This window comes from Gouania willdenowi, chromosome 19 (genome assembly GCF_900634775.1).
Source record: "Gouania willdenowi chromosome 19, fGouWil2.1, whole genome shotgun sequence".
Taxonomy (NCBI): Eukaryota; Metazoa; Chordata; class Actinopteri; order Blenniiformes; family Gobiesocidae; genus Gouania; species Gouania willdenowi.
In genome coordinates this window covers 23,203,748-23,275,836 of record NC_041062.1, presented here as the reverse complement: position 1 = coordinate 23,275,836, position 72,089 = coordinate 23,203,748, and the positions used below count along the sequence as shown (strand labels likewise).

Below are 72,089 nucleotides of genomic sequence, written 5' to 3'. Positions count from 1 at the left end.
GAGTTCAATATTTTCAACTCTTGTGAATGTGCTAATATGACGAAAAATCAAGAGCGCGCTCGGTGCACGGATCGGACCGCAAAGGAAAGATATCGCCTCTGGGCCGCGTCTATCCATTGACTTTGTATGTAATCTGGTCACATGAACATTTTGTGACACATCAGGTGTGGGCATAAGAGCAACATACAGCAGGGCCTTTTGTACTGAGTGACAAAAAAAATAATAATAATTTAATTTTTGGGGGGATTGGAGAGGAGGCCCTCCCCCAAGCCTGGGCCCAGTGCAATTACTCATGTTGCTACTCCCGTAGAACCGGGCCTGGCCACTTGGACTAAACACTTCCCAGCTAAATTGGATACTGGACTTTTTCATTTGTACAGGTCAGACACTACGATGCTGAGCACAGGCTCTCTGCAGGGGTGTGTTCTCGCACCCTACTTTACACCCTGATGACCCACGATTGTTGCGCTACAACACAAACCACATCATTAAGTATGCGGATAACACGACAGTGGTGGGTCTCATCCAGGACGGTGAGGAGAAGCTCTACAGAGAGGAGATGAAACCTTTTGTAGACTGGTGCAGCAGTAACAACCTCCTCCTGAATGTGGAGAGAACCAAATAACTGGTGATGGACTTCAGAAGGGAACGGCTCATGCCATCTCTCTGTGGTATGAGAGCAGCAGTGCCTCAGACAGGAAGGCACTGGGGAGGGTGGTGTGGTCAGCTGGAGTAATGATTGGGGACACATTGCCACCTGTTGGGGACCTGGTGAAACAACGCTGCCTGTCAGGGCAACAAGAATCAGCAGAGACCCCACTCACCCCGTCATGGACTGATCTCCCTCCTACCCTCAGGCAGTAGATACCACAGCCTGTCATGCAGAACTGTGAAGCTCTGTGACAGCTTCAACACAACCACCATCACACATTTGAGCACTTGCAAAAACCGCAGATTTGAACCAGACCTCAACATTATTTATTCTATCTACCTCTTGTTGCACATACACTTTGCACTGATATATTTATATATTAATACTTCATCCCTCTCTGACCTGCTTTTTATCCTTTTTTTAAATTATTTTTACTCTTGTATTCTCGGTGCTTATCCAACTGTTTTTGTTGTGACTAAATGCAACATAATTTTGTTCTGCAGTGCATCTCTGATGTTGAATTACAATAAAGGAATCTATCTATCTATTTATCTATCTATCTATCTATCTATCTATCTATCTATCTATCTCTCTCTCTATATATATATATATATATATATATATATATATATATATAGCTATCTAGTTACATTAATAGATAATTTACAAAACAATTACATGGTTGCCTCCTCACAAATGCCATCTAACCAACCCCACAAATCCAAAAAATGTATAGATAGATAGATAGATAGATAGATAGATAGATAGATAGATAGATAGATAGATAGATAGATAGATAGATAGATAGATAGATAGATAGATACGTTTATTGTCATTTAACATAACATCAGAGATGCACTGCAGAACGAAATTACGTTGCATTTAGCCACAACAAAAACAGTTGGATAAGCAGCGAGAATACAAGAGTAAAAAGAATAACAACTTGTGTGTTTTTTGTCTTTTCTATTTCTTGTATAATTTTGTTGATTTTTTTTAGTCACATTATATCAGAATTAATGAATTAACAATCAAACGTTATGTTTTTGTATGGTCCTTTTCTGTATTTCTCTGTCATTTTGCATGTTTTTAAAGTCATTTTGTTGATTTACTTTGCTTTGGGGGAGCCTGTTGTCCATATCTGTGCTAGAGGCAAAAAGACCAACACACTGTCTCATACTACAGCCTCTCGTGTTGTCAGTACACATTTTATTAGAAAATAAACTACAGTGAACAATGGGATGTTCATCTGAGGTGTGGTTTTACTGCCCTCTAGCGACATATGGTTGGTGCTGCAGGATTTTTAAATGAACTGGGATGGAAAGACGTTAAATGACCTTTTTATGGACCAATGGCCTATATTACTGTACTACGATACTAGAAGAAAAAAAATCAAACTCAATAAATGTGGCCATCAATAACAATTGTGTTTTTTTTTTATTTTTACAATAATAACAATATGGTGTAACAAATCTAAACTTAAAAAGTATTTTTATTTATTGCCAACATTATTTTAATGAAGCTGGTAGAAGTTGTGAATTTGTGAAGTTTGTGAACAGAAGTTCTCAAAGTTCTTCCTCTTTATTCCTGTTGTCGCAGCTTTATTGCAAACATTCTTTTGGAATTACAGCAGTCAAGTTTCAAGGCACTTTTGTAAAAAAAAAAAGAAAGAAATAAAAGAAAATCAATTCCCTCCTGTAATATGCTGTCAGACCCCATGGCTCTTACTTTGAAAGTCTACTTTATCACAGTCTCATTCATCACTAAAGGTGGGACGATACATCTTAAATGTCAAAGATCTATTGTTGACAGTACGAGGGTGGGGGGTGGGGGGTTTAAATCATACCTTTTCTGTAGGAGACATTGTCAAAATTAATGGAAAACGAAAAATGTTCATATCTTAAATCTGGGCTGTGTTAACTGTGTACTTTGTTATTGTTTGTTTTTTTTTAAATAAAAAAAACTAAAAACTTGTTATGCAAATTTCATGTACAGATAGGAAAAATATCATGATGACATAATAGCAAAAAGTTGCCTTGTTAATTATTTGCTGTTGTTTATTTATTTAATTCATTTAGTCAAATAAAAGCAGGGTAATTTCCAACTTTCTAAATGCAATATTTATTCATTTTTTTCCCCTTTACCAAATATTGTGTTGTATTACATTATCGTGAACCCATTATTCTCTGTCTATATCATATCAGGAACTCTGTCCATTGTCACCACATCTATTCATCACACAAGAAGTAGAACATGTTATCATCACCAGGGATGAACCTGAATAGAATACATTAAACACATGCTGTCAGTGTTTTCTATCTGAGCCAATGAACAGGCGCTTTCACACAGATCATCCAATCAGCATGAGGAACCTAGAGCACAAATATCTGTGCAGGGTCTGTGATAGCAGGGGTTCTCAACATGAGGTCAGGACCCCATTTGCCCTGTGCCTTTAAGAATCTAAGAATATTTTTTTTTCCACAATTTAAGGCAATTATTGCTTATATTTACCGACACCAAACTTATTTTAACCTATTTTCATCACTTTGTCTTGCCATATTTTTGCTCTTATGCATTTTTGCTACTTTACTTTAATAAATGTGATTATCACAGATTCATAGAATAATGGACCATCATTTTACTGACTTTATGGATGGACCCAAAAATCTCTCCCCTTTATTCCCCCTTATAGATGGTCCTGTCTCCACATGACTGCTGTAGTGGGGGTCCCCTCTCTCTGGAACCTTTATTTTGGGGGTTGCGGGCTGAAAAGGTTGAGAACCACTGTGTTATAGTGTGACGTTGATATTTTCACTACATTGGGCAGCTGCAGAGACTTGTAAAACCTTCTGAAAGGTGCTTTTTTTTACCTGTGAACTGTGCGTTGAGCCGTGCACAGAGGGATCGCTCATACTTGCTGACAGGAAGGTGTGACGCCGGCCGCCTGCAGGTGCATGTTTATAGGAGAGAGAAACTCATCTAATGCTTGAGAAAGCTTTGGCTGCCAGCCACAAAATAAACATCCAAAAACCAAATGTGAAATTACTCATTTTGTGAGTGTGCTTTGTGTGAGCAATTGGAAGCAATAAAGCAGCAGCATTTATGTCAACATTCTTCCTGCAGCACTCACTTGGCCTCTCATGGACAGATGGCATCACTTCTAAGCTCAGTAGTGCCATCCATTACAGCAGAAACACCCTCCTGCTTCACAGTGTGTGCAGCTCAGACACATCATCAGTGTGCTGAGTGCGCACACACACCTCAATAGATTCATCCTCCTGCATAAATCAGAGAGACGGAGGGAGACAACGATGATTTAATCCTCAACCTAAGCTCTTGTAAAAATAGAGCTGTGAGCAGAACGCAGGAGATTAGGCCACAGGAATAACTCTCCATTTGTTGTCTAACAGCAGAAGGTGCCAGAAACAGATAAAAGACAACTATTACACATTTGAGTTTTCATGTTCTTGGTTTGTTGCAGAAAATCTGATGATGATGACTTAACCCTCCTATTGTCCTCAAATACTACTAACACATTTAACCCTTGGGGTCAATCTGACCCCAGGAATATTTGCCTCCAGAAAATTATTTTCAGAAAATTGTCGACCAAGTGTTTATTATGTCAAGCACTTTGTTTATTTGTTCAATACATAATTCATAATGCATTTTTTGGGTGTGTTTGTGCTTTTTCTGTGTTGCTTTCTGTTGTCTTTTCATTGAGCTGTCATGTCAGAACATTTCACTGCAGGATGAATAAAGAATCTCTATTCTCTGCTCTACTCACATATACTAAAACCTTGACCTGTTCTCTAGCGCCACCATCAGGACACCATTTAAAATTAGGATTCATTCAAATCTCAAATTTACTGACAACATTATTTGTAAATAAAATAATAATAATAATAATAATAATAATAATAATAATAATAATAGTTTGGATTTGTATAGCTCTTTTTTCGAGGAGACTCAAAGCACGTACAGAAACCATTATTCATTCACACCAGTCACTCGCATCAGTCATACCGGTGGTGGTAAGCTACAATGTAGCCACAGCTGCTCTGGGGCAGACTGACAGAAGCGTAGCTGCCATTTTTTGCACCTACGGCCCCTCTGACCACCACCAACATTCATGCACAATTCATGCATATGAGGCAATGTGGGTAAAGTACCTTGCCCAAGGACACAACGACAATTACTCAGCGGGATACAGCGGGATTCAAACCCCCAACCCTTTGGTTATTGGACGACCCACTCTACCACAGTGTGGTGATGTTATGACCTTTCCTGCAGCGCCACCATCAGGACAAACTTTCAGTTTTACAGTTATTGTATCTTGAAAACTTTTAATGTGGGGTGCACATCCACAGAATGAACCATAATGATTGATGTTGGAGTCTGAACACACAGCTCCAATGAGCTCCTGTGTCTTTCTCTCCATGTTTTGACCCTAAAACTCTCGTATCGCGTTGATGACAGGAGCGTCAATCAGAATCAGCTGATCAGCATGTGTGATTTATGCAGAGATGGCACAATATTCACAAATGAGTGTGCGTGACTACTCAGGAGGTCAGACCTGCTGGATGATGCTCAATAGATCATCTTCAAATGGTGCTGATCGACTGATTGACAGACTCTGTTGCTGCATTAATTCAGTTCAATGGCATCAACAGATCAATAGGACAGTTTTTGTTCGGCCTGTTTTAAGAGCAAATTTACAAGACCTAGCGGAGCACCACATTAAATTAGGGAGGGAAAAATATAGATTTAAGGTTAGGTTTTAAAGTTGTTTTTTGTTTAATTTGTTTTCTACATTATTAAATGTTTGTGCAGCAGACAGAGAAGTCTATCAGCCTCCAATTGAACTTCTTCAAATGTCATTCAGTGTTTCTGTGCTCTCACCTCTCCATGAGCGAGCAAACTGTTCATTTAAATATGGCGGTCTCAACCACGTCTATACAAACACCTACTAGTGGAGCAATGTTAGTGAATTCCCCACAGCAGGTGAGGAAACAGCTCCACCAACGGATTTAGGGACACACCTGGTTTATTAGCCTTTATTTCACATCTTAGTGAATCCACCCCACAGAGTTCAGTGAGGAATGATTAGATAAAAGGCTGCCATGCAAGCTTTTATATGTTTGCTCCTTCCTTAGTTTGCATGAACTACCAATGTTTAAAATTTAAATTAAAAAAAACAAAAGTCAACTATTGTTTTTTGAATGATAAAAATTTATTGGGGTCAAATTAACTCCAAGGAAGGATAGTTAAAAGTAGGATCATCATTTTACAATGAAACTACAAAAATCAAATGAAGTAGAAGTGATCTGTGTGCCACATTTTGCTCAACTTTAATCTTTGGTTCATTAATGTGTTTTTTAGCATAAGGTGGCTGTGTAAATTGCTCACTCATCTATTCTCTCCTCAGATTCACAAAAAGGAAGAAGTAGCACTTTATGAATAGATAAACTAACACATTCTAGATTCAGAGCTCTGAAGGTCAAACCTTAAGCATCCGATGCTCAAATGTCACATGACTGCATTCTTACATGCAACTGTAACAAAGGAGATTTATAACGTGATTTTATGACCTGTCAGTCTATATTCTATTATAGTTTGTCCTGGTCAATGTCACAGGCTGCCAGTCTATTACAGGTCCTCTATACAGGGAATGACACTCACTCCTATGGGTCTCCGATGAGTTTAAGGACTGTGGGAAAAATATTTTACTGGATAAAAAACATGCAAAACACTTTGAAGGAAACACATTGAATGAAGCTGAGAGGCCGAAATAAAGATAGAAATTAAAGAAATGTAATTAATCAGAAAATCTATGGCTACTATTTTGTGTTCTCGTACAGTGCTTACCAACTCTTCCACTGCTGCTCAGTTCTCCACGGCTTTTGACCAGTCACTATTGGCAAATGATCGTGATATTGAAGAGTTTTCCATGCATTTTGAATCAACTTGTGGAAGGTGAAAAAGGGATAAATTGCAAGTTTCCTTTCAAATGTTAAAAGACAGTTTGTATAACTATCAGAAAAGTGTGAAATCTGCCAATGTATTTTGTTGATATGGTTACATCTTACAGGAACAACTCTTGGGTTCTTTATAATAATGATGAATGCTGCTCTTAATGTTCCAATACCCAAGAAGCGACACCAGCAGTGTGTGAAAACATTTTTAATATGTTCATAATTAAGGTTGTGACCACTAGGGCCCTCCATCTGTTGGCGTGTCTGACTATGTCACATGCACAGCCTTATTCTGTCAGTTTCAGCCTGTGACACTCTTTTATTTGGAAAATGTGGTGAGTCAAGTGAAGCCTGTTGGTTCACTCTTTGATCCCATTTACCTGCGCCTGTTTAAAGTCGTGTTTCCCGCAATAGCACCCTTTGTCTCGCAACCGTCTGCATAGTGCCAAGACATAAACTATTGTGTGGTTGATTTGGTTCTGAAATTAGGGAGTGCAGGACTTTTTGGAGGTGTGTGTGTGTGTGTGTGTGTGTGTGTGCGTGCGTGCGTGCGTGCATGTGTGTTTTCACCAACCCAAAGCATTACGGTGACGTAAATGCTGTTTTTATGCATGCACTATGTACAATTTAAAAATATACAATGTTTATTTATTTACACATATAGTTTATAAAGTTTACATATTACAATTCTAAATACTAAACACCCACAGAAAGCCTCAGTGAGAGTTGATAACTATGACCTTCATCTTTGACTGTTACTTTAGTTTAAGATGAATAAACATTATGAAAAGCTGAGTGGTCACATCACACACGGCCTCTACCCATGTCCATCTGATCCTGTAATGGTCACATCATCTCCAGAGCATGGATTAGTTATGATCCATTAATGTTTCATGTTTCATAGGAGGACTGTCAACTTTAGTGTTATCTGAGAGGTCAGCAGCTGTACTGTATGTCCACTAACCCTCATACATACAGGACACCGTGTGGTTTTGTGTTTTTACAAGATTTAGACGTAATCCAATGCCTGGTTAGGTTTTTTTTTGTTGTTGTTGTTGTTAGTGCTGCCCCTGCCTGGTCGCTTTACTAATACTATACATTCTACTTAGAGTTTCTGGAGAAGTTTAAGAAAACTACTAAACAAAACTAGAATAATAATATATTTAAAACTACAATAAAAACACACAAAAATAACAACACAAGCACACAAAAATCACTCAAAAGACACTAAATGACAAGAAAAATACTCAAAACAACTCAATTATAGGACAACAAAAACACAAAAAACCTTGGTGTTTATATATAAATGAACTTATAATTTTAGTCACAAACATGTTTATTTTACATGTCAATATGAGAAGTATACACAATATCATGAACAACTAATATCAGAATGTGGGATTAAGAAACACTATTTTTTTTATGGCAGATGGTCAGTGTTTTTACATTAGAGAAATAGATAACGTTCTGGAAAATTGTGAAATTTCAATGATGAGACTTGAATGTTGATATGACAATAGAACCTTTTAATATGCAGTACATAAATGTAATATTACGTATATACACATAACTCTCTGGTTATGAGTACCTAGAGTTTGTTGCTTCAGTTTTGTGTCAATGTTTTCCAAAATAAAAGTTTGAATTACTCTTCTAGTTGCTCAAACCTGAGATTAGTCAGAGAAACGGAGTCGGATGAAGTGTTTGTTTTAAATCAATCAATCAATCAATCAATCAATCAATCATTTAATAACAGAAAAGACAAGATTTGTGTTCAAATTAGATTTACCTCAATCTTGATGATTAGCCAGTAGCTCATTGGTTCCCAGCCGTTTTCGGGTCTAGACCCCATTTTTATATCACACATTTATTGTGACCCCAGTGACATTTTTTTTTCTATAGAATTGTTTTTTGATCATGTTTATTATACTATGTTACAAATACAAAGTAGCCATGATTAGTGCACAAAGTGACAAGATCAGATATCTTTATACTGCATTTTATTTGAACTAGATTTATGTTTGAAAAAGAAAAAGTATAGAAATATTTTGTTTGAGGTTGTGATTTGTAAATAAAATAATGATAATAATAATACTTTTTTTTTTTTCCATTCAATCAGAAATTTTCTTATAAATTAATATACACTTCAAAAAATATTGTTGTATATTGTCACGGTTTTAATATATTCTTTAAATTCACACAGAAATCTTACAAAGAGGGAATTCGATTTGTTGAATTTACATTTGTGAATTTGGAATTTACCTTAAAAAAAAATGAGCAGGTTTACAATTAAATCAACTTCGTTTTTCTCATGTTCGTGTCATGCTTTTTTATACTTTTGGTCTTCCGACTTGCCGTCGTCGTCATGCTCCGCCCCCTTGCCCCCCACTATAAAAGCAGCTGCTTCCGCTCTCCCTGTCTTCTTCTCTAACCGGACACCAGATCAGCAGCTGTCTGTCGCCTCACCGGAGCCCAACAGTTTCTGTAAGTTTACACCTGTCCGTGGTCTGCTCTTTACTGGTTCACATGAACCAGGGTCCTGTCTGCGGTTTTGTAGATGTTGTGTTATTGGTTCTGATTTAACGTGAGTTGTTTTAAATACTTTGTGAGGAGTCAATGTTAACACAAACTGCAGACAAACCTCTGGACAGTTGTTGGACACTGGGAGACTTTTACAGCAGATAAAGAAAGCAGGAACCCGGTCCAGTGAAGGGCCTGGTCCCGGTGGCTTTCTTTGTCCTCGTTCACTAACGCAGCGGCAACAAAGAGCATCGTGTGACCGCTTGTGAAGGCCCAGGCCTGGCTGACATAACCCGACCCGCCCTGCTCATGTGTGTATCCGCATGAGTGAACCATCTCTGCGGGTCAGGATGTCAGCCCTGGTCCTAACGGCCTCTCCCTCCGGCTGGAGGTGTCCGCTATAGACAGAATGCAGTCGTAACGCGTTACAATGACGTGTCAAAATGTCCGCCCTGTTCCCGTCATTGCTCGTCCCGCGCTGCTCAACTATTGGCTCCGTTATTGTTCCTGTAATAATGGAGAAAACTAAAGCTCCCTCCATCGTCCTTAAACCTTTAACACTAGTTCTCTGATTAAGAAACAAAAAGGCAGTGGAAAACCAGTCTAGCTTACTGAAAAAAGTGCGTTTTTTCTGTTAATAATATATATACTGATGTAAATCTTGATTAGAAGATGAAATAAAAATACAAGGGTCAGTCTTGGTCCCACACTAGGGGAGATAACTCGAAATGCTATACATATAGAAATAAATCTACTCAGGAGCAACTAAATACTGTTTTATTCCACTTATTTACAAAATCTGATTATTTAAAATGTGTACTCACTCATTCATTCCATCATTAGGCGCTATATTAAAGTCAGAGGAGCCACTCGCGTTATTTTTTGACGCCGCCATCTTTTGTTTGCGTCAGATAATGCATCAGTGCGCATATTTTGCCTCAACGTATTTTCACTCAAAACATACATTTCTAATTCTTTTTAAATAGCACGGTTTCAATCTTTTAATTTAAATGGTACAAGAACTGCCATGAAATAGGCTGACCACAGGTTCTGGAGATGGTCATAAAATTAAAATATTATAAAAAATGCGGCGTGACATGGAGTCGATCAGTTGTGGCACTGCTCAGGTGTTGTGAGAGGTTGATCTGCTCTTCTGCATTGTTGGGTCTGGATTCTCACATCTTCCTCTTCACAGTATCTCATAGATTGTCTATGGGGTTAAGGTCAGGCCAGTTTGCTGGCCAATCCAGAACAGGGATACCATGGTCCTTAAACTAAATACATTTTTTGAATTGGTTTAGTTTCACAATCCTCTCCAGGGCGTGGTTATCCCTATTGTTTGTACCCTTTTTTTCTACCACATCTTTTCCTTCCCTTCACCTCTCTACTAATGTGCTTGGACACAGAGCTCTGTGAACAGCCAGCCTCTTTAGCCATGACCTTTTGTGTTTTGCCCTCCTTGTGCAAGGTGTCAGTGGTCGTCTTTTGGACAACTGTCAGGTCAGCAGTTTTCCCCATGATTGTGTAGACCTACAGAACTAGATTGGAGACCATTTAAAGGCCTTTGCAGGGAATCTTGTGTCTTCAATATTTAACTTCTCCACAATATTCTAATTTTCTGAGATATTCACTTTGGGGTTTTCATTAGTTGTCAGTTATAATCAACATTAAATGAAACTAGAACTCCAAGCAGTTATGAAAGGGGGCCAAGCCTTCACGCGCGACTTGGCACCCAGGTTTCGCAGAGCCCATGGAAGTACGTCACGAAGGATGACAGGCTTGGGGCGAGTGTCAGGACACAGGCCAACGTGCCGTTTGCTGTGAATATGTATTTTTGGAAGATGTGATTTATAATATGAAAGTTACACACCATGATGCATTTGCACCCATTATAGCGCCACCTAGTGGTGCGCTTTTTGGTGTGGGTGGTCTGTGTGCTCTTCTATATGTGACTTGTAATTTTCAGTCCTCAACATAATAATTCAACTGAAACAAGTTTATTTATTTATGTTGTAATAAGCCATACCCACTTTGACCAATCGCAATTAACTTTAAGATATGGCCTCAAGAGCAACACATGGTCATACCCATAACCCTTGGTTAAAAATTGGTGTTGCCATTTAAGAGATATACATATCCCATATTTGCAGCGCCCCCATGTGGCTTAAATTATTCAAATTTTGCTCATACCCTCAGTCACATGCCAACCAAGGATCTTAGATTTAGCACTTATTTTGACTGATATGCACCAGTTTGTTTTTATAGCTAGCTAGAAAATTTTAATTTAAGCATATTTTGCCCAAACAAAATTTTTTGCTGAACTTTACATCACATCCAAAGGAAGTCTCTACGTGCCATGTTTCGCGCTGATTGGACAAAATCCCAAGGAGGAGTTTGAAAAAGTAGGTTTTTTTTTTTTGGATATGAAGATTTGAAATTAAAATGTGAAAGTTAAAGGCCAAAATGTGTTTGCAATTATAGTGCCACCTAGTGGGGCAATTTTTGATATGGGTGGTCTGGTCTTCTATATCTACCCTGTAAATTTTACAGCCCTCAACATAATTCAGCTAAAATAAATGTTTATTATGTTTTGATGTAATAAGCCACGCCCACTTTGACCAATCGCGATTAACTTTGAGATATGGTTCCCTGGCCCCCTAAGAAACACTTGAAATATATCATCTGAGTGAAGTGACTGTCTACATCATACAACTTTCACTTTTTGAATGGAATTACTGAAATAAATCAACTTTTTCATGATATTCTAATTTTATGACCAGCACCTGTAGATGCGTTTTGCTCATGCTTTTAAAGGATTTGAAGCCATAAGGCCTGCAAAAGGATTGGGCACTGCCACTGACACCCTTAACCCCAATTCAACTGCTACCCCTCGGGGAAAATGGGTAAAATACAGAAGACTTTCACTACAGTGATTAATAAAGGTTACAATATTATCTGTATGATGGAAATGACGCTGTAGTTTAGTGTCTGCATGTAGGATGAAACAAACCTTTTTACTATTTGTAATTTTCAACAACTAGTTTTAAATGTGTATTTTAAACTGTACTAGTCAGGGTTAGGGTCAGATATAATTATAATCACAAAATGTGTAATTATTTACAATTTTAAAAAAGCACACAAATCATCACAACTAGGGATGCACCAAATATTCGGCCGCTGAATATTGCAAAAAAGCAATATTAGGTCTTCAGTTTAGTGAGTTTAAATCAAGGCTGAATAGTAGCGTATGATGCAATCAAACAACGTACAGTGATTTTGAGCCGGAAAAGTGTGCATTGCTGCACCACCAGCAGCAGCTCCTCCTTTCCACGCACAAACACGGACAGACTCTCCGTCACCGCGTAAAAGCTGTAAGCCGTCCACTTCCACATAGGGCTGGGCGATATATCGAATATACTCGATATATCGCAGCTTGTAGTCTGTGCGGTGTTGAAAATGACCATACCGTTAAACTCGCGGACTTTTTTTATTTATTTTTTTTTGATTTTTTTGATTTTTTTTTTTTTTTTTTTTTTTTTAAATGTCATCTTAATGACAACATGCACAAAAGGGCACTATTTGTTTTAAAATATTGTAGTGGCATTATGTACAAAAAGTGCACTTTAATTTTGTGTTTTGAAATGCCATGTGAGTTGCATCCTGCACTAATGTCTTGTTTTGAAATGTCTCTGTGACAATTTTGCACAGAATGTGCACTTTCTGTTGACAATTTTATGTTTGAGCCACTCACTGTTTAATAAATACAGTTATGTCAACTTTGACTTAGTTGTGATATCCCCTTTTTTGCATGAAAGTTTAAAATTGGCATATATTAATGCAGTATGATCAAGAATGTTTTAATGTAGACATATAGAATCATCATACTGGTGTGATTTTGTGCATCAAAGTGTTAATTCAAGGGTAATGCAAAATATCGAGATATATATCGTGTATCGTGACATGGCCTAAAAATATCGCGGTATTTATAAAAGGCCATATCGCCCAGCCCTACTTCCACAACAGAATTTGTTAGCGCTGTGGGCCATGAATTTGTAAACATCCCCATCATTTCCTCCTTACACTACACCGGGTCTCGCTACATAGGCTGGTGTAGCATTAGCACAGAGTGCTAACAGCTGATGTGTAAACAATGGGTCAGTGACTCAACACTATCGTCAGTAGAAAAAGTAGTGCAGTTTGTATTTGCATGTATGGCAATAAACCACATTCGGTATTTGGCCAAGTGTTTATATTTTGTTCGGCTTTGGCCACAAATTTTCGTTTGTGCATCCCAAGCCCTACAATAAAACAGGCACATCACAGGAATAACAGTGTCTCCTTTAATATTATGACTTTGCTTATGAGTATGTTGAATTGATTTAAAGTTAGTCAGATTAATAGAATGGGTTACTGCACTCTATTGGCCAATTACTATGATCTGATTTCAATTAAAAGCACAGATATCAAACACTGGGTAGAATCTTTGTTCTCGTGACTCTCAGTAGTTGAGCTGCTCAGTGTAGATTAAACTTAATCTTTTCACTGTCAAGACATGCATAGTTCATCTTTAACTCTAAGCCTTTTACAACGTGTAGAAGACCCTCAACATGCGTAAGAGGTGACCTTTGCCTCAGCCTCTTAAGATTCAGCTAATGCTAACATTGGAGGAGGATCAAACAAGAAGTAGGAGGAGCCTAATCCCACCACAGTTAAAACTGATGGTTTCTATGATTTTAAATTTAAGTTTGATAGTTGTGTCCTGTTGTAATGATCCTAACGTGGGTTACAAAGTGTGTCCTGAAGTTTTGGCAGTAGCTTGACTTTACCTTTATCAGTCCATCCAAACCTATAGTTGCAGCTCTGTCACGTTAGCATGAAGGCAAGTGTTTGGAAATCATAGATGAACGATCTATTGAGACTGTAGATGCACTGAAATGAAAAATCTTAGCCAAAAACCCAAACTCCAAAAGAAAGTATTTTACGACTTCAGTACCATTGCATTTCTGGCTCTGAATGTACCAACTTCACTAACAAAGTTAAATATTTATTAAACACTGACATTGCATTAATGCACAATATATAAAAAAGACTTTTCTTCCTAAAACAGATATGCAAAGATTAAAATCAAGCTTTTGATACAAACATTGGTTTCCAGCATGGATCCCATTAAAATGGATTAAACGTAGTAAAAACGTCATATACACATCTTGATGCTTTCTTCCAGTAGTGAACAGCTTAGACTAATATTGTTGGATCTTTAAAGCTGGTGCTCATGTGAGGCTGAGTTACTGTCATGTGTGGGCGGGGCACTGAGTCAAGCGGTGACTTTGTCACATCAGTGACTCGCTCCACAGAGACTGGCGTGCTGCTCTGCAATGGGGTCGGTGTCCTCGGCCGCCGGCCCCACGGCGGTCTGTGCCGAAGCCCCCTCAGCACCGTGAGTCTGTACTAGTGACGCTCTGCTACTGACACTCTGACACTGACGGACTTCATCTGTTCATCTTCTTCTTCCAGAGTCATGGCCGCCCTAAAGGAGCGTACTTTCATCGCTGTGAAGCCTGACGGTGTGCAGCGAGGCATCATCGGAGAGATCATAAAGAGGTTTGAGCAGAAAGGCTTCAAGCTGGTTGGAATGAAGATGGTCCAGGTAAGTTTAGCTTTGTTTCCTCATCATATGACTGTAGCAGGGTGACAGTAAAGACCTGGGGTGAGCTGATTAGCCTGCGTGGCTAATCCTGACTGCTCCATGTAATTAGTGCTTTGAGATGAGGTCTTCTGATTGAACTTAAAGGGACACTAGTCATAGTAACAGGCGATGTGCCTGAACAGAGTTCAACAAAACTATGGGGAAAAACCTAAACTTCATTTAATGTAACCGTTTAATGTACACATTCAATAAACACGTAATGATGATTTCCTCTAATTAAACCAGATCAGGCTTGAGTTAATCATTAATTACTGAGAGCGTAATTGAGAATGTGAGTGTTGGCTATTTCTGTGCAGGACCTGAACAATAACATTGCACGTACATGAGCGTCATAGTCCGTATTCACAGGTGCACACTAACACTTCTCCTTAGTGCACGAATGAGGGTGAAACAAAGCCGTGTGACGTAGAGCAAACGAGTCTTCAGTGTAAATAAGGCGATAAAACAATGCAATGGGAGCATCTACAGAAAGTTTCATTACAATGACGTCATGGATCGGAGAATTAAGACATAACAGCTGATCACATTAATTTAATAAAATGCAAAATATCGATCGATCCAGTGTAGCTGATCAGTGTAAAACCTACTTTAATGTGTATTTTATATAGATTTCACTTGGTGTAAACCTCTGCTCACGTTTAAACGGCCGTTCCACAGATGGGGCCTTATTAAAATCTGCATTAACGGAATCGTGGACGGATTCACGGAATCGACCAATGAAAACAGTTAGACGTGGAAATGGACCAAATCGGCATAAAACGCAATCACCGTGGGGCAAAGGTTTTTTTTTTTTTTTTTTTTTTTTTTTTTTTATATTTAAATGAGGAAATGTTTCTGGGGACCGCTTATTAGTAGCACCGCCCTCCCGCCTCCTGTACTGGCTGCATTAAACTCTTCTTAAACCACCACACCAACATCGTCAAACAGCGCAAATGATCACTGACTCCTAAACAGTCACCAGTGCCCGTTTAACTTTGCTGTGCCTGTGAAGCTCCACCCGTAGTTTGTAATCATCTTCCCCTGCTCAGTGTTTAAACTCATGGCTGGCTAACTAAGAATAACTGTCCGTGTTTTTTATTACAGCCTTTTGTCTGTGACTCCTAGGTAAACATTCAGTCGGCTAGCTACCTCAAGTACAAACATTTTAGTGGGAACTTCCGGTTTGCAGAATAAAATTTTGTTGGAGCAAAGTTATCAGAATGTTACATTCTAAAATCTCAGAGCTACAGAACATAAAATTAACCTAATTTAAATTATTTTAAGTTGATCAAAACTTAATCAATAAACCTGATCAGATTCAGTAAACATTGATCCCTGAGAGGATGTTCTCATACATCTTTATGACATATAATATACTGTATAAATGGGAGCAGTCAGAATTATCCATGTCACTACAACTTTTAATTTTAATTGTATCTTACTTTATTTTGACAGATTTTTGTTTAGTTGAGTTTTTATTAGTATTTATTTTGCTTCCTTAGGAGTTAAAAAACAAATTTTCTTTAAAAAATGATAAATATTTCTAAAATATATATATTAAAGTGGAAAAACAGAATTTGAAAAAATAAATCTGATTTTTTTTTTTTTTTATATATATATACTTTTGTATGGGAATAAATGTTAATTTTCAATTATCAACATCCAACTGTTAGTAATGTAACGTTGCAGTTTCACTAATTCCTTCTCTGTAAATTAGTGATGGATCAATGCAGTCAGCCCACGTTCTATACGTACCCCACGGTTCGGTTCTGATGATCGTTAGTGTTAAGTTGTAGGGCTGGACGATATGGACCAAACTCATATCTCAATATTTTTTCTCAAAATGGTGATAAACAATATAAATCTGTATTTTTAACTCTATAAAGTCTTAGCGTAAATACATACAGGCATATTTATGAACAAACCTGCAGCACAATATTTGCCACTTGAGTCACTTGTCCACCTATAAGGGACAGCACGTGTGAGTGAGTTCTGTAGTGTCCTGTTTAGGGGAAGGTCTGGGTTAGGAAGCACTCAGCAATGAGAACGAAGTAATGAAAGCAACAACTCCTAAAACAAGTATTTTAATACTAAACAGCCTATAAAATATATCTCATACATGGCAAAAAAGGACACACTGTATGTTATGAATAATATTAATTACTTGTATGATGTGATTTGTACTAATTGTATAAATAAAAACCAGTTAAAATAAAGATATACTAAACTGGATATATTGCCCAGCTCTAATAAACACATTTTAAAGAACAGCCAGGAATTGTTTTAAAAAACTTATTTTACTTTGAGGCAAAACTAAATTCATACACATTCCTATGTTTGGTGTATTATATAAAATAAACAAAACGTAATAAAACATTTATTAAAATTTAAAAAAAAAAAACAAGTGTTTAACCCTGGCAGCCTATATTAATATAGATATATACTGGGAACTATTCATTCAAAAATAAAATAAACACATTCATTACTTTTAAATAAATAAACTTAAGTGTCTTTATTTTGTAATATGGATCCAGCGTGCTGACTCGGAGTGTGAGTATATAAATCAGAATTAAACCGTGGAGGCTGAACTTAACGGTTCAATATATTAAGTTTGTGTGGAGGAGCTGGTTTAGTTCAGTCTGTGAAGGATGGCTTTGATTAAAGAGCAAATACGTTAATACTGCTCAGCTGTGTTCATTTCAGGGGTTTGGTGCACACGCGTCTATGGAAAAGGATTTTAAAAACTACAGAAATGGGATAAAAGTTGCAAATTAGACACGCCAAACAAAAGTGGTTAAAAAAGTTAAGTGTCAATATTGGAACAATTAGTTTAAACTGGCAAATAGTGAATGTGGTTAAATTGGCAAAAATAAGAATGAAATATGGTGGAAAGAGTTTAAAAGTGGCAATAACGGGTCAATACGTGCAGTAAAGGCATTGAAATATGATGGAGAATTGACAGAAATGAAAGTAATGCAGCAAACGTGCATTAAAAAAAAGCAAAAATATGGTGAAAATAGGTTAAAATACGTTGAGTTTGTAGTTGCAGAAAAAAAATAAAAATAAGCAAAAATGGGCTGAAATTGTTCAGAAAATATTCTTAGTTTCTGCAAAGCATCTGTTAAGCCCAAATGGGTTCCTGACTTCCATGTTGAGAACCCCTGCTCTTCACTGTGTACCTTGTTTAGATGGTGTACCAGATGTTGTAAACGACTGTATTAAACTGTCTACAGGCCTCTGAGGATCTGCTGATGCAGCACTACATCGACCTGAAGGAAAGGCCTTTCTTTCCCACGCTCATCAACTATATGAGCTCTGGGCCTGTGGTTGCCATGGTGAGGACCACAGCCTTCTATCATATCACTGGTGCTGTTCAGACCACTTAGCTCCGCCCTCTCTGTGTGCTAGGTGTGGGAGGGCAAAGGTGCGGTGAAGACGGGCCGAGTGATGCTGGGTGAGACGGACCCTGCCAAGTCCAGCCCTGGAACCATCAGAGGAGATTACTGCATCGACGTGGGAAAGTGAGTCAGCAAAACCAGATAACATTAATTAACGAGCTCAGAATCTCACGTCTATGATTGTAGTCAATGCATCAGTGAATATGGGCAGGGTTGTGCTCAATTACATTATTCAATTACAATTAATCACAATTACTGAGCCTGAAATAAATAACCTAATAAAAGTTAACCTTCCTCTTGTGTTAGCTTCCTGTTAGCATCTCTAATGCTAATGTGTCATACATCAGCAGTAAAATACACTAAAAACAAATATAATCTAATTTGTTTCCTATCTATTGATTACCTTAGGTTCCTAATCAATAGGTTTTAATATTTATGGTGTGCATCTGAGCTTTTGTCAGTGTTCCCCTCGATTTTTAAGTTTTTAATGGTAGAATGTGGGAGAGTTTGATATGAAACATTAATAATTATGTGTAGAACTGTACATAGAATGATAAATGGACTTTATTTATTTAATGCTTTATTCACACACTGAAATATTGTCCAAGCACTTTATAAAACTGTAACGTGGTTCCCTAATTTATAATTAAATGTTTTATAGAATTTTCATGGCCATTACAAAGTCAATTATCTAAACTTAATTATGATTGCAAAAGCAACAGATTTTTAAAATTACAATTACATTATAATTTATCAAATATGCAATTATAGTTGACTATGGGTAAACTGGGAACTCTTGAAATGATAAGTTGTGCCACTGTTTGGTATGTGATTGATTTTAGTGGATCATTTTTTCCTGTATTAATTAATAGCAGTTAATGAGTTAAAGTATATATGTCTAATCAGGATCTACATCTACTGCTATCACACAGCGCTAACTTTAACTTATAAAAACAGACTGTTCACTTTTCATTGTTTATGCATTATAAGAAACTCATTAATGTTGTTTATGGATAATAAAATATACTCATTAATGTTAATGAACATCTCCTCAGAAACATCATCCATGGCAGTGACTCGGTAGAAAGCGCCAACAAGGAAATCTCTCTGTGGTTCAAAGATGAAGAGCTGGTCACCTACACCAGCTGTGCCTTCAGCTGGCTCTACTAACCAGTTCTAACCAGTTCTGCTCACCTTCCATTGGACCAGATCATTCCTGTAGAACATTCCATGCTGTTCCTGATCCTACAGACTTGAACCATGTTCTCCTGTCACTTTAGTTTGAGGATTTCTGCTTTTCAATAAAAACACCTAAAGTCACAGCCTGTGGTCATTAATCCTTTAATCCAGGGTTTCACAAATGGGGGTACATGTATCTCTAGGGGTACGCCATGGGCACTACAGGGGGTACATGTATCTCTAGGGGTACGCCATGGGCACTACAGGGGGTACATGTATCTCTAGGGGTGCACCATGGACACTACAGGGGGTACATGTACCCTTAAGGGTACGCCATGGACACTACAGGGGGTGCATGTATCTCTAGGGGTACGCCATGGACACTACAGGGGGTGCATGTATCTCTAGGGGTACGCCATGGACACTACAGGGGGTGCATGTATCTCTAGGGGTACGCCATGGACACTACAGGGGGTGCATGTATCTCTAGGGGTACGCCATGGACACTACAGGGGGTGCCGGTACTTAAACGAGTGGAAAATTAACAAGTGTCAGTTTTGGTCCCATCCCAGATGTGAGACGACTGGAAATGATTAAAAAAATAAATAAATCTATTAAAAAGCCATTAATTCAAGTGTTTTCAATCTTTGATAACATCCCTCCTGAAATTTTTAAAACATTACAATAAATATTTTTATAAATTAAAACATGCAATCCTCAACAACTAATTCTATAATTTCACTTTGTGAAATATAAATTAGTTAAACTAAAACATTTCAGCTCAAACATGATTAAAAACAAATTCTAGAAAAAAAGTCTGTGGTCATCATGAATTCTTGGTTTCAAAATGGAGTCACGATCCAGAAATGATTAATAACCAAATATTGAGGTTATTTAAAGATCCTGTTTCATGTTAACACCATTCAAAATCAACTACTGCCACATATGGGTAATTTACATTTTGCAAATTAAAATACTAATTTATTAAGAAATTACTTTAAACCCAGAAATTGAGACGCACGGTTTCTCAGGGCGCCGTCGCCCTGGCAACAGCCACGCTCACCTAACATTTGTAAACGGTTCCAGAGAATATTTCAAACCTAAAGGCAAAGACGTGAGTATGGCTAACTTTTTACGTCTCCATCGGTGGGTTTTATTGTGGGAATCACTCGGGTTTGAAGACGTAATTTACTGAACAATCCACTTTGGAACTGGCCAAGGTTCACCAAGCAGCTGTAAAGTTACTGTCACAGACGTGCGTTCGACCGAATACGATTGAAGTGACAGATTACATTAAAATCAATGTACAGTAAATGATGCGATCTCAAGTCATCTCCCCTAAAGGTGCGTTCACACCAAATAAGACCACAGCACATCACCCTGATGTGTCCAGAGCACCGAACAGCGACTCATTAGGGGCGATAGAAGCTACCGCAGCGCTGCAGTCGCGTTCGGTGTGAACGCACTTTAGTGTAAGAAAACATTGAAATAAAATATTGATCCGCCGAATATCATATCAATCCAAAAAGAAATTAGTTTTTTTTAATGGGAAAAAATCATTCAATTTTAATTAACCGCTAACATCTGTGTAGCATGTGAACGTTCGGTCACTAGGTGTCAGTGAACGCACCATCAGGCCTTATTAAACTATTCCAATGACTTTTAGCTTTGATTGCACTTTATTTTCATAAAACAAAGTGGGAACTTTTATATATATACATATGTATATATATATATATATATGTATTAGGGATGTAACGATTAATCGCAAGGCAGTTAAAAATCGATTCATAGGTATCACGGTTGATATCGATTTTCTGAAAATTGAATCGCAGTACTTTTTTTAACCAGCAGAGGGCGCTATCCACAAGTGTAGGCGGCGGGCGGAGTCTGCTAATACTTTCTTTCTGGCTGCCTTCTACTCTTAAATATGTTAATAAATGATTCATTACCCCTTTAGCACCGAAAGAATATCTGTAATATTACTTGAATATCTGTAAAAGTCACGTTTTTCTATTAGCTCTGTCTGCTAGCATAGCTTATCTTCTTCACTGCAATATATATGCATGCCAACCGACCACTGTGTTACCAACGCCCTCTGCTGGTCCAAACAAATATGACGTAAATCAGTGTAATCACGGTTTTTTTTTTTTTAAAGTCCAAACGTTAAGGCACAAAATACATTTTCAGTTGCACTTTTAAAAAGAAAAATAACTATTATGTAGTTTTGCATTGTTTATTATAGAACCAGAATTTAAATTAATAGGCTTCATTTTCATTTGTATTATTCCTTTATTTATTTCATTCAAGATTTATTTTTAGCTAAATTGCATTGTTTTGAATAGTTTATCAAGGAATTCTTTTGACAATGAAAATTAAAAGGAAAATAGTACAGCATTTTCTAGTTTTTTTCCCAAAAAAAAAAATTTGTCTACATTCCCATTTTGTAAAATAAATCGTGAGAGAATCGTATCGTGAACCCAGTATCGTGAATCGAATCGTATCGGGAGTTGAGTGAATCGTTACATCCCTAATATGTATATGTGGTTACTTTTTTCTTTTTAAATAAGAACTTAAAATCAGAATCTGTTGTGGAAGCAAAAGTTAAACTTTTTTTTTTTTAAATACATTTTGACCGTTTAAAAAAAAAACAGGTGGTGTGTTTTACACCACCTGTTTTTTTTTTGGTGCTTGAATTACAATTAAATTGTTCTTGCAAGTTTAAAAAAAAAATGAAATAAATTGTATTTCATACCATTTTTATACCACACAAGCCCGAATAAGGAAAGAGGGGCAGTGAGTGAAATGTTATAATGAAAAACCCCAAATATGTTACAAAAAGGAGACAAAAATACCAACAGCAAACAATGTGGTTCATTCTGTGAGTCATGAATGTGAACCCCAAATTAGAAAAAAATTGGATTAAAACTATTCAAGAAAAAATAATTTTACTGTAAAAGCATTATTATGTAATCAACAAATAAACAAAGTGCCTCGCACAAAAACTTGGTCCACAATTTTCTGCTAAATATTTCTGGGGTCAGATTGACCCGTAAGAGTAAAATGTAATATTTGAGGATAATAGGTTAAACTCCTGTTTCTCTTTTACTAATTAATGTCAATGATGATCACACTTGTAAATGGAATAGATGCTCATTGCTAATAATAAAGTCTGACTTTATTTTTGGATTTATAAAATCTAATCCCAGTGTTGGATTCTGGGAACGTAAATGGCAGCACTGTGGGTACAGACGGACACATGCAGGTGTAGCTACAGTCAGGGATGGGGTCAATTACAATTATGTCTTCCATTGTCCACGTTCAATTACAACTCAATTACAATTACAGTGATCAGCATTTTTTCCAATTACAATTATTATTTTTCCCCTCAAAGCCAGTTACAATTAGGTTCCCAATTACTAAAGTTCAATTACAATTAATGAGCCTTTCATAAAAAATAACCATAAATCTTAACCTTCCTCTTGTGTTAGCTTTCTGCTAGCATCTCTTATGCTAACGGGTCAGGTTTGACACATGTCATAAATCAGCTGTAAAATACACTAAAAATATCATCTATCATCAAATTAGTTTTTCATCTCTTGGTGATCATGTTAGGATTCTTTATCCATGAAAAGAAGCCTTTTTTCTGTCAGTATTTTATTTTTGAAATGCTAAATTGGTCGTGGGAAAAGTTGATATGAAACATATTTTAATAATTGTTGACTACGTATGTGTGAGCCATAGAATTGTAACATGGTTATCCAGTTTTGCTTTTAAATTGTAATTGTAATTATAATTGGGATGGAAATTCTATTCAAACTATCAAAGTCAATTATATGAACTCAATTACAATGTAATTACGATTACAACAGCGACAGATCTTTTTTCAACTGCAAATTACAAATATGCTCACGTCATCATTGTAATTAATTATCAATTATCATTGACCCCCAACCCTGGCTACACACACACACACACACACACACACACGGGGTCCAACTTATTTTTCCTACATTGTGGGGTCCTCCCTTTTCAGTGGTTCTACAGCTTTGTAAAAAATCAAGCAAGTAAATAAAAATTCCTAAACAAAAATATCACTTCAATTTATCAAATTTTGAAACTTTTGTCTCCCTGCAAATTTTTTATCCACTTGTAAAAAAAAACTAAAAAAAAACTAGTAAAATAAAACTAAAAACGAAACAATATTTATACAAAAGTACACAAAATGACAACAGAAATGCATAAAAATATACAAAAAGGCTCCAAAAACACACAAAATGACACTAAAAAAGATACAAAAATACACAAAAAGATTCCAGAATCACACTGCAATGGCAACAAAAAACTATAATTATACAAAAAATGCACAAAAACACAACAGAAAGACACAAAAATACGCATTTTTTCCCTTTATGCTCCCACATGAATGCATACTTCTGATGGGCACTGTACTAGTATTTGTAATGACTTGACTATAGTTACTGAAAAGTGTTTCCCAAAGGAGAAAAATCACTTTAAAAACACCATACGGAGGGTTCTAGAAGGACAAGAGGGTGTGTGAAGGTACGTGGTGGGTCCAGGGAAACTGAATAGTAAGGATTCTGTTAGGTTCGCTCTGTTCACTCAAGCATTATCAGGGATTGTCCAATTAGCTGGAAGCATCTCATCAGGGCTGTGCTGCTTCAACACCTAAAAGCAAATCTAAACAGAGAAAGCATTAAGAACTGAAGGTCATCATATCTCATCATATATCTCCAAATTTATCAAAGAATAGATAATCATGTACAAACCACAACTCTAACTAATACTGTATGATGTCTACAGGCCATGTGATAGTTTTATTTTGTAAGGATGTCTAAATTTCTATATATTATGTGATTTTTTTACTGTAATCTAACTTGTTTGATAAACCTTCATACCATCATGTGACTTGAGTGAAACGCAGCTTTTCTGTGTAACTAGGTCTGAAAAGGTCACCTCTGGATTAGGAATGTGTGATATTTTATTGTTTATGATTTATCGTCAAAAAAATTCTAACCGGTAAGAACGATAGATTCCCATGTTGTAAATTAGCGAGGGCCACGGGCCATTTGTCCCTCAATTTAGCCAACAACGCCCCAAAAAAATGTGTTCCACGGGTCAAAACTGCCTGTTTGTTGTCAACTTATTATTCTCTGGAGCAGAACGTTGTTTACGGAAACTCTGACGTGCACCTCCCCCTCACACACCGCCGTCTGTCTGAGTGTGTGAGGTGTTCGTCACGGCGACCTGAAGCTGCTGAGCTGTGATACATCATGGACCACTACTTGGTTAAGACCAGACAACCATCCAACAAAGTCAACCTATTCAAGTTCCTCCATCAGATCCACCTAAAGTTCCACAAACACGGGAACAGAGATGAACAATTATGAACTGGAAAACTCAACTAAAGCTAACTATGCTAAGCTAACCCACCGACACACAGACTGGGCTAAGAGCTAATGCTAACAACTCCATAATAAGGAATAGACCAAATAAAAAGAACAGAGAGCCACAGATTTGTTTATGATCTATTGAAGCACGTTTCCGTCACAAAAAAAAAAAACAATCACCAAGGAGAGTCATAATTATGGGAAACAAAGTCATAATTATGAGATAGAAAGTCATAATAATGAGATAGAAAGTCATAATTATGAGATAGAAAGTCATAATTATGGGAAACAAAGTCATAATTATGAGATAGAAAATCATAATAATGAGATAGAAAGTCATAATTATGAGATAGAAAGTCATAATTATGAGAAACCTGAGATACCATTGGTTATGATTTGGCGCTATACAAATAAAAGATTGATTGATTGATTGATTGATTGAAAGAAAGTCATAATTATGAGTTAGTAAAGTCATAATTATGAGATATAAAGTCATAATTATGAGTTAGTAAGGTCATAATTATGAGATAGAAAGTCATAATTATGAGATACTTAAACACATTTACAGCAGCTTGTTCATGTGGTGAGTAGCTGACACTGAGAGATGCTGATATAGAAGAGTACGTTAGACGGGATTTACAAATGATGAAAGACTTTGTTTGCTTGCAAATTCACATAGAAATATCCATAATTATGACTTTACTAACTCATAATTATGACTTTACTTTAACACTTTTCTATGGAAGAATAAAAACATGTCATGTTTAAATAATATTTCACGTGTTCACAGACAAAGCTGGTCTTAATGTAACTATTGAGATTATTACACCTAAATATACTGAATGATTAAATCATCAGCTTGATCTGGTTTAATTATAGGAAATCAGAATTATTTATTAACCATAACTTTATGTAACTCATTATTAGATAAATAAACAAGATTCATCAGCAGTAAAAACACTGATGGAGTTATTTGTGCTTCTCATGTGCTTTTTAAAATACCAGAAATTATCAGGATTTTTTTTTTTTTTTTGGTCAATATTGCCCATCCCTACTCTGGATATATTAATAGCTCTGCTATTGTCTGTTTGTCTGTTTCATACAGACCAATACACATTGAAATGTCTTTCTTCAATCCAGCTTGTATCTCACAGACAGAATGAATGATATTGTATCATCAACAGCTTCGATCCTTTGACATTTTGTCACTGTAGAGATCATTTTTAAATGTTTAAACAGTCTGAAAAAAGAAAGTATTCTTTTTTTTTTTGCCCTTGAGAAATGAAAGCAAAAAAGAAACAATATTTCTGTACTTAAAATTAATGATATAATTACTAATCACTACGAAATCTCATGATGTTCGTTCATTTTATGTAAATATCACAAATCAAATTCTAATATCACTGATTGTGATAGATTTATTGAGTCTATGAAAATATTTACACCCACTATTTCAGAACACTTTAAAACAAACTCAGAAGCATTTCAACCAACCACTCTGACAATATTCATAATGAGTCTCTTGTAGTTTTTCTTGACTTTTGTAAAGCCTTTGATACAGTAGAACATTATTTTTTAATTAAAGCACAACTTTGTTATATTATATCCAAATACTACTAAAAGATTTCCAGTCCTGAGATCTGTTCGTCATGATAGCCTGATTTTAACTTTCCTATTTCTAATCGTGGTTTAATGCTTTCACTGCATATTTTAAATAATCCAGTAATTAAAGGTTTATTTATTTTTGGCAACGCAGTCAGACTGACCTACTGTAACTACAGCATTATTACAAAAGGATAAACACCAGATTGAAACTGATCCCTCATTAATAGAAGAATTCTCAGCGGCTTCTGCATTAAAACGAAATAAATCTAAATGCAAAATGTGATGCTTGTATCGAACAAATGCTAAAACTTTATATGATATTTCTGTTTAACAGTGCGTTAGATATTTAGGTATTCATATCTTTAAGAATGTCACAAAACAAACTTTATTGAATTTATGACTAATCTATTTTAGAAAGAATTATTTTAACTAACACTGAAGGTGTATTCAGGTTTGTGTACCCAGCCTTCTCGCTCAATGTTTATAATTCTACATAAATATATGAATATTATGTTTGATAACTTTGTTTGCAAGAATAAGTTCCATCATCTAAAGAAATTCTTACTTTCTGGGCCTAAAGGTGGAATTGACTTAAATTTTACTTTCAAGGTGAAATGTCTTAAAGAATACGTATTCACAAAGCTTCTCAGAGTCTCTCAGAGAACTCTGAACCTAGCATAAAAATTCCTAGCAAGGAATCTTAGCTGATTCAGGAAGTTTGTGAGAGCAACTCTGAGCAAGGAGGGAAAGAAACTTTGATTTTACTGAGGAGGTGAAACAACGAATGAATGTGTCGTTCCGTGTGCGCACAAGTGACGAGCTCAGCTATGAGTCTATACCGTACGGCTGCTGACATCGCTCACTACCTCTCATCTTGTGATGATGCAGTTATTCAGTAACTCCAACAACTCCCATTAATGCCTGTTTGTTGGTTTGCAACAAGTTTCTTTTCTGGGTCACAGGGCGAGAACAAATCGTACAACACTGTGAAAGCGCTGTCATGGACTGATGATGGACCTCTGCTATTACGTTATGCTTTGTGGGAAAAGTACACGTATTCCTGATAAACTCAACCACAAACATTATCATATGATCAATCTGTAGTGTGCTATTAAAACACTGTCGTTAAACATACAGTATGTCCTTTATCACTGTCTCTTTAACAGTTTTCACCTTAGGAGCTTTTTTCAGGCTTTGTGAATTACTTTTATCTTACTAAGGGAAAATTCTACCTTAATATTTGAGGAATTCTAATATTGTGGATGCTTTATTAACATGGGCACAGATTCATTATGGTATTTACCAGTTTAGATGAACTAGTTTATTTAGCATGGACAGGTGTTGTTCACTTCACTTTTTTCCACAAAAAATATATTATTTGGAACAATGAATGTATAACTGATAGGAACAATTCACTCTATATACATAATATGATTGATTAAAATATAATTAATTATGAAGACCTTTTTAAAGGAAAAAGCATTTCCCATCAAATTTAAAGAATTTAATAAACTCCATTCCCAGCAATATGAAAAAATGAAAGGCTATAAAAACACAATGTACAAATTAAATTAACACCTTTTATATAAATGCCATTGATTGATAGATCCTATTTAAATAGAATAAAAATACAGATAGAGAATATTTCAGTAATGCTAAAAAAAATAAAATAAAAACACCCTGTGGCAATTTAAAAAATGTAAAATACTACACAACATATCGATGCAACACAAATATTTTAAGATTTTTTTTACATTAACAACAAATTCACCACAAAATATCACATTTAAAAAATGTACCTGTTATTTAAGATGTTCTGTGGCTGTAAAATGTGCTGCTTCTGAAACAATATGGCAGCAAAATCCTTAGAAATCCCACGAGACAATGACTCGGAGGTTTTTCCTCTTGGGCTCATTGGCCAGAAATGATGAAATGATTCACAATCTCTAGATGTCGAGCACACACACATTCCGTACCCAGAAATACTTTATTACCTTTTGGGACAAGTGAAAAAATCAGTGTAATTCTGGAGCTGTTTAAATGGACTTGATTTTATATAGAGCTTTATCACTACACTGAAACAGTCTCAAAGCGCTTTACATATCATCTCATTCACCCAATCACTCTCACATTCACACACCAGTGGGACAGGACTGCCATGCAAGGCACTAGTCGACCACTGGGAGCAACTTAGGGTTCAGTGTTGCCCAAGGACACTTCGACACATAGTCAGGTACTGGGATCGAACCCCCAACCTCTCGATCAGAAGACGACCCTCAACCACCTGATCCACGGTCGCCCTAAAGTTATAAACAGTGTGGGGTTCAGGGTTTTGGGCCCCACTTTGTTGGTGTTCTCACGGTGATTGGGCCCCACCAAGTCAGAAATATACAAGCGCGCACACACACACACACACACACACACACACACACACACACACACACACACACACACACACACACACACACACACACACACACACACACACACACACACACACACACACACACACACACACACAGGTGATCTGGGCTCTATTGTTAAAATCAATGTCCATGTCCTTTGAGGGTCACTGTCATCAAATGACTAAAAACTATTTTCACCACCTGAGAAATATCTTTAAAGTGATACATTTATTATCAAAATCAGATCTGGAACTGATCATACACGCATTTATATCATCATGTATTGACTATTGTAATTCAGTTTTCACATGTTTTAATAAGTCGACCCTAAACAGACTCCATATTGTACAGAACGCTGCTGCCAGACTTTTAACCAGTGCTTCCAGAACATCCCACATTACCCCCATTCTTTCTACTCTGCACTGGCTTCCAGTTAAGTTTTGAATAGACTATAAAATATTAGTTCTGTCTTTCTGAGTGTTACATGGTCAGGGCCCTAAATATATCTCAGACTTGTTGTGCCCCTACATTTTGGGGCGCAGTCGTTGGTCTTCAGGTCAGGGTCTCCTAAAGATCCCAAGAAATAAATTTAAAACCTGAGGAGACCTGGCGTTCCAGGCTGTAGCCCCCAGACTCTGGAATAACCTGCACCAGTCTCTCAGGGAGCTCAACTGTGTGGTCACTTTAAAAACACTGTTGAAGACTTTGCTTTTCAGAAAAGCTTTGTTAACTTGATTTTAAATTGTTTTTATCCTTTTATGATGATGCTCTTATGATGTATATGCACCCATGTTTTATTATTCTTTTATGATGTTGCACACGTATTCATTTCCCCACAGCTCTGTACAGCAATTTGTGATTTTATCTGTGAAAAGCGTTTATATATAAATTACTTAGACACACACACACACAGAGGGTCTGTCTCTCTCACACACACACAAGCTGTCTTTACCATGTGTGTCTGAGCAGAATCAGGTGCTGACTCAGCAGTTGGAGTCATAAGCCTTTTTATTCAGTGTAAAAGTCTGATCTTACAAAAAAATCACCAGATAAACTTTCACAGCCATGCGGAAACAGTTGATATACAAAGAAAGCCGTCCATTACAACCAGTATGATGATCCAAACATTGGCTTTATTTACAAAGTCTATCAAAGCTTGATCACAGCACAAAGTTACCATATGAAAGGAACTGTTATACACTATCAAAAAGATGTACAAACTCCCAACTGGAATCTAATAATGTACCTCAAGGGTCGAGATAATAGAGCTATTAACATAGATTTTTTTTTTTTGTTGGTTTCTTTTTATTTGTATCCAAAATAAATTTTGCACCAATACCCCCTCCATTCACAATTATTTTCAGACAATAATAATAATCCCAGTACATTAGGTCATCTTTATCAAATATATATATAGCACCACAATATAATGATTTTATATAGTTGGATGGGGGCTGTCACATACAAAAGACCCGTGTTAGTATCAAAAGAATCAACATAAAAGACAAAGGCCGAACCCAACAGGCTCCTCGGCGCCGCTAAGGAGTGGGCTGGACCTACGGGAACCCATTGGTGCCAAGACAAGGTTTTTAACTCATTACAACGACATCTACATTTTAATTAAGTTCGTCAGCAGGTTTGAACCCCACACACACACACACTGGAGAAACATGTCTGTTGTGCTTCTCACGGCCTTGAATTTATGCAGTGAGCGTTAGCATTGGCAGATTTTACTGGAACAATTGGTCACGAGAAACATTTTGAGGCTTTAGTGACACTGCACGAGAACAATGAGGAAGTTATCACCGTTCTCCAAAATATGTAGGATTTAAGTAAAAAAAAAAAAAAAAAAAGAGTATTCTGTGAAATTTCATCTTTAAGTCCAAATTATTCGATCACGTACAACCTGTGATACACACAAGCACTTTGGATTGTGTAGATTTCTGAGTAATTATAGTCATTATTTTTTAGTTGTTCTCGTCGTCGTGGTATTTTTTTCCTTTCTTGGCAGAAATGGTTGCCCAAACATTTCTCGTCACAGTGAAAGAGAAAAAAATCAGAGAAACTAAACCAATCAATCATGACAGCGAGAACACAAAAGCTCATCATCACAGCATCAGCACAAAGAGTTACATGCATTCTACCCATCAGTGCACCCCACTCCAAAACCACCTCCAAGCTGGGGAACGAGGCCAACGCGGAGCTTTGATTGGCCCAAACCAGTGTTGATTGTGCATTGTGAGGTGGAGTCAGAGCAGGGTAGCAGCAGTTAGTCCATAATATAACAGTCCTGTTTCCATGGGTTTGTACAAAGACAACGTTTGGTCACGTTCTTCCAGTGATTGTGAGACGATGTGTGTTATTGCTCAGATGTGATCAGGACAACGACCGTCCTGCATCACATCAGGAAACTAAACTAGTACCTCTGCAGGAGGAAAGGGTTAAACACCACAACACAACATGTGGGACGACTTCCTGTGAACGTCTGGGATCCAACAAATGTAGAAATGACTGATTGAAGCCGGTTTTTTTCTTCTTCCTTTTTTTGGTAGAATTTGCATGTTCTCTGTGTTTGACACTAAATGTGACCCTGTCTGGCACGGTGCCAGGTGCAGGAAATGATCTTTTATTCCTTTTGATTCCAATCTAACCAGCCTGGTTTTGTGGGTAAATGTGACAGGTGTTACACTTTGTGCACACACACACACGCACACACACACACGGCTCCTAAAGAGGCTGATTCAGACTTCCTGAGAGTGGATGATGAGCTCACTGAGAGGATGCTCTGCTTTCGGCCATGCTGTGGGTCACTTTACTCTCTAATTACACACATGTAGTGATAAGGGGATTTGCAGGTGCTCTAAATCATCTTTCTTATAGAAAACCATATGGGTCATTAGTTATTGCATAACATGAGACGACTACCACATACGCTGTAATAAAGTTCTAGAACTTTTGGTGTCTAGGCTTCAAGTGGAACATTTTTTATTTAATCTATATAGTTTTGCATATTCCAACATATTGCCATAGTCTTCCAGGCTAATTGTAGCTAGCATCAAGAGGTAGAAGATAAACAGCTGAAGAATTTCTGACTATAGAATTTGTTACTATAGAGTAAGATTTCTGAGTTTTTTCCCACTGGTCAAACTGGGATTAAAAAAGAAAAAGAAAATGCATGAAGCAAGTGAGGTAACATCTCCACCTTGTGTTCAGAATAAGTTCAGGATAAGTAGGCACACAGAGTGGAGACGTGTGCTCACTGACCCAAACGTGGCCCCGCCCCCACAGGCTGTTGAAAGCAGTGCATGGATAAACTGGGACTCTGTGGCTCAGGTGTGACTAACTTGCATACCAATGGTTCTGACATGAGAACGACACCAGCACAAACACAACATATGACCCAGAACTCAGAAACATTCCCAACATGGAAACAGACCCAGCGTTTGCACACGGAGGTCAGAGTGTGAAGAGTGTCACCAAATCATTTCTCACCATATGTTAATGTCAAATACAAACACAACTTCATCTCAATGAAAAAGTCAAGTGGGAAAAAAGTTGTAATGCAACCTTTTCCCATTAGGGGCATCAGTGAACTGATAATGGTATTACAACGTGAGTGACTGAGTCATTATCATAGGTTGGTTAGCCTGCTGTTAGCATTTAATAACTGTCTGAGTTTGTGTTTCTTTCTAAACAGAACAGGAATAATAGCTGAATTACGGAACCACAAAAGCTCCTTAAAGAAATCCTCCACTGTTTTTACAAATGTGGCCTAAAGTTTTGAAATGTATTTATTAGTAGATTTATGTGTAAAACACATTTTGCACCATATTTATTTTATTAACTTTTAAATATGGGACTACAGTTTTAGAGCCTGTGTTCCTCCATCTTGAAATCACCTGACTGATGATGTCACACGGCCCCACTGCCTGTAAACATTCCATTGTTTTCTATTGGAGTGAAACATTTAGCCTGATTTTTAGATCATTTAGCAGCTTTTTTGATCAAAAAGACAACTTGTGCTGCTTTTGGTTTCTCTAAATAATCAGGAAAATTTAAAGATGTCGACGTGAACCACGTTTGTTTACAGAAAGAGGATAAAAACAGTTGTGATCCGAAAAATAATCTGTGACCGCAGGAGGCGACATTTCCAACTCTCCTAAGAGCTCTCCTAAGGGGCCTTTACACCACCAGAGCATGTCAGTGCACTGTTTAAGGGAGCGTAAAGGCCCCTTCAGGAGAGCTTTTCTTCTCTGCTTCATTGTCTACTACCAAACCACAGAGCTGGAACTGTCGCCTCCTGCGATCACAGATTATTTTTCGGGTCACAACTGTTTTTATCCCCTTTCCATTAAACAAACGTGGTTCACATCGACATCTTTAACTTTTCCTGATTATTTAGAGAAACCAAAAGCAGCACAAGTTGTGTTTTTGATCGGAAAAGCTGACAAATGATCTAAAAATCAGGCTAAATGTTTCACTCCAATAGAAAACAATGGAATGTTTAAACAGTGGGGCCGTGTGACATCATCAGTCAGGTGATTTCAAGATGGAGGAACACAGGCCCTAAAACTGTAGTCCCATTTTTAAAAGTTAATAGAATAAATATGGTGTATAATGTGTTTAGTTAGGCATAAATCTTGTAATAAGAACATTAAAAATATTTAGGCCACATTTGTAAAAATCTCTTTAAACACCTGGTGACACTACACACTCCCTCCAGAAGACGGAAACATCAGATGTTTTAAAAGTAGTTTCTACAAACTGAACATGGGTCAGGTTTGTTCCCATGAGGAACACCAGGAGTGTGGTTTCTCCAGTGTTATTCCTGTTCAACACGCTCCTATCACATGGAGCTACAGCCCCACTAAACCCACAGACAGACAGAAGGTGGGAATCCTGGTTAGTGTAGGATTAGCTCTGCAGACTTTGTGAGTTTGGTAATGAATCAAAGTTCTTTCTCTTGATCTTCCGTCTCCGTACCGTGTTAGTAAACTGTATGAGTTTAAAGGAGCTGCAGTCCTTCAACCAACACTGGGAGCGTATTGCCTTCATTTGATGAGTTGTACTATTGACGTCTAATCAATACTTCTGCTGTGACTGAATCAGGAATGAAGTGAAACTGTAGAAAAACAAATAAATCATCTGTTAAACGTATGTGGAGCAGCACTGCACTCTACTTAGATCTCTCTTCCAATCACATTTGAATATCTATACTCTGTAGCTTTATTTGAATAGGTCTCCACATACTATATATGAATAAATCCACTTTATGAAACAACACACGTCACGTTTTTCACACGCCACCGTATCATCATGTCAAAGCAAATTAAAAACATTGAGACAAAAACAACCCAAAAAGCAACACAAAAAAACCCCACAAACTTCAAGTACTATCGACAAAATACCACCACTCCACCTGGCAACCCAAATATACACATCTCTGCTCCTGTTTGCCAGTCAGACCTCGCTCCCCAGGCCTTTTAAAGCCCTGATGGTGGAACAAGCCCTGATCAGACGTTTCAGGCAGCAGAGAAAAATAAAAAACTAACTGAGAATGCCCAAAAATCTGTGACCCTGGCCCGACTCTGGTGCTCCTCCAACGCCCTTCATCATCATCATCATCATCAGGACTTCTTCAATGATTGAGTCAGTGCACTCAGCTACAATGTGGACCATGGTTCTCCTCCTTACTCCATCCCTGGAGCAGCTGCGACTCTCCAACGTTCCCACAGACCTTCCCGGTTGTGTCTTGGATCCTGTGGCTCCGCCCCCTAACCCCCCTCACGGCTCCTGTTTGATGTAGTAGCTGCCCGAGCCGTTGCTCTCCTGGTCAGAGGTGCCCTGTGAGAAGGTGAACTCGTCCCCTTCAGCTGCCTCCTCCTTCATCCTCAGCAGAGACTCTACACACATGCACACGCACACACAGAGACACAGATGAGAGAGAGAGAGAACAGTGGCGTGGATGAGCTGCTGGTGCTGGTGCTCATGCACGTGATGCACATGCACGAGGAGAACCAGAGCCAGGGTTGGGCTCAATTACAATTGTAATCGTGTACCTGATAATTAATTACAATTATAGCATAATTGGCAAATGTAATTGAAAAAAATCTGTCTGTTGTAATCATAATTGAATTGTAATTGAGTTCAGATAATTGTCTTAGTTTTTATAGAATTTTCATGGTTACAATTACAGTCAATTAGAATTTAATGAAACGCAAACCTGGGGAACCATGTTACAGTTCTATGACTTACACACATGTAGTTAAGAATGAATAAAATATGTTTCATATCAACTTATCCCACTGTTTTCAGTTTTACAGCTAACACAAGAGGGAGGTCACGTTTTATTGGACTTTCTATTAAAGACTTAGTAATATTGATGAAATAAATTTGAACCTTAATATTTGAGAACAAAATTGACTTTCAGGGAATAAATAATTGTAATTCTATTTGTAATTGGAAAAAATGTAATCACAATTGAGTTGTAATTTAACATGAATAATTGAAGACATCATTGTAATTGACCCCAACCCTGAGGAACCATTTTGAAAACATCCAAGTCCAGAAGTTTACAGTAGTGTCTCCACTTTGAGTGTTGGCTGTGGGGTCACTGCAGCTTTGCTTTGTGGCAGCAGTGAGTCCTGAGGAACAGAAGCTGCTCGAGTGACTCCACAACATCTCGTGGTACAAAGTGGTCGTATGGGAATGGACTGGACATGAAGTGTGTGCAGAACGATACACCATCATTCCAGGAAAGTAGGGACAGGAAATAGCATTGAATGCTAACAAGTAAAGCCACTAAACTGAATCTGATGTTTGTCGTTTACAAGATGGAGTCGAGCAGAGACTTTAACAAACATGAGCTCCAAACAGCGTCTCACGTTTGATTAAACGCACTCAACACATCAAAGATATCTGCTCACCGTCTAACAGCAGCACCTCAAACCTAAACCTGACAAATACAAAGATTTCTAAAGATGTGAATGAGGTTTCCTCTGAAGCAGTGGTTCTCAACCTTTTCAGGTAGCAACCCCAAAATAAAGGTTCCAGAAAGCGGGGACCCCCACTGTAGCTGAAGGTGGTTGAACACAGACATGAACATTGAAGAACAGTCATGTGGAGACAGGACCATCTATAGGGGGAATAAAGGGGAGAGATTTTTGGGGTCCATCCATAAAGTCAGTAAAATGATGGTCCATTGTTCTATGAATCTGTGATAACCACATTTATTTATTCATCTGAATAATATCCACTATTATCCAGGAACATTTAGTATTATTTGTGCCATAGGATATATTCATCTTAAAGATGTAAATCATCAAAAATAAAAAGGTTAAAAGTTGTAAATTAGAGTGGCCAAAAATGGACAGAGAAAGTGATTAAAAAAAGGGTTCAGTGTCAATACTGGCTTGAAACTGGCATAAATGGGGGTAGGGGGAGGAGCAATGTCGGAAAAAGTAAGTAAGTAGTTAGGTAGGAACAATTAGTTTAAACTAGCAAATAATGGGCATAACAGATCGTAAATGTGGTTAAATTGGCAAAAATAAACATGAAATATAATGAAGAGGTTAAAAGTGAAAATATTTGGTCAACATATGCAACATAGGTGGGAAAAGTGGTGTAAAGGGTTTAGAAATGCCAAAAATGTGAAAAATGTATTAAAAAGTAGCAAAATATGGCAATTAAAAGTGATAAAAATAGGTTAAAATGTGGCAAGTTTGGTGTGGTTGCAGAAAAAGGGTAAAAATAAGCAAAAATGGGCACAAATTCTAAAAAAAAAAATATTCTTAGTTTCTACAAGGCATCTGGCAACCCACTCCCAGTGTCTCGCGACCCAAGGTTGAGAACCCCTCCTCTAAACAGTCTGATTATCATCACCATGTAACACACGTCCCACCTTTTCTGAAAGACTGTTGATGGCATCTGTTAGTTTATGGTCTTCTCTGAAGTGTGCACACATGTTACATCTGTAAATAAACGCTCCATGCTGCAGTGTGAGCTAAACTCAGAAGGTTTGGGTGATGATGACGTCGTATCTGTGAATCTTTGACGGGTGATTCCCGCGGGTCGATGAGGATGAGTTCACAAACAGCAGGTCATGCAGCATCAGCAGCTTCACTCCCACAGCAGGGCTTTGTGACAGGGGCTCAGAGGACCTGCTCTGTTACCTGATTGGTTTTGGTGGGGCTGGGGGGCGGGGTAAGGGGGCGAACTCTGCTCTTCGTCCCCTGAGAAGCTGCTCCTCCTCCTGACTGACTGACTGAGGGGCCGTCGACCAACCGGAATCTTCCTCTCTGAACACCAAGCCACATTCAGGTGAGCTACCAGGAGCCGACTACACACAGGACAGAAACTTACGCCCCGTTTTTATTTTAAAAACAAAAACAGACAGTCCCGTCCTTTCTTGTTTACTTGGTTCAAAGACAAAAAATAGATGACACGTTGAAGTTTAAGATGCTACGCGTACACACGGAATTAAATCCAAACAAATGCATTCTATCTTTGTGGTGAATCCTACCCAGGCTGTAGAGCTTCATAGTTCGGTTGCCAAACCCTGGGAACCTTGGAAAAGGGGGCATTATTGAGGAAATTCAAGATGGCGTCCAATAAATTAAAATCAGAAGTAATTTATTCATCCCAGGGGGAAATTACGTATGTCACAGATGCTCAAGAAATGTTACAAATGAAAAGAACACTAAACAAAGAAAGAAAATGAAAAAAGAAGACTGTTAATTAAATAAAGATCAAATGCAAGTGTACAAAACCGTTTTTAATATTGACCTTTGTTTTTCAACCCAAACAAACTGCCACAGAGTGACATCATGAACCAGTGACCCGGAACCGGAAGTAGCACGCTCAATACCGAGATGGAGCCGTAATATTAAAGTTAAAATGAATGTTTTGAATGTTTTGCAACCCCAAACTACTCCAAAATAACGCATGCACACACGGGGTATTTGGAAGCCGTTGACAAAGTTTCAGGTTGAACAGAAACAGCATCGAGGAGATATTCGCTCCACAAACACACACCTTTCTTGCTTTTATAGGTAGACAGATGTGTTAAACAGCTCAGGACAGAGCACCTTTAGTTTGAACCCACCCACTTTTCAAGTGAGCTAAAGCATTGGAACATGTGACTGATGGTCATGTCACTGAGGTTTTGCCTTTTACATTGATTGCTTAAACATGAAATAGTTCTTGTTTTTGGCTTTGGGTTTCACCTGTGAAAACTGCATTTGCTGTTAAGCAAACATGAAGACCAGAGAGCTGTCTATGAGAGAAAAGCAAACAATTTTTAAGCTGAGAGAAGAGGGAAAATTGATCAGAGCTATTGCACAAACATTTGGCAAAACCAATACAACAATTTGGAATGTCCTGAAAAAGAAAGAAAGAAACTACTGGTGTACTGAGCAACAGACATGGAACAGGTCGGCCAAGGGAATCAACAGCAGTTGATGACAGAAACATTGTGAGAGCTGTGAAGAAACACCAAAAGACAACAGTCAGTGACATCACTGCCAACCTCCACAGGGCAGGAATGAAGGTATCACAATCCACTGTTCGCAGAAGACTTCAAGAGAAGAAATATAGAGACCATACCACGAGATGCAAACCAATCATCAGCAAAAAGAATCAGAAGGCCAGATTGGATTTAGCAAAGAAGTAGAGATGAGCCACAAAAGTTTTAGAACAAAGTTTAATGGACTGATGAGACCAAAGATGAACCTCTACCAAAGTGATGGAAAGGCCAAAGTATGGAGAAAGAAAAGATCTGCTTATGATCCAAAACACACAAGCTCATCTGTGAAGCATGGTGGAGGTAACGTCATGGCTTGGGGTTGCATGGCTGCTTCTGGAACAGGCTCACTAGTCTTTGATGATGATGTAACTCATGGTAGCAGCAGAATGAATTTTGAAGTCGACTTAACCATTTTGTCTGGCAATTTACAGAAAAATGCATCCAAACTAATCTGGAGAAGCTTCATCATGCAACAAGACAATGACCCAAAACACACTGCCGACACAACAAAGGACTTCATCAGGGAAAAAGTGGAAGGTCTTAGACTGGCCAAGTCAATCACCGGACCTTAATCCAATAGAACATTTTACCTCCTGAAGAGGAGGCTGAAGGTAGAAACCCCCAGAAACAAACAAGAAGTGAAAGAAGCTGCAATAAAGGCCTGGAAAAGCATTTCACATGAAGAATGCAACAGTTTAGTGAAGTCAATGGGTCGCAGGCTTGATGCAGTTATTGCAAGTAAGGGTTATGCCACCATATATTTAATGTTATTGACTTTAAGTTAATTAATTAATGTCTGTTCCAATACTTTTGCTCACTTGAAAAGTGGGTGGTTTCAAACAAAAGGTGCTCTGTCCTGAGTTGTTTAACATCTAGATGTAAATACCATGAAATAAAAACTGGAATTCTAAACTTTTGTCTCATTCATATTTTGATCTGAAACCCAAATGTCTTCAGTATACAACAAAAACAAAGGATTTGACCTTGCCGTTCCAATACTTTTGGAGGGGACTGTATATATATTAAGGATGCACCGATCGATCAGTGCCGATTTCCCTGAATTTGGGGGATCTGCAGTCGACTGATCCTTGCATATGAAATCGATCTTTTCCGCCGATCTTTTCTACCTCCGCAAAGGTCTTAAAGTCAGTCATAAAGTCAGCTACTGTCCTCTTCTGCTGTGAGTTGACTGATTGGCCGACCCACCAGCTCATGTGTGCATGTGTGTGCTGCACATGCCTCTGCAACACAGGATAACAACGACAGCCAGAGCATGGTTAGCTTTGGTCGGCAGTTTTACACAAAAAAAAAAGAGCAAAGGATCGCAATTTCTCAACTTTGGTGGAGCTGTTAACAAAACGCTACCACACCGCTCAGCATGCAGCGTTTGAAGCTCGTAATCAAGCTAAGGCTAGCGGTAAACAAAGCCGGGGGTCCGCTGAGAGCACTTATCAGTGAAAATGATGGAGTTCATGGCTTTGGATTTGATCAAAAAGCTTCCACTAATAAACAAGTGACTGTAATAAGTGTGAGAACAACTAACCTGTGTCATGTTCATTCTGTTATTACCCTTTGACTTATGAAAATGTTACACAAGCTGCACTTTATTATTTCTGAAGAATGTTTGACTTTTAGCTTTTGTCCTGTCAGCTGTTATAAGCTATTTTTAGAATAATATTTTTACATTTAAATATCCACAAAGCTGCTGCATTTGAACATTTTTTATTTTTGCTCTACAAGGAAACCTAAAACTCAGGACACTTTATTGGTAGTTTAAGATGTTTTGTTAGTTTGTCCTGTAGATTATTATTTTATCATTTACCCCAAACCCTGTGATTTTCTTTATTTGTAAAACCAAAATACTGCTGTGCACTTTATTTTAGTCTAAGAGCTCCAAACACTTCTGCAGTGTAACCTGTTGGACACGTTTATTTAGTTTTTAAAATGTGAAAAATGAAAAACTAAAGGAACTGTTATAATTTAGTATTTTGGACAGCAATGTTCTAAACTTTTAATTTATATTTGTCGGTCTCGGCCAGTCAGGCTTTTAAAAAATTTTTTAAAAAAAATCGGTGATCGGCCAGAAAATTAGTGCACCACTAATATATATACAGTGGGGCAAAAAAGTATTTAGTCAGCCACCAATTGTGCAAGTTCTCCCACTTAAAATGATGACAGAGGTCTGTAATTTTCATCATAGGTACACTTCAACTGTGAGAGACAGAATGTGAAAAAAAAATCCAGGAATTCACATTGTAGGATTTTTTTTTTTTTAAATTTTTTTTCCCTTTGTCTGCACATGCTGTTGAAGGTTAACACTACAAGAAGTGCAATCTTTTAACAGCAATGCATATTTTGTTATTGCAATTAAATAAATTTATTTATTTCATTGCATAATTGTGACCATCACCAGCTCTCCCTAGGGAAGGGTAAGAAATACTTTATTAAAGGGAGGATGTAAAAAGGAGAGGGCAGTGTTACACCAAGGTGAGGGGGTGGAGGGGGGATACAAGATAGGAAATGGAATGGGTGGGGAGTAGTCGATAGGTTTCAAGTGATGCGATGTGAAATTGTGGTTGTGTATATTGTGCTTATTGTTGTATTATCAAGCCAGTTTGGTGACCAGTGTGCGGCTTAGGAATAATGGTGGTGGCTGTGAACAGAGGAAGAAGTGAGTGGAAATTCCATAAAACAGGTATTTGGGAACAACGTGTCTATGGTTGAGCCCAGTATGAGTGTTAATTTACAAATAAATTCTTTCAAAATCCTACAATGTGAATTCCTGGATTTTTTTTTCACATTCTGTCTCTCACAGTTGAAGTGTACCTATGATGAAAATTACAGACCTCTGTCATCATTTTAAGTGGGAGAACTTGCACAATTGGTGGCTGACTAAATATTTTTTTGCCCCACTGTATCTATAATATAATAGCTTATTTTGAGAAAAAATATTGAGATATGAGTTTTGGTCCATATTACCCAGCCCTATTAGGAATGTTCACAGCATTTCAATGTCAACAAAGGTAGGCCTACCAGATTCTAATCACCTAATTGTCAAGCAAGGCAAGGCAAATTTATTTGTATAGCGCATTTCATACACAAGGCAACTCAATGTGCTTTACATGATCAAAAAATGCAACAGAAAACATTCAACAGCTTAAAAATAAATAAGAACATTAAAATAATCAGTAACAACTAGGGATGTAACGATTAATCGTAAGGCAGTTAAAAATCGATTCATAGGTATCAAGGTTCACATCGATGCTGTGAAAATTGAATCGCAGTACTTTTTTTAACCAGAAGTCATGGCGGCGGGCGAAATCTGCTAATACTTTCTTTCTGGCCGCCTTCTACTCTTAAACATATTCATAAATGATTCCTTACCCCTTTAGCACCAAAAGAATATCTGTAATATTAAGTGAATATCTGTAAAAGTAACGTTTTTCTATTAGCTCTGTCTGCTAGCGTAGCATCTCTTGTTCACTACACTTAGCTGCATGCCAACCGACCACTGGGTTACCAGCGCCCTCTGCTGGTTCAAACAAATATCTGACGCAAATACAGTGCAGACTGTTTTTTTTTTTTTTAAAGTCAATTGTTAAGTCACAAAATACATTTTCAGTTGCACTTTTAAAAAGAAAAATAACTATTATGCAGTTTTGTATTGTTTACTATGGAACCAGAATTTAAATGAATAGGCTTCTTCATTTGTATTATTCCTTTATTTATTTCATTCAAGATTTATTTTTAGTTAAATTGCATTGTTTGAATTGGGATTCTTTTGACAATGAAAAATAAAAGGAAAATAGTACAGTATTTTTTAGTTTTTTTTTCCCCCCAAAAAATAAAGGAATATTTAAGTACAGTCCCATTTTGTGAAATTAATCGTGAGAGAATCGTATCGTGAACCCAGTATCGTGAATCGAATCGTATCGGGAGTTGAGTGAATCGTTAGATCCCTAGTAACAACATTTAAAATCATCAACAAACACATTACATCAAGAACAACATGACCAAAAAATTCTCTCTTAGTCGTTCATTGTATTTAGTAAGTGGTTGACAAGTGTCACCTGTTTTAAAATACAGGGGATTCACCACAAAGACAGAATGCATTTGTTTGGATTTCATTCTGTGTATATGCATAGCATCTTAAATTTCAATGTGTCGTCTATTTTTTGTCCTTGAAACAAGCAAACATGAAACAAAGACAGGAATGGGGGGTATTTGTGCAAGGTTCACACTGTGGCTGCTGGACAATCACAAAGCCAATAGAAGCCACAAAAACTTCCTCTGACCACCTCACTAAGAACTCCATCATGCTCGGCCAAAGTTTGTTTCCTGGACCAACAGGAGGATTTAAACAATACATTTAAAGCTGCTGGAGACGATCGTTTGTTTATCAGATAAAAACGTATGAAGTGTAAGCCTCAGATCAATAAAAAGATCAATCGCTCACTTAACCCTCCTGTTATCCTTGGAGTCAATTTGACAAGTCTGTAACCTACTTCCGTCAGTCCGCCCCATGGCAGCTGTGGCTACAACAGTAGTTTGCCACCACTAAGTGTGGAGTGAATGAATAATGCCTTAATTCTGTAAAGCGTCTTTGAGTGTCTATGATAAAGCACTATATAAAATTGACGCATTATTATTATTATTATTACTACTTACACCTGCCAAAGTAGAACTGATATTTCATATTCAAGATCAATGTATTCTAATTTAAAAGTGTGGCCTGATGGTGGCGCTAGAGAACAGGTCAAGTTTTCATTATCAAAGGATTATTTATGTATTCAACAAATAAAGTGCCTGACACAAAAACTTGGTCAACCATTTTCTGAAAATCATTTTCTAGAGGCAAACATCGCTGGGGTCAGATTGATATTTCTTATATTCAGTTATATTTGAGGATGATGGGGGTTAATCTGGTGTGAAAACACCACAAATGTATTGGGATGTCACTTCAGAAGAGTTTTTTTGGGGCAAAAAGAAGTCCTGTTAAGAATGAAGTAAAAACCCTTCTATGCATCTGTCTACAGACTCCAGATCCCGGAATCCAATGCACCATACTTTCCTAACTATGTCGACAAGACGAGTGTTTACAGTGGAGATGAAGATGAACTTTCAAACATTTGTTTGTGAGTAAATAATCTTTGAATTCTTGATCTATGGAGGCCCACACTTCATCTTTATCGCCTGCAGCTGTTTTAAATCCTACTTCTGTCTTGTCACATCCACAAATAGCTGTTTGCTATCGTTTAACCTAAAAGCTCAAAGTTCCAGAGGATCCACATGACGACGAGCTGGATTGCCCCACAAATCCAGATGTATGTGGATCATGTGTGGATCATGTGCGTGTGGTGGACAGCGCTTCCTTTCTTTGGTATGAGACTCTCATTGTAAAGGAAGCACCTCCACATGTCACATTGTCCACCTGTACAACCATGTTTAAAACATTTTCACAGAAAACACAGCTTTTTATCAATGATCTGATCGTTAGATCATGGAGCAGAGGCAAAGAAAAGAATACTCACTTTTCTTTTGGCCTTTGTACTGCTGGACCTTCTTCTTCTGCTTGGGCACCGACTGGGACAGGTCTCTGTTACCTAGGAAACAGCAGATCAAAGCACACTGTGAATCTGGGACTGCATCGTCCTGCCAAGCACATCATCTATATGGTTAGCTTTATGTGCACAGTCTATCCCCACATGATGCCATCATTAAACCGCACAAAGTATCTTATAAATGGCATCAAACCAATCACTGTTTTCTTTGTTTGGCGAAAAAAAAAACAAGAAATCACAGAAAAAATGAAGTAAAAACTTTGCTTAAAGAAACTTTTCTGTTTCGGCGCTGTCTTTGCATTCTTCTTTGGGACTCCAAATCCCACAATGCAATGTGCAAAACTGTTTTTGTTTATAGTGGGGTCTCCTAACCCTCTTACCCTGAGAGAACCACAGCTGAACATCTGGCTTGGCATCATAGACCATCAGTTGTGTCCCCTTGATGCTGATTCTGATGAGGACCTTCACAGTATCAGTGTGAAGACTGGCCCTCATATCTGACTTCATCTGATTTTGTGTTGAGAAGCCTCTCTCGCAGACAGCAGCTGATATTGGGAGCTGCGCTGTGCGTGTATGCTTTCTCACTCCGCTCGGTGGAATGAGGAAGCCCCCCACCCCCCTCCATGCACTCAGTAGCTACGCGTGCCCGGATGCCTCAGCGAGCACTTCGGTTTCCTCATTTTGGATTTTCAAAATACAGAGGATCATGATTTATTGCTTGAGTCTGGAAAGTGTTTTTGGAAATAAAGAAATGGCGCAAGGTTGGTTTAAATCCTACCTATCAGACAGAACCCACTTTGTTCATGTTAATAATCTCTCCTCAGCGCACGCCGAAGTTAATCATGGAGTTCCACAAGGTTCAGTTTTAGGACCAATACTCTTTACATTATACAACCCATGGCCAAAATTATGGAATCACCAGTCTTGGAGTATGTTCATTCAGTTGTTTAATTTCGTAGAAAATAAGTAGATCACAGACATGCCACAAAACTGGTCATTTAAAATGGCAACTTTCTGGCTTTAAGAAACAATAAAAGAAATCAAGAGTGGTAGTCAATAGCGAAATGTTATGGCTATAACTTCTGTTCCTTGAAGGAGAGGAACGAGGTACAACACATAGTATGGGATATAACGCTCCCGCGTAGCCCACTGAAGACCCCTCTAATCATGCCTTTAAAGCAGATGATCTGTGATGACATATGTGAGGCTCCGCGAGTCTGAAAATGAATGGATGGCATTAATCGCGATTAACGCAATGAAGTCCCAGACCTAATAATAATGCATTAGCTTTCATAAGACACTAAAAGCTGTTTACATTGCATTAGTCTTTCATACCACACACAGAGAAGGAGTTTGATAGGAGGGAACAATCTGTGTCGTTATGTGATAAATGTATGTTTCCTTTGACAGCCACTAGATGACGCCAGTTCATTGTATGCACAGTTTAGCCTTGATTCCTGTTGCCGCCAATTTGTTTGTTGCGTATTAGAAAAAGCACATTGTGCAGTGCTCTGCAGAATCTATGTCCATCCTTCACATGTAAACGCCTAAGGGAGCATAGTCAGTAATTAGATGAATCAAACATTATTCTGTTCATTTCTGTGTAAGTATATTTTATCAGTTTGAATGTTCATTGCAGTTTATTCGATACGTATATCTCCAGTTGACAGCATTTCACGGTCTCAAGCAACTAAAGGCATTATTAATAGAAATAAAAATGTTGTACATTAGGTGACCATGTGGCAGTGTTATGCATATATTTAAAGGAAATACGTTTGTTATTCCTTTCAGTTTTACTCCTTACGGCACATTATCAATAAAATACGGTGAACAGTATTGTTTATTGAACTCAGTGTGTTGGAGGAGTTATCCGTCTGTCTACTTAAAGCTGATATCCTGTGTAGTTTCTGAAAAATCTATGTTTATGTATAATTCTTTTGAAATGAGAAAAAATACATAACTAGTCTTTTACTATGGTCTACTGTCAGTGGTCATTCATATAATTAATGCATATAAGTCCCTCCTTCGTCCTATAGACCCTCATACAAATGGAAACAATCGCCGACTGCACCCAGCCAATAGGCTTCGACTTCCTGTTTTTGAGACTGTCAATCAAAGTGAATGTGGAACTGTGTACGGATGTTTCTCAGAAACTCCGGATGGCAGCTTTAAGGAAGAGGACTCTTTAAACAGGGCAGAACACAATCCTCTAACCTTTGTTCATGGAAAACTTTTGTAAACATTAGAGCTCATTGGCAAAGTTGCATGTCATTAAAGAATGATTAAGTTGGCATTAATTGTGAGATGGTAAATGTAACTTTCAAAGGATTAGTGGGCCCTTCTTTTCATGACATGCTTAGTGCAGTTGTGGTTCTTACTCTGTGCTGCTGGAGGTTGAAGCTGGTATCCAGTCAGCTGACACCAGCCCACAGGGTAGAGGTCAGGAGACTCACAGTCCACCCACTGATCATACTCGTCCTCCCAGCCATCAAAGTGGATCCTCAGCAGACGGTGCACGATCCTCGTTACTGTGGCTACACACACAAGCCGGGGCTCCATCAGATCCACGGCCTCCAGTTTCATGCCTTGCCGGAAACCATGATTGGGAACATCCTAAAGGCACAAATGTAACGAAAACAATCACAAATGTGTCCAAATCACAGAAGAAAGAAAGCCATGTGATCAGTCTGTGCAAAACACATTCTACCTTATTGAACAGCTTCACAGGAGCAGCTCGTGAGCAGGTTTCTCTGAGGTAGTCGAACCATTTAAATGGCAGTTTAGTGTACCCTGAGGAACAGGAGCAGCATTAAAATCATCCCTTCATGCTCCAAAAACACAGCATTAGCCATTAGGCTCTTTGATAACATCCCATGTACCTCGGGGGGGCGTGAGTTCAATGTTGTTGATTTCACAGAAGCCGACAGGGAAGATTGAGGGGGACGTGCCGTGATAGCAGAACCAGTCTGATCCATCCACTGCCTCTGAACCATCAATACCGATCATGAGGTATCCGTCTGCCAACACCTGCAGGGCAGAAAAGCACCACCGATTAGCAGATCAGCCAATCACAGCTGGGCACACATCACACATCCAGGGCCTCACAGTTTCTGTGATTGCAGAAAGCTGAGGAAATAATAATATTGCATTGGATTTATCTTTCACGGACACTCAAAGCACTTTACATTGATGTGTATTATTATTATACTCCACACACGGTGGTGGTAAGCTACTATTGTAGCCACAGCTGCCCTGGGGCAGAATGACAGAAGTGATGCTGCTATAGTACGCCATCGGCCCCTCCGACCACCATTACCACGACCGTGGCTCAGGTGGTAGTGGGTCGTCTTCTGATCGAGAGGTTGGGGGTTCGATCCCAGTACCTGACTATGTGTCGAAGTGTCCTTGGGCAAGACACTGAACCCTAAGTTGCTCCCAGTGGTCGACTAGCGCCTTTCATGGCAGTCCTGTCCCACTGGTGTGTGAATGTGAGAGTGATTGGGTGAATGAGCTGATATGTAAAGCGCTTTGAGACTGCTTCAGTGGTGATAAAGCGCTATATAAAATCCAGTCCATTTAGTCCATTTACCACTCACTCACACAGTGGGTGAAGTGTCTTGCCCAAGGACACAATGGTAGATACCACTGGGGCAACTGCCACCCCACTGTGGCACCTGGAATTCTTAGTGGTCTCCCATCCAACTACTAACCAGGCCCGGCTAAGCAAAGCTTCAGAGATCTGACGAGATCTGGCAATGACAGGCTGGTATGGCCACGAAAAATGCAAAAAAACACAATTCACATTCTGAAACGAAGAAAGCAATTTTTTTTTAATTGTCTATTTCAAATCTGGCCTAAAGTGACACGGTAATACATGTTTTGGGACAATCTGACATTTGCACGTTATTTTTCACTGGAAAACAGGTGATTGTCCATTTGTCAAACTTTCTACAAATTCCGTATTATGTTGGCAGCTGTTTCAGAAAGGCTGCCAGTCATTTCTGACGGATGGAGCAGGGCTCCTAAGACTCAGACTCATGTGATCTCAAAAGTAAGCAGAAGGCTACTTTGGAACATTTACGTGGAATTGAATTCAAGTTGGAGAAGTTGAATGCTTGGCTTGCATGTTATTGGCCACCTTATTGGATTAGTGCTGGAGAAAAGGACTCAAAGCTATCAAAATTGTGCTAGAAAACAAATCGCTTATCAGCATTGGCTCCACACAGCCAGCCGTCCAAGGCCGTCTCATCTATTCCACAAGACATTTATGCAGAAAGAAAACCCTCCCCCTCCTCCCCAGTGCCCTTTGTTTCTCCTCCTCTGTTTTCTGAACTAGATTGATTTAAGTTTGTCACACGTCATCTGACTGTATCAGAATGAAGCGAAGGGTTTATATTTCAACGCCTTTGTTGGTGCTCCGTCCACCCTCCCTCAGCGGCTGGCTGTAATCTTTTCCTATTCCTTTACCTGGTGACACGTCACAGCAGAAGCATCTCGAATAACACGCAGTGCGGGGTTTAGTACAACACATAAGGATAATTCTCCAGGTGTGAGTAGTTAAAAGTTTCATAAATAGTGTGTAACGTGACACAGAAATGGGTAAACCCTAAAAGAGAATTTTAAAAGTGAAACTGGAGAACTCCTTACCTTTCTTACAGTGGCTACACATATAGCTGAGAGGTTGAGGGGATCGATGGCTTCCAACTTCATCCCATCTTTGAACCAATCAACGCTCTGGTCCACGTCTTTCACCTGAGGTGCAGGAGGTAAAAACCTGAGCATCTCTGGTTGGATGTAGTTATATCTGCTTCTCATCCCATCCAACCACAAATGTTGGACATGTTATATCTAAGGACCGTTACTTAATCTCCATCTCAACATGTAATACCTTTTCAGTGTTTTTATACCACTTTGTGTAGATAAATTGACCTGCACAGAATAACTGAGCGGTAAAATGACTATTATGGCTGTTTGAGCTTAGTTTTTACACATGTTCCAGTGTAGATGTGCTTTCTTGTCTGTTACCTTTGGGAAGAGCAGTGCAGGAGCATCCACTTGGCCCTCAGATTTCTTGGCAATATCTGTAATGTGATGAGATCAATTTCTTTATTGCAGCTAAAAGGAAATGTTCATCACAATCTCCTGTAGTTGCTCGGGATGTAACGATTAATCGTAAAAATCGATTCATAGGTATCACGGTTTACATCGATGCTGTGAAAATTGAATCGCAGTACTTCACCAGAAGTGGAGGCGGCGGGCGGAATCTGCTATTACTTTCTTTCTGGCCGCCTTCTACTCTTAAACATGTTCATAAATGATTCCTTACCCCTTTGGCACTGAAAGAATCTGTATCTGTAATATTACGTGAATATCTGTAAAAGTCACGTTTTTCTAATAGCGCTGTCTGCTAGCATAGCATCTCTTCTTCACTGCTATAATATCTGCATCCCAACCAACCACTGGGTTACCAGCGCCCTCTGCTGGTCCACACTAATATCTGACGCAAATACAGTGCAATGACTTTTTTTAAGTCCAATTGTTAAGGCAAAAAAATACATTTTTAGTTGCACTTTTAAAAAGATAAAGAACTATTATGCAGTTTTGCATTGTTTACTTTAGAACCAGAATTTAAATTATTAGGCTTCTTCTTCATTTGTATTATTCCTTTATTTATTTCATTCAAGATTTATTTTTTAGTTAAATTGCATTGTTTTGAATAGTTTATCAAGGAATTATTTTGACAATGAAAAATAAATATAAAATGGTACAGTGTTTTCCCAAAAAAAATAAAGGAATATTTTTCAGTCATTTATGTACAGTCCCATTTTGTAAAATAAATAGTGAGAGAATCGTATCGTGAACCCAGTATCGTGAATCGTTACACCCCTAGTAGTTCCTATTTACAGTATTAAAAAACAAAGCAGAAATTTAAACATAGGACTATTCCTCGTTACGAACATTACTGTAAAGTGTCTTTGAGTTCCATGACAAGAAAATGTAATAAACTCAGTGAGATCAGTTGGAATAACTCACTGGTAGGGCCTTATAAAATCCACGTTAACAGAATCGTAAACGGAATCACGGAATACACCTATGAAAACTGCTGAACGCGGAAATCAGCATGACACACAGTCACCATGAGGCAAGGAACTTTTTTTTTTTTTTTCTTAATTAGATGCACCGCCCGCCCCCCTCCCATCCTGGCAGCTTCAAACACCACCTAAACCACCCGAAACACCTTCTTAACTGCCAAAAAATTATGCAAATCCTCACTGACTCCTAAATACGGAGTCACCAGTGCCCGTTTAACTTCAACTTTGCTGTGAAGCTCCGTTTGTTTCTCGTCAGCTGCAGCGGCGCTCCGTGAAAACGGGAGCAGCTTTAATCAGCTTCACCTGCTCAGAGTGAACAACATCTGATCCTTGCCATTCTGATTGGCCGAGTCTTTTGAAGGGCACTCTCATCAGCCGATAGGGTGCAGCCTACGTCACGGAGCGGCGTTTAGGTGGATTTTTCTTGGAAAATTGCTAAATTATTGGAATGCGGCAAATACAGCAGTGCGGAAATTACAGTAAACACCGTAATAGGTGGCTGTATCACAATACCAATGAGATATTATTATTCAGTATAACAGGTGTCAGGGGAGTTTTAGTGAAGCAGCTTTAGCATGATGGTTCTGATGTTCTGTATTGAAAAGTGTAAATCTCACTGAATTGAAGAGTCAGTGTTTGTAAACAAACCCGAGCGTTTGAAGCGGTGTCCGATGCTCCGCGACCAGCCGATGTTGTGGATGAGGGGGCTTTGCATGTGGCACCAAAAGTCATCGGAGCCGTCTTCGCTCTCCTCATAAACCAGCCTGAGGCGACCCCCGATCACCTGCTCCACCAGCGCCACCCGTGTCCGGCACAGGTAGTTCTTATCCACCACCTCCACCCGCATCAGCTTCTTAAAGGGGAACTGCATGTTCTCGTGTACCTGTCGTGATTGTTTGAAGACAAAAACATTGGTCTATGTTCTATATTGGACTGTGCATCACACAATGGTAGGGTTCAGTGTGTACACTAAACTAACAAAGCAAACAATGATCATACAAAAAAAATTACATTTACTCACTTCAAGACAAACAAAAAGGCAAACCATCTTTAATTTAAAAAAAAGCATTTGTTCCATTTGCTTTAAAGGTGCAGTCTGCAACTCTTATAAAAGTGACTTTTTGTCATATTTGCTAAAGTTGTCACTATGTAAGGACAGCTTGACATGAAAATAGTAGTTTGTGTGAAAAACAGATGCATTGAGCTCCGCCCCCTGCTGGTCCTGCAGCCTTTGGCAGATTGCCAGAATGCACCGCGATTGAGTAAAAAGAACCAATCAGAGCCACGATTGTGTTTGATGGGCTGTCTGACAGCTGTTGCTCATAGGCCCCGCCCCTTTCCCGGAGCTAGAGTGCCATCTTTTTTACAGTGTATGGTCTGGAGGAGTAGAAGATGGAAGTGGTGACTTTTCTGTTTGAAAGGTAAATACTGCTGCTTGATTTACATTATGTTTGATTTGTAATTGTTACACTAGAACTATGTGGTGCATGTGTTGTTCAGCAGCCTCCGCGTGAGCTGTAGTAAGTGACACTGTGTTGTTGAGGTGTGTACACATTGAGAGAGAGAAGTGCTTTTAACAAAGCATGTTATATTACTATGATGTTGCGGTCGGACAACGTTACCTTGTTAGCTCCTCTGAGGGAAGCACTTTGGAAAGTTTGGGGGCAGGGCAAGAGAGCAGTGGGGAGAGAGGGATATGAGAGTTGCGAACTGCACCTTTAACTTTGGTAAGTAGATTGGCTCAGTTAATCAGAAATGTAGTTATGAAATGAAATTGCAATCAGTGTGAGATTAAATTCTAAATGTGCAAATAATGCTTTTTTGCTTAAGTTACAGCTCTAAAAACATGGGTAAATAACGTGACACCTAAATATTCTGTCCAACTGCATTTATTTTAGTTAAAAAGGTTTAAATGCATAAAAAGATACCAAATACGTAATAACGCTCACTTTTTTCTATTTCAAACATTACTAAATTACTTCTGTAATTTATTCTGTTATTCGTGTAGAAGTGTCAAAATATTCAAAACATTTTTTGCCCTATTTTAGTTAAATACCAGTTCTGTGTAAGATTGTATTTCTATTTTCATTTCCATCATTATATTCATACAAACCCGGCCCAATGATGCCCATTTTTTGAAATATCATGCGGTGAAAATCCATCATAGGTCATTGACCCTACAACATTTACAAAAAAATGCCCAATCACTTGAGTTGATGCCTCTGTTTGCAGCAGTTCATTTCACACCAACAACAGAAACTTTAGCATTTTCAAAGTGGTAGCATTGATATTTTTTAGATGAATTGCCAAAAATGAGGCTAAAAAAAGAGATCTGTGACTCGAGCTAGCCTTTCATTTTCCTCACTTTCACCAACACACAGAAGCATGTGGCTGTGCCAATGTTTAAAGCAGGAACTTGTGAGACGAGCTTCTTAGTTTCCTCAGGAGATCTTATACTTTGCACGTGTGCCTCACCTTGGTGTTAAAGTCAGGTGGCAGTGTTTTCGCTCCAGTGAGACGCTTGACAAGGAAGGCTTTCCAGTTAGAGTATTTATGCTGTATGCCTGTAAAACAGCAACAATTACCAACCTGGTCTAGGTAAAGCTACACACAAACAACACATAACACTCACTTTTAGGAGGTACCAGGGGTTTGCCACTAGATGCACACCATCCAACCTGGTGCACCTCAGGGATGCAGAGATTACTCCAGAAGTCTTTACTGGTGTCATTGTCGAAGCCCTCATACCGTAGAAGAGCCTTGAACCCTACAGACACACATGAAACACAACTTATATCAGAATAATAGGAACTGGTATTTAATGTCTGTTCCAGAGACACATCTCCAGCTCCAGTAGAAATGCAATAGTTTGGGAAAAAAACGATGTATTGTGATGTTTCACCACGCTATTAACGAATAAATCAAATAATTGTCCAAATCGCTTTTTTTAAAATCATGTTTTTTAAGAAAAAAAATACATTTTATTGCACTAATGTATGCATAGCACGTAAATGTCCGGTCACTAGGTGTCAGTGAACCACATTAGACCTTGTTAAACTACCTCACTCCTCAATGCATTTTAGCTTGGAAAATATACTGAGCACTTTGAAATCACAATGTATCGCAATGCATTTCATATTATTTAGCATCGGGATATAACGTATCATGACATGAAAATAATTAATTGTATTGTATCTTTATTTAAATTATTTTCTACTAGAAAGGTTAACTGGAGCCTTTTTTCCATCTCAGCTGATGTTTTGTGTCAACATTTTATGATCTCTGTGCGTGAGATTTCACTTGCCTCTTATTCGTACTATTTTCGGTGTAGAAACAGTCACCGCAAACAGTTGCAGTTTTGATGAATTGCATTGCGTCTACTGCATTATTTACATGCACTTCCCCCTCCCATTGTTTTGCTCCCCTTATTAGATCTGCCTACTTTACATATTCATTAGAAGGAAAAGCATTAAATGGATTGTGGGCGCATTGTGACGCGCTTAACATGCTCAGTCCTGAAAAATAAGCAAGAGTCAGGTAAACCTAATACTGTATGTATTGTTACTAAAAATGTATTGAGTATTTAAAATTAGGAGCAGAAATGTTGACATCTTGTTAATTTAAACTGAAGTGTTGGCTGGACTTTATTCAAATATAACATGACTACATTTACTTGTTTTTTATGTTGATAATTTATAGACAAGAAACAACAGGAATATATGAAAGCTCACCTGTACTGTCCAGTATCCAGAGATTGATTTTACTCACTCATTATTATTTTGGATAAAAAGTTACTGAATCCATTTCAAGTCAAATTCAGTTTCAGATTGAATCATTCTAAATTAACCAATCCTTGAATCGAAGTGGCAACAACGAATCATGATCCGAATCGAACCGTTGCTAAAACAAATCGTTACAGATTATATTATAAACCGAAAGACATCTTACCTGCAAGTTTAATGATTTCTGCGATCCAGTAGACCTTTGTGGAGAGGTTTGTGTCAGAGTTGGGAACTTCAATCCTCACACCTTCTGCTATGTCTCCCCAGCACGTCCCCATTGGCGCCTGAGGCACAGAGCACACACATTTTACTAGAACAACTACTGACGAGTGTTGATTTGACTGAATTTGGCATTTTGTGACTCACGTGTTTGAAGCAGCTGACTGGAGCTCCCATTGTGTTATTGCTACAAATATATCTCCCCCAGTCAAAGCTCTCTGCGTGGACCACTGACACACACAAACACACACACACAGCAAAGAGCGTGAAGCTGACGACAGCTTAACGAGTAACGAAACCCCTGCTTTCTGCTGACTTGCCACTAGGGGGGAAATTAAAAAAATGCCTCGATTATGAGTGTTACTGCTGTAGCAGTAAGACACGCCCACTCTGTCAGCCCACAGATGGTAATACACACAATGTATGCACGCGGACACGCACACAGCTGAGATGTGTCACTACAACCACAATGTGAAGCTCACACACAGCCCTGCACTCCCACCACCTCACACACACAGCCATAAGATGTACACACACGTCTGTGCACACACAGAGACAGATGGGAATACACTCATCACAATTCACCACGTTTAGTTTGTTCACAAGCGGTCGCGTCTATATTCTGACTGAAGAGTCCAAAATCTGCATAATCGCTTTGTGGTAGTTCATAGAAAGAAGAACAGAGGGAGCGGTGTATCAGTCTGGATCCAGTACAAACTGACCATAAAAAGCTGTAAACGGATTATATGCAGATGCAGGGCAGTGAGGAGATTAGTTTATGTGGAGAAGGAAATTCATCAGTTGAAACACGGAAATCTCTGTTAAACCTAACATGTGTATAGCAGCCTGCCTACCTGCCTGTTCTGATTGGCCGAGTCGTCTGAAGGGAACCCTCATTAGCCAATAGAGTGCGGCCTATGTTACGCTGCGGTCTTTGTGCGGATATTTTTTAGGAAATTGCTAAATTATTGGAATGCGGCCCATAAAACGAAATTATAGTATTTGTGTGCAAATCGAGCAAGAAAGATTTTGCTGAACATCGGAGCTTTGCAGCCTCTGCTACCACCTCAATGCTAAACATGTAGCAGCTAGCACAGACAGCTAGTGCAGACACTCAGACAGTGCAAACCGTGTTGACAAAACGACAGGTTTCAGAGCCAAAACGAATAAGTCTGGATGTTTTATTTCATTTGTATTTTCTATTATCTGGAGATTGACTAAAGTACATATCAATATGACAGGGTGGCCCTTGGGACTAGTCTCAAATACAGTGGAAGCATCTGTTCAAGTCTGTTAAAAACAATAAATTACTAAAGACACTTTGTTATATACCAATCTTTTGATCTGCCACAATAATGTGATTTAAATGAAAATACCTCAAATTGAGGGCGTTTCTAAGCCATTTTTAGGTGCGATTAAAAAACAAACTAATTAGATTAATCAATCACAGAGCATAATTCATTAATCGCACCTTTTTTTTAAATCTCGACAGCACTAACTTTTACTAAAGCGTGAAGAGTGGGGTTAGGATTAATAAACAGCACTACTTAATACCCAAGTACATATGCATTCAGCAGAAAAAAGTGGGTTTGAGGCTCTTTAAAGACAGAGTGAATTAAGTAGGAACCTACCGGCTTTGGATTTGGCCTGGTTTTGTTGGCTTGCTTGATACTGAGCGTAAGCTGCCAACTTTGCCACAAGAGGCTGTTTCTGTAAGACTTTTGCCTTTTTCGTTGGTGGTTTGCCCTTTAAAAAAAAAACAAGAAAAACGAAAAGAGTAATGGTTAAGCATTTTTTTTATTGTAGCATAAGCAAGCTAAAGGATGCTCTAATCTCACCTGCAATCTGGCAAGGATGCTTGCCTTTTTAGAGTTTGAAGAGTAACTCCTCGAGCAGGACACGCTACAGAAGCGCTTGGTTTTGGAGTAGAAAGCATCTCGAACTCCGACCATCCCACACATCTCACAGGTGGCTGCACAGGAACCAGGGTTGGGGTCAATTACAGTACGTTTTTCAGTTATAATTACATCTTCAATTATCTATGTTCAATTACAATTCAGTTAGGATTACAGTGACCGACATTTTCCCCCAATTACAATTAAATATGGATTATCATTTATCCCCTGAAAGTCAATTAAAATTACATTCTCAATTACTTAAGTTGAATTACAATGAATCACAATTACTGAGTCTGAAATAAAATACCCCATAAAACTTAACCTTCCTCTTGTGTTAGCATCTCTTATGATAACGAGTCACTTTTTTGACCGATGCCTTAAATCAAAATGAAAAAAACACTAAAAAATATAATCTATCGTCTGTTTTTCATCCCAAGTTTTGCATTAAATGAAATTATAACTGGCAATTACAATTACAAGATTAATCATCTAAACTCAATTACAATTCATTTATGATTGCAATAGATTTTTTAAAATTACAATTATAATTACTCCATAATTGTAATTAATTGACCCTGACGGGAATCATGTTGCACAAAGAAACATAAAACAGTCAAGGATCAACCCCAGCAGTAGAAATATTCCTGTAACTCCCAGTATCAACTCAAACCAGTACGGACCCATTCCAGCCTTTCCATCAGGGTAGGTGTAAACTTGGCCATTGTTCTTGATGATTGGTAACGTGGCGGGGATAGAGGGCACCACCTCATCCTCGCTGTCCTCTGAGCTGGAGCTGCTGGTGGACTCCTCGCTGCAGCTGTCGTAGCCATCGAACATCCCAAATGAGTCTCTCCGCTTCCGCTCTGAACGTGGTGTTCGTTCAGCCTACAGCAGGTACGAAAAAACCAAGAGTCAGATCCACATTAGCTGAAACAAAGATGCTATATCTACGATACCCACAGCAATACGTACAGCCTCTGTTTTCAAACAACACACTTTTTAATGACATCCAAAACTTTGGCACTGCTGCAAAATGATCTGATAAATTTACATCCAAAAAGAATGCATCTCAAACAAATGAGACAAGAGGGACATTTTAATCTGCCTAATCACTGTAGGGTCATTCCATGTCATTTCAACAAGTGGCCCATGCACTTTGGTCAGAGAAAATATAGAACATGAGAAATTTGTTCTATACAAATAATAAATGTTTTTTCTGATGCAATTGTTTTGAAAAACTGATAACAGGGTTCCCACACTTTTTTCACAATGACTTTTCAAAACTTTTCCAAAATATTTAAACAAATTTCCATAGCTTAGTTCTGAAGCACTGAGATTTTTTTTGCGTATACATTTCCTGGTTTTTAGCGTACGCCAGTTGAAGTGATCTTACGTACGCTCAGTTTTATAAACGAGGCAGAGAGTGAATTTGCGAGATCTCGTGATTCCCGTTCAATTATGCTGCCGGTATGCAGCACTTTTACTTTGAGATAACGCTTAACGTCTTTGGGGTTTAAAATATTCTAAACATTAAAACAAAATAGGCTATCTTTCCAAAACAGTTGAAATATTCCATGACTTTTCGAGACTGGAAAATCGTTTTTCAAATTCCATAACTTTTCCAGGACTTTAGTGACCATGAGGACCCTGAACATAGATTTTTTTTCTTGCATTACCACATGCACTTATGGACCAATGGAAATAGTTAAAAAAAAAAATAAAAAAAAGTATTTTTTCTAATTTCAAGAGACTGTCATCCAAGAACCAATGCATATATGTGACTTATTATTAGTGATGTGAATAATCTACATACATAGCTCAAAGCTAATTAAGTTACAGGGAGCTGAGGCATATGCTAAGTTGTTTGCTTTACACACTTTTTTACTATTTTGAGGGACTGGCTTGTCCACCAGATAGGATGTATAGCAGATATTTTAGTATGTTGTGAGAGAGTAGGTGGAGCTGTATTACTAAAACACATTTCAGTTTCCAATGTGATGTAGTTCCTGAGATATTGGAAGATGAAAATAGAAGGAAAATAAGGAAGCACGAAAATTGACATGTACCCCCTCACTAAATTGTCCATATCTCAAAAAGTGTTCATCCAATATAACTAAAAGTTTATAGAGTGCCTATTGAATTATTAGGGAACAATTGGTTAACATTTCAGAATTTTTTGAGACTGAAGTGCGTGGGCCATTTGTTGAAATTACATGGAATGACCCTTTAAGGATTTGTTGAAAATATATTATGGTACGTTCACACCAAAAGCGTTTAGGACGTCAAAATCGTGCCTCACACACGTAGTTGGACGCTTGTGCTCATTGAATACATACGCTTGTCACCAGTGTCGAAGATGCTCTGGACGCGCCGCGATATGCCCCAAAAGTTCAACAATCCCAACTCTAGCATCGGCATCGGAAAAGCTTCAAAACGCGCCACACAGCGGGACCTCCGACGCTCCCTAGAAGCGCGTCCACCATATATTGTGAATGTACACCTGCCGCATTTGACGCTTTCAATGCGTTTGATGTGAACATGCCATTATAATGTAAAAATATTATTGTGCTTGGTTTAAATATTAATGACGAGTCTAAATTTATTAAACAGATCACAATTCTACAGAGATTTCTCACAATGACACATTTCTCACAAAGACTCCACTCCCGTTAACAAGACAATAAGTTGAATTTATTTATCCATCAACATAAACAAAAAAATATCCTGAAGCAACAATATCTAAAAAGACGAACTAGTTAGTAAGGGTGCCGGAAAAAAAAAATAGATTCACATCTGAATCTATTTTTTTTTTATTAATTAGGATTCTGAATCGATTCAAAATTTTCAATAATCGATTTTCTACAGTATCCCAGGTAAGAAGGAGTTTGACATTACATAGGGTGTGCATGTTTTCCACACTTAAATGTTTCAGAACAAACAAATTTAAACATTAGTCAAAGATAACACAAGAAAACACAAAATACAGTTTTTAAATGAAGGGTTTTATTAATGAGAAAAAAACAATTTAAAGCTACATGGCCCTGTGTGAAAAAGTGTTTGTCCCCTAAACCAAATAACTGGTTGGTCCACCCTTAGCAACAACTACTGCAATCAAGCGTCTGCGATAACTTGCAGTCTTTTGGAACACTGTGGAGGAATTCTGGCCCACTCATTTTTGCAGAATTGTTATAATTCAGCCACATTGGAGGGTTTTCGAGCATGAACCGCCTTTTTAAGGTCATGCCACAGCATCTCAATTAGATTGAGGTCAGGACATTGACTAGGCCATTCCTAAGTCTTCATTTAGTTTTTCTTCAGCCATTCAGAGGTGGACTTGCTGGTGTGTTTTGGATCATTGTCCTGCTGTAGAACCCAAGATCGAAAAAGTCCACTGAGTATTTTTTCTCAAAAGTCTTGGGGATCATCAAGATGTTTTCTGGCAAAAATGAGACGAGCCTTAATGTTGTCTTTGCTAAGCAGTGGTTTTCTTCTCGGATCTCTGCCATGGAGGCCATTTTTGCCCAGTCTCTTTCTTATGGTGGAGTCATGAACACTGACCTTAACTGAGGCAAGTGATTGTCTCAGAAGAAGAAAAACACTAACTGGAGGTGGCGACAGATGGACAGGCGCTCTTCTGCTGGCATAGAGCGCCTGTAGTTGGGGACCTGGTAGGGGATGCGAGCACTGATGCAGGTCAGCAGGTCGTCAAACTGGGCACGGGAGAGACGGAAGTAGCGCTGAAAGCGACTCCCGTCTGAGCGCAGCTCTGGTGAATCCAGAAACGGCGCCGAGGAGCAAATAAAGCCAGGCCACTCTCTGGATAATGTAGAGCCGATGAACGGGAGTCGGAGGCGGCGCGTTCAGCAAGGAACTCCAAACTTTATTCTCCATTCGCCCACAGTTCTCTATAGTCCTCTAACATCACAGTGCACACACTGAGTCACACCAAAATACATTCGACCAGAAACACCACCTTCTCAACACAATAATGTTCCCCACCACTTCACAGTCACTGGGTGAATTATGAACATAACTGATCGCCACAATATCATCAATTGTATGAACACCATCGGCAACAGAGAAGCCCCTCCCATCGACGCGCTGCACGCGCATCCCGAGCAGACGCTGGTGACAAGCATCTGTATTCAATGAGTACAAGCCTAAAATGCGTTTGGTGTGAACGTACCATAACGCACGAGTGACTACAACACACACACAACATCCTGTTTCTTTTCTACTAATAAAATACGTCACAAAATTACAACTTTAATCTCAAAATAATACAACCTTAATCTTGAAATATTATGACTTTAATGTCATAACATTACGCTTTTATTAAAATACGACTTTCATCTCCTAAATGATTTACTTTAATCCAATCGTGCCCAGTTTTTTTTCTTATTTATGTGGCCCTAATATGTCGTCGTAGTTTGGTCAAAGAATTACATTTTTAAATATTAAAAAGGGCAAATAAAATTTAAAGAACATACTAAGTTAAAGCGCACATGGGAACTGAAACACTTTATAAGGAAATCCTGTTTCCATGTGTATTCTATTGTTGTTGACACTGAAACCATAATGACAGAGATATGTTTTCCGTGCATTTAAACTCTAGCGTAATAAGTGTGTTTTGGTGCCTTTTCCACCACAGATTCCGTGAGAAAGCTCATTAATAAACATTAAATGTGACTAAAGTGAAACTAAATGTGAGTAAAGTGAAACCAGGAGCGGAAACGTGACATGTTTACTTCCACTTTAGTGTCACAGGGGAAAATGTCATCAGCCATTCTAACCTATCGAGTACATAATACTTAGAAAAAGGATTTAAAAAGCCTTTTAGAGCTTTAATATAAAGCGGCCTTATTTTGAACAGCCTCCAATGCTAACCACAGCTAGCACTGCTGGCTAGCGGAAACCTATTCTTTCAGTTTTCCCACTTAACACCTCCGCTTTTTTTACACAGCTGCAGCCATTGTCTAGTAACACATAAATAAATGTAGATCAGCCCATGTCTGTTACATTTCTAGTGTGCAGCTGTTTGAAACGGAGGGTTGTTAAAGCAGCAGCAACATAACAACAAAGGAAGCTAAGTCTAGGCTAAGCTAAGTCTGAACCATCCAGGACCGCGGCCCAAAAACGCTCGGAACTCACTCACCAAATCCCGTGTATCTTCCATCAGCCCGTCATATAGATGCCTTTCTGGGTTAGAGTGCGACCTAAAGCTGAGCCAGAGCCGTTAAATAGCTCTACAGAGTCCTAAAGAATACTACACAGCTGAATATCAACAAACCACTGCGCTGAGTGTGCGCATGCGCCATCGTAACCCACTTTTCAGTGATTGGTCAGTGAGGGAGGGAGGTCAGGGGGCGCTGCAGCTCCAACAACACAGGCTCTGTAGTCAGTGAATGAATGAATGAATGAATGAATGAATGAATGAATGAATGAATGAATGAATGATGGTAAAAATAAAGTTCAGAAAGGTGATCACATTACTACCAGCTGCAATTAAACCACTGTATAAACAACACATTTTATCACTGCAAACTCATGTAAACCAGAGATGTTGAAAAAACACGGCCCCAAATATGTCATTGTATCTGATCTGAGGGGCTACTTTATTATGCATTCATGAACAATCTGTTCTAAAATATGTGATTGCAGATTTTACGTTATTTTTGAGATTTGAAAAAGAAGAAGAAGAAGAAGAAGAAGAAGAAGAAGAAGAAGAAGAAGAAGAAGAAGAAGAAGAAGAAGAAGAAGAAGAAGAATAGTCAAAACATTTACTTTTTTCGAAAAAAGGTCAGACTTTCTTTATAATCTCCTTTGTTGCTAACAATAAATAAATCAAAGCAAGACTTGCAATTTAAAAAAAAAGTTGCAATATGACATTGTGCAAATCTGGTTGCCTATGTTGCCCCAGGAGCTGCTGATCATGTTCTACACCTCCATCATTCAATCTGTTCTGTGCACCTCCATCACTGTCTGGTTTGGATCTACAACCAAACTAGACAAACACAGACTACAAAGGATAGTCAGGACTGCAGAAAAGATCATTGGTGTTGATCTGCCCTCCATCCAAGACTTATACCTGTCCAGGGTCAGGAAACGGGCAGGTAGCATCACTGCAGACCCCTCCCACCCTGCACACAATCTGTTTAAACTCCTCCCCTCTGGCAGACGCTACAGATCACTGTACGCCAAAACTACCCGCCATAAAAACAGTTTCTTCCCCCAGGCTGTCACTCTGATCAACACTAAACAGTCAAAGAGTGTCAGTCCTGTTTCTGTGAAAAAACCCTGGAACCAAACATAACAACCTTGGATCAATCTGACACTGAGAATGTTCATGTACATACCTTTAATTTAAATGTTCTACTGCACTACTTATCAATGCTCTACTGCACTATTTTCCTTTTATTATTATTATATTTTATTATTATCTTTCTTTTCTATTATTTTCCTTCTTTTATCTTATTTTTTAATTTTTATTTTGTATCTATTTATTTATTTTTTATACTATTATTATTATTATTATTATTATTATTATTATTATTATTATTATTATTATTATCTTGTTATTTGCACATTCTAGTCTAACTACTGTTTATATTTATACTTATGTTTATACTTATTATCATCTTTTCTAGTTGATTGTTTATTGTTGAATGTTTTCACTATTGGAGAGAGCACAGTTGACCGAGTCAAATTCCTCGTGTGTACAACATACACTTGGCGAATAAAGATGATTCTGATTCTGATTCTGATTCTGAACTAATGATATATTATAAAGACAACAATATCCCTATTAAGGCGCAGGGTAGTGTTTGATACATTTATAATGCACACTAAGGCTTCAAGAATACGAAAAAAGATGTTTTACATGGTAAACACTGCTTTCAGTTAATCGAAGATAAGGGGAATCACTTTTGAGTTTTACAAGACAAACTAACATCCATAACTGCACAAAACAAGACACTAACACACTTTTAAATGATGCTACACAACTTTTCCAAAGTAAAAACTCACACAACACTCATTGAGAACATCTGCTGCTCGAAATGTACAGTTGCAGCTAAAATGTGTAACTATAGTTTCAGGGAAGCTAAATTGTAAATTTGTCAGTTCCTCCCTCACCTTTCCCTCTGTCCCTTCATCACTCAAACTGGCAGCCGTTACCCCGTCATCAAAAAACCCAGTCTCAACCACGACATCATGAGCAACTTCCAACCCATCTCCAACCTCCTCTTCCTTTCAAAGGTTCTGGAACGTGTCGTTGCCTCACAAATCATATCCCATCTCAAGTATTACTAGCTTCTAAATGAAATATCTTGTTTAAATTTGGACTGCCACATCACTGGCTCTTATGTGTCTAAGCCCAAAATATTCACAAGTAAAGTTTTTCTTTCAGTGATTATTACCATTCAGTAGTAATGTGTTATTTAATCCCACAATTCAGAAAACATCAGCTTTAAATACAATATCATTGAGATAATGAAGTCTGTGCCTCAGCCTGTCCTTCATTGTGTTGTTTTTTAGGGTGAGATGTGTTGGTTCGAATCGACTTTTAGTGAAAAAAATAATTCAGCCCCAGGGAGCAAAGCAGATTATGGAAGAGAAAATGCACAACTAATGTTATCCTTTTATTTACAGATTAAAGAGAAATGTCCATGTGGGTTATAGGACAGTCAGTGTTGTTGGTGGTGGATGGTCACATGTAGCTGTGATGTCCTCACTCAGACCAAAGCCAAAGGTTGGGGGTACGGTCACTGTGTCCACTGTGACCTCTGCCCAGAGAACATCATCCAACGCTGCTGCAAGAATGTCTCTCCTCATGGAGTCTGGTTTAGTGGCTAACAGCGGTGTCTTTGTAGACTTGGTGGTACTTCTGTTGTTTTTGGACAACAGGGGCTTCGGGTCAGGACTCGCAACTTCATAGCAGAAGTGCTTACAGTTTCCTGACAGCCCTGAAAACCTTTGTTCCTCTTCTGTATTCTGATCTTGGGTTTGAAGATGCCATTGACAAACATGTCTGCATACTCCGGGTCAATCTGCCAGAAACCACCCTTCCCGGGCTCGTCTTTTTGTTTAGGGACCTTCCTGAAGCACTTGTTGTGGGACAAGATGTGACGAATAGAGTTCTGTAACAAAGACACAATAAAACCAAGATTTATTACAAAGCCATTGAGCAAATATGAGTAAGTGATGAGAAATGAAGGGAGATGGATACTCATAAATAATAAAAGTGGGTGTCACTTACCTTCCAGCTGGGCTCTGCGTGTGTGTAGTAGCAGAAGTTCTCTGTTATCCACTTATAGATGGTGGACAAAGTGATTTTGGGCTGTTTGCTGGCCTGCATGGCCATGCAGATGAGAGAGGCCTGGGAATAAGGTGGTTTGACTTTGAGGTTGGTCTTGTAGTCCACCTCCACCAGAGGGATAGGCTGCATTGGGATGCAAGGGTACCAGGACAACAGGGGACCAACGGTGGAGTCGCTGCCAGAAGTGACAGGGCTGCCGAGGTACCCAAGCATCCCGGTGGCTGCGGTGTCTCCTGCGGCGGGGCTGGACGGAAAGTCAGTGCCAAGGCGTCTGAGGAAGAGCTTCTCCTGGGAGGAGGGACACCCGGGGCCGCTGGGCCCCTCCGGGTCTGAGCTGAAGATGGAGAAGTTCTGGAGCCAGTCGAGGCTGGTCAGGCTGTCATCAATGGGGGCAGGTGTGGACCCTTGGATCTGATTCTCCGGGTACATCTCCAACCTGTCCGCCTTAAACCTTTTGGCTCGAGGCATTGGCAAGACCGGCATCCTGGTTTGAGACTGAAGATGCTTCAACTGGCATGGAAAATGAAAGAGTGGAAAAATCAACACAAAATAAAAATAAACCCCCCCCCCCCCTCTACTTCCTGTTTAAATAGACAATAAATGTTTAAAGATGATTCTTTTCAAAGCAGCCCCTTGTGTGGCTGATGATGTATTTTCCTACTTCTGATGCAGGACATGCTGTCAGTGCACCTGTTACAGTCTGATCTTCTCTCTAACAACTTAACACTTTATCCTGAAAGCGATTATCCGGAGGATGAAAAGAGAGAGACGTCTCAATGTCCCGCCCTAAACAGCTCCACTTCCTCCCTCTGCCTCTGCCAATCTACCAGAAGCCACGCCTCTACCGTTGTGCACGCGCATAGCGGAACATAACAACAATGTTTAACACACCAACACACGTGTAGTCTTGTTTTTCACTAATAAAACAATTATGGTAGTTTGATTAAAACATGTTTATTACTTGTCCATGAGAAATGTCACCAAATCAGGGTCCAATGACCACCGGCAGTAGACCATAGTAAAGACTTGTTAGGTATTTTTTTGCATTTCAAAAGAATGATACGTGAACATAGATTTTTCAGAAACTCTGGATATCAGCTTTAAGATTAATCCATGGTGACCCAGGCTGTTAAAATATACTAACATTTACATTTACATTTTTTTTTTTTCATGTTTACACATTTTTAACATAGATATTGAACATTCTGTTTTACAAGAGTTTTTACATTTGGCACCACATCGTTTTAAAGTCTTTACAATGACTCCTATTAAGCCTCAGAACAGACTTTAAAGTTCTGCTGCTGGTGTATAAATGTGTGAATGGGTTTGGTCCAGAATACATCAGTGACATTTTAGTCAGATATAAACAGCTTTAATGTCCTGGAAACACAGATTCCACACATTCAACATATGAAGCTATAAAACTAAACTAAACCTCGACCTGCATGGACAAAGGTCAACAGAATAGAATCAATAAACATTGATACAATTTACACGTCAATATTTTCCTGAATAGAATTTAAATGTGTAAGTATTTATATATTAATGTATTCACATTGCTATTGAATTGATGCTAAACATAAGTCAATACCGTTTGTTTTCAATCAATTAAATTAGCAAAAGTTTCACAAAAAGGCTTCCACACTGTTGGAATGAAATATCAAATAAAACAATTTTGACTAAATAGTAAATGTTAAAAAGGATTAGATTTAAGTAGTGTTTTTATAACAAAGTGCTTTATAATATCAGCTCATTCAAACAGGATTATAACCAACACTGGTATTTACTAACTTGATTCAGGAATATCACTGAATTAATCATTAAAGTTTACAATATTACTTCTATCTTTGGTGACAAACCTTGATCACTGCTGACATCTGCTGGTCAATGTTTACGGGCTGCTTTTAAAGAGATTAGACCTCCTTTAGTCAGTCACTGTTGTAGATCCTGCTGCAAAACTCACACTGCGGTAGATGTTAATCAGCTTTCATCTTTTAGCCTGCGTTACCATGACTACCTGTAAACATTGGCTCAACTGCCACTTGTGGGAAATTTAAAAAGTGCATGATTATGAGCAGGGCTCCTGTAGGACTACTTAATACCCTAATACTTTTGTTTTTAGCTTTAAAAAAGTTGTTTTGGTGTAAAAAAAAAAAAAACATATATAAATAAATATTCTCTCTGTAGAAGTCAATGGGCAGTGTTGATAAATATAAATAAATTAATGCAAGACTTGCAATAAAAATGACGTCATGGATTTTAGTTACACTGAGCCAAACAGCGGTGCTTATGTTAACATAACTAATTATTTATTATAACAAAGACAACAAAAACCCTCTTAAGGCATATATGGTGTTTGATACATTTATAATGCATAATAATGGCTTCTAGAATACATAAAAACATGTTTTACATGATAAACACTGCTTTCAGTCATTAAGAACAATGCTGAATTTAACATTTATTCATTAAATTCATCTATGTTGATTTAAAAAAAAATGGGAAAATCAAGTTTATATTTACCAGTCATCTTTTTACCTCGCCACGCAAATTATTTCATATATTGAGGGTTTATTTATTTATTTTTATTTTTTAAATGAAATAAAAATAAACCAAGAAAAACAGGAACAAGCAGGTTTGAAAATGGATGAAAAATAAATACATAAATAAAGATAAATAAATAAAATAATATAATATAAATGAATGAATGAATAAATAAATAAATAAATAAATAAATAAATAAATAAATAAATAAATAAATAATTGTCAAGGGTTTAGGTTAGTGATTCTCAACTGGTGGGTCTGGACCCACAAGTGAGTCACTGACCTGTACTGGGTGGGTCCCAGACAACTGGTCAAAAATAAACTAATACTTAAAATCTCTCATGTTGGACTTGTTTTCAACAGCTATTTTATAAAAACTAAATTTGGTTGGTTTAATTCAAGTGGTTGAGAACCCTGGTTTACAGTAGAGTTAAACAATGGTTGGTTCTCTATGGAAGAGACAGAAGATGCATGAGTGGTCAAATCTATCATCCAAACTGTTGCCAGTTGTTACATTGTGATGATAATAAGGTTATTAAAGAAGGTGATATTCTCTCAGGATTAAAGGTCATATTTTGGTTCCCTTGGTTGTATATTAAAACATTTAAATATCCCATAGGCTCTTTGAACATTTTCATTTTATTGGTGACAACATAGAAAATTAGTAGCAAGAAAGGCTTTTGAGACCAACTCTAACACCAATAAATAATAACATTAATGAAAAAAAAAAAAAGAAAAAAAAAAAAATATATATATATATATATATATATATATATATATATATATATATATATATATAGACCACTCATGGAGCAAAATCACAAAAACTGGAAAACCTACTTTTTCGAACTCCTCCTTGGGGTTTTGTCCAATCAGCGTGAAACTTGGCACATAGAGTCTTCAGTTGGACGTAATCTCCAGTTAACCCTATGAATTTGTTTGGGTAAATTATGCGCAAATTTATAGCGAGTAAAGTTTTCTAGCTAGCTATAAAAATGCAAACTGGCGCATATCTTGGTCAAAATAAATGCTGACACCAAATCTGAGATCCTAAATTGGCATGTGACTGTGAGGGTATGCGCCAAATTTGAATGATGCAGACCACTAGGGGGCGCTACAAATAATGAATATTTATATCTCTTAATTGGCACAACCAATTGTTACCAAATTTGGAGAGCATGATCTTGTGTCCCTGAGGCGATATCTCAAAGTTATTCACGATTGGTCAAAGTGGGTGTGGCTAATGACATAATAACACAGAAGTAAACAAACATTTATTTCTGTTGAAATATTATGTTGAGGGCAGTGAAATTTACAGGGTGAATATAGAAGACCACACAGACCACCCATACCAAAAATTGCCCCACTAGGTGGCGCTATAATTGCAAAAACATTTTGGCCTTTAACTTTCACAATTTAATTCACATCTTCATAAAATTCATCAATCTCAATCAATCAATCAATCAATCTTTTATTTGTATAGCGCCAAATCATAACCAATGGTATCTCAAGACACTTTACAGTAGAGCAGTCTTAAGGACAGACTCTTCATTTCATGGATACACACATATGCATATATACGTATCCCACACCCAACATGAATTCATCATGGTGGCAAGGAAAACCTTCTGTTAAGCCAGAAGGAGTACAGGAGCAAACACACAAGGGAAGAAGCAGACATAGAGGGAGTGTTAGAGAGAGGAATGGGACCCTCTCCGGTCCCTCTCTAACCTAAATGACTTCTCTCTTAACGCCCTCTCCAACCTCTCTCCAACCGAGCATGCCAGACCCCCCCGGCAGTCTATGCCTATTGCATCTTAACTATGAGCTATGAGCTGGTTCCTAACTAAAAGCTTTACCAAAGAGGAATGTTTTGAGCCTAACCTTAAAGGTAGAGAGGGTGTCTGCTCCTCGAGCCGTGGTTGGTAGATGGTTCCAGAGAAGTTGGGCCTGATAACTGAAAGCTCTTCCTCCTATACTACTTTTAGAGACAAATGGAACAACGAGTAGGCCAGCATTTTGAGAGCGTAGTGTTCTGGGGGGGATTGTATGGCACTACAAGCTCGTTGAGATAGACTTGCATTTTTTAAAAAAAGTTGCAATATGACATTGTGCAAATCTGGTTGCCAATGTTAAAATAACTAATGATATATTATAAAGACAACAATATCCCTCTTAAGGCGCAGGGTAGTGTTTGATACATTTATAATGCACACTAAGGCTTCAAGAATACGAAAAAAGATGTTTTACATGGTAAACACTGCTTTCAGTTAATCGAAGATAAGGGGAATCACTTTTGAGTTTTACAAGACAAACTAACATCCATTACTGCACAAAACAAGACACTAACACACTTTTAAATGATGCTACACAACTTTTCCACAGTAAAAACTCACACAACACTCATTGAGAACATCTGCTGCTCGAAATGTACAGTTGCAGCTAAAATGTGTAACTATAGTTTCAGGGAAGCTAAATTGTAAATTTGTCAGTTCCTCCCTCACCTTTCCCTCTGTCCCTTCATCACTGAAACTGGCAGCCCTTACCCCGTCATCAAAAAACCCAGTCTCAACCACGACATCATGAGCAACTTCCAACCCATCTCCAACCTCCTCTTCCTTTCAAAGGTTCTGGAACGTGTCGTCGCCTCACAAATCATATCCCATCTCAAGTATTACTAGCTTCTAAATGAAATATCTTGTTTAAATTTGGACTGCCACATCACTGGCTCTTATGTGTCTAAGCCCAAAATATTCACAAGTAAAGTTTTTCTTTCAGTGATTATTACCATTCAGTAGTAATGTGTTATTCAATCCCACAATTCAGAAAACATCAGCTTTAAATACAATATCATTGAGATAATGAAGTCTGTGCCTCAGCCTGTCCTTCATTGTGTTGTTTTTTAGGGTGAGATGTGTTGGTTCGAATCGACTTTTAGTGAAAAAAATAATTCAGCCCCAGGGAGCAAAGCAGATTATGGAAGAGAAAATGCACAACTAATGTTATCCTTTTATTTACAGATTAAAGAGAAATGTCCATGTGGGTTATAGGACAGTCAGTGTTGTTGGTGGTGGATGGTCACATGTAGCTGTGATGTCCTCACTCAGACCAAAGCCAAAGGTTGGGGGTACGGTCACTGTGTCCACTGTGACCTCTGCCCAGAGAACATCATCCAACGCTGCTGCAAGAATGTCTCTCCTCATGGAGTCTGGTTTAGTGGCTAGCAGCGGTGTCTTTGTAGACTTGGTGGTACTTCTGTTGTTTTTGGACAACAGGGGCTTCGGGTCAGGACTCACACCTTCATAGCAGAAGTGCTTACAGTTTCCTGACAGCCCTGAAAACCTTTGTTCCTCTTCTGTATTCTGATCTTGGGTTTGAAGATGCCATTGACAAACATGTCTGCATACTCCGGGTCAATCTGCCAGAAACCACCCTTCCCGGGCTCTTCTTTTTGTTTAGGGACCTTCCTGAAGCACTTGTTGTGGGACAAGATGTGACGAATAGAGTTCTGTAACAAAGACACAATAAAACCAAGATTTATTACAAAGCCATTGAGCAAATATGAGTAAGTGATGAGAAATGAAGGGAGATGGATACTCATAAATAATAAAAAGTGGGTGTCACTTACCTTCCAGCTGGGCTCTGCGTGTGTGTAGTAGCAGAAGTTCTCTGTTATCCACTTATAGATGGTGGACAAAGTGATTTTGGGCTGTTTGCTGGCCTGCATGGCCATGCAGATGAGAGAGGCCTGGGAATAAGGTGGTTTGACTTTGAGGTTGGTCTTGTAGTCCACCTCCACCAGAGGGATAGGCTGCATTGGGATGCAAGGGTACCAGGACAACAGGGGACCAACGGTGGAGTCGCTGCCGGAAATGACAGGGCTGCCGAGGTACCGAAGCATCCCGGTGGCTGCGGTGTCTCCTGCGGCGGGGCTGGACGGAAAGTCGGTGCCAAGGCGTCTGAGGAAGAGCTTCTCCTGGGAGGAGGGACACCCGGGGCCGCTGGGCCCCTCCGGGTGTGAGCTGAAGATGGAGAAGTTCTGGAGCCAGTCGAGGCTGGTCAGGCTGTCATCAATGGGGGCAGGTGTGGACCCTTGGATCTGATTCTCCAGGTACATCTCCAACCTGTCCGCCTTAAACCTTTTGGCTCGAGGCATTGGCAAGACCGGCATCCTGGTTTGAGACTGAAGATGCTTCAACTGGCATGGAAAATGAAAGAGTGGAAAAATCAACACAAAATAAAAATAAAAAAAACCCCCTCTACTTCCTGTTTAAATAAACAATAAATGTTTAAAGATTATTCTTTTCAAAGCAGCCCCTTGTGTGGCTGATGATGTATTTTCCTACTTCTGATGCAGGACATGCTGTCAGTGCACCTGTTACAGTCTGATCTTCTCTCTAACAACTTAACACTTTATCCTGAAAGCGATTATCCGGAGGATAAAAAGAGAGAGACGTCTCAATGTCCCGCCCTAAACAGCTCCACTTCCTCCCTCTGCCTCTGCCGTGCACGCGCATAGCGGAACATAACAACAATGTTTAACACACCAACACACGTGTAGACTTGTTTTTCACTAATAAAACAATTATGGTAGTTTGATTAAAACCTGTTTATTACTTGTCCATGAGAAATGTCACCAAATCAGGGTCCAATGACCACCGGCAGTAGACTATAGTAAAGACTTGTTAGGTATTTTTTTGCATTTCAAAAGAATGATACGTGAACATAGATTTTTCAGAAACTCTGGATATCAGCTTTAAGATTAATCCATGGTGACCCAGGCTGTTAAAATATACTAACATTTACATTTACATTTTTTTTTTTTCATGTTTACACATTTTTAACATAGATATTGAACATTCTGTTTTACAAGAGTTTTTACATTTGGCACCACATCGTTTTAAAGTCTTTACAATGACTCCTATTAAGCCTCAGAACAGACTTTAAAGTTCTGCTGCTGGTGTATAAATGTGTGAATGGGTTTGGTCCAGAATACATCAGTGAGATTTTAGTCAGATATAAACAGCTTTAATGTCCTGGAAACACAGATTCCACACATTCAACATATGAAGCTATAAAACTAAACTAAACCTCGACCTGCATGGACAAAGGTCAACAGAATAGAATCAATAAACATTGATACAATTTACACGTCAATATTTTCCTGAATAGAATTTAATTGTGTAAGTATTTATATATTAATGTATTCACATTGCTATTGAATTGATGCTAAACATAAGTCAATACCGTTTGTTTTCAATCAATTAAATTAGCAAAAGTTTCACAAAAAGGCTTCCACACTGTTGGAATGAAATATCAAATAAAACAATT

At 38.3% G+C, this 72,089-nt stretch overlaps 4 protein-coding genes across 5 annotated transcripts; 1 reads left to right on the top strand and 3 right to left on the bottom strand.

Moving 5' to 3' along the window:
- The first annotated feature begins 9,002 nt into the window (after positions 1–9,002).
- Positions 9,003–19,544, top strand: LOC114481081 (nucleoside diphosphate kinase A2-like). Its single transcript, XM_028475454.1, has 5 exons — positions 9,003–9,102; positions 14,653–14,785; positions 18,058–18,159; positions 18,233–18,345; positions 19,278–19,544. Exons 2-5 carry the CDS (start codon positions 14,657–14,659, stop codon positions 19,390–19,392), a joined length of 459 nt encoding a protein of 152 aa, XP_028331255.1. The 5' UTR covers positions 9,003–9,102; positions 14,653–14,656; the 3' UTR covers positions 19,393–19,544.
- Positions 19,545–33,314: 13,770 nt separating this feature from the next.
- On the bottom strand, positions 33,315–61,215 carry mbtd1 (mbt domain containing 1). 2 transcript variants are annotated; one of them, XM_028475441.1, is made up of 17 exons: positions 61,053–61,215; positions 56,578–56,782; positions 55,838–55,971; positions 55,631–55,745; positions 54,147–54,229; positions 53,947–54,064; positions 52,631–52,765; positions 52,474–52,562; positions 50,647–50,881; positions 48,932–48,987; positions 48,554–48,658; positions 46,786–46,933; positions 46,614–46,696; positions 46,285–46,519; positions 43,877–43,948; positions 36,994–37,119; positions 33,315–34,725 (listed from the first exon to the last, which is right to left on the bottom strand). In XM_028475441.1, exons 1-17 carry the CDS (start codon positions 61,071–61,073, stop codon positions 34,607–34,609), a joined length of 2,079 nt encoding a protein of 692 aa, XP_028331242.1. In that variant the 5' UTR covers positions 61,074–61,215; the 3' UTR covers positions 33,315–34,606. The 2 variants fall into 2 exon arrangements, with proteins under 2 accessions (XP_028331242.1, XP_028331243.1); XM_028475442.1 differs by lacking the exon at positions 36,994–37,119 and having other exon boundaries at positions 33,317–34,725.
- A 2,356-nt stretch (positions 61,216–63,571) lies between these two features.
- On the bottom strand, positions 63,572–66,194 carry LOC114481887 (forkhead box protein J1-B-like). The gene is made up of 4 exons (XM_028476949.1): positions 66,074–66,194; positions 64,155–64,724; positions 63,847–64,035; positions 63,572–63,805 (listed from the first exon to the last, which is right to left on the bottom strand). The coding sequence occupies exons 1-4, from the start codon at positions 66,089–66,091 to the stop codon at positions 63,572–63,574; spliced, it is 1,011 nt and encodes a 336-aa protein (XP_028332750.1). The 5' UTR covers positions 66,092–66,194.
- A 3,739-nt stretch (positions 66,195–69,933) lies between these two features.
- On the bottom strand, positions 69,934–70,678 carry LOC114481080 (forkhead box protein J1.2-like). The gene is made up of 2 exons (XM_028475453.1): positions 70,387–70,678; positions 69,934–70,266 (listed from the first exon to the last, which is right to left on the bottom strand). Exons 1-2 carry the CDS (start codon positions 70,657–70,659, stop codon positions 70,051–70,053), a joined length of 489 nt encoding a protein of 162 aa, XP_028331254.1. The 5' UTR covers positions 70,660–70,678; the 3' UTR covers positions 69,934–70,050.
- Between the last annotated feature and the right edge of the window lie 1,411 nt (positions 70,679–72,089).

Bases quoted from the DNA above. Each gene is read 5' to 3' on its own strand.
- LOC114481081 (XM_028475454.1), top strand. From the start codon at position 14,657: ATGGCCGCCCTAAAGGAGCGTACTTTCATCGCTGTGAAGCCTGACGGT. The intron at 18,160-18,232 runs GTGAGGACCACA...TCTGTGTGCTAG, and splicing joins CTGGGCCTGTGGTTGCCATG to GTGTGGGAGGGCAAAGGTGC. The intron at 18,346-19,277 runs GTGAGTCAGCAA...ACATCTCCTCAG, and splicing joins TACTGCATCGACGTGGGAAA to AAACATCATCCATGGCAGTG.
- mbtd1 (XM_028475441.1), bottom strand. From the start codon at position 61,073: ATGGAAGATACACGGGATTTG. The intron at 52,563-52,630 runs GTGAGTGTTATG...GCTGTTTTACAG, and splicing joins ACCCCTGGTACCTCCTAAAA to GCATACAGCATAAATACTCT. The intron at 48,988-50,646 runs GTTTGTTTACAA...ATCACATTACAG, and splicing joins ACACCGCTTCAAACGCTCGG to ATATTGCCAAGAAATCTGAG.
- LOC114481887 (XM_028476949.1), bottom strand. The intron at 64,036-64,154 runs GTAAGTGACACC...TCTTTGTTACAG, and splicing joins ACGCAGAGCCCAGCTGGAAG to AACTCTATTCGTCACATCTT. The intron at 63,806-63,846 runs GTAAGCACTTCT...CCTGACCCGAAG, and splicing joins TTCAGGGCTGTCAGGAAACT to CCCCTGTTGTCCAAAAACAA.
- LOC114481080 (XM_028475453.1), bottom strand. From the start codon at position 70,659: ATGCTTCGGTACCTCGGCAGCCCTGTCATTTCCGGCAGCGACTCCACC. The intron at 70,267-70,386 runs GTAAGTGACACC...TCTTTGTTACAG, and splicing joins ACGCAGAGCCCAGCTGGAAG to AACTCTATTCGTCACATCTT.